At 50.0% G+C, this 60,983-nt stretch overlaps 2 protein-coding genes and 3 long non-coding RNA genes across 13 annotated transcripts in view; 2 read left to right on the plus strand and 3 right to left on the minus strand.

Moving 5' to 3' along the window:
* LOC120749893 (uncharacterized) overlaps positions 1-483 on the plus strand; it is a 4,116-nt gene extending 3,633 nt beyond the window's left edge. Inside the window, exons 3-4 of one of the 6 annotated variants that reach the window (XM_058419681.1) lie at positions 1-105; positions 186-483. The exon at positions 1-105 is cut by the window's left edge and continues 72 nt beyond it. In XM_058419681.1, the coding sequence (XP_058275664.1) occupies positions 1-105; positions 186-456 (376 nt within the window). In that variant the 3' untranslated portion in view covers positions 457-483. The other 5 variants (XR_009207611.1, XR_005699858.2, XR_009207612.1 and 2 more) reach the window with 5 other exon arrangements.
* A 4,376-nt stretch (positions 484-4,859) lies between these two features.
* Positions 4,860-9,069, plus strand: LOC120749894 (uncharacterized). 2 transcript variants are annotated; one of them, XR_005699861.1, is made up of 6 exons: positions 4,860-4,967; positions 5,100-5,598; positions 5,802-6,122; positions 6,210-6,341; positions 7,035-7,130; positions 8,823-9,069. It is a non-coding gene; the product is annotated as an uncharacterized LOC120749894 (long non-coding RNA). The 2 variants fall into 2 exon arrangements; XR_009207613.1 differs by having other exon boundaries at positions 5,100-6,122.
* LOC120749883 (uncharacterized) lies at positions 6,269-41,187 on the minus strand. 2 transcript variants are annotated; one of them, XR_009207616.1, is made up of 5 exons: positions 41,090-41,187; positions 34,534-34,660; positions 29,829-29,962; positions 6,996-7,109; positions 6,269-6,389 (listed from the first exon to the last, which is right to left on the minus strand). It is a non-coding gene; the product is annotated as an uncharacterized LOC120749883 (long non-coding RNA). The 2 variants fall into 2 exon arrangements; XR_009207615.1 differs by lacking the exon at positions 6,269-6,389 and having other exon boundaries at positions 7,032-7,106.
* A 634-nt stretch (positions 41,188-41,821) lies between these two features.
* Positions 41,822-45,861, minus strand: LOC120749896 (uncharacterized). Of its 2 annotated transcripts, none has more exons than XR_009207617.1 (5): positions 45,816-45,861; positions 44,855-45,040; positions 42,750-42,879; positions 42,392-42,506; positions 41,822-41,927 (listed from the first exon to the last, which is right to left on the minus strand). It is a non-coding gene; the product is annotated as an uncharacterized LOC120749896 (long non-coding RNA). The 2 variants fall into 2 exon arrangements; XR_005699863.2 differs by having other exon boundaries at positions 42,736-42,879.
* Positions 45,862-46,027: 166 nt separating this feature from the next.
* Positions 46,028-55,947, minus strand: LOC131378467 (myotubularin-like). The gene is made up of 6 exons (XM_058420089.1): positions 55,514-55,947; positions 52,306-52,491; positions 51,079-51,285; positions 47,033-47,107; positions 46,811-46,974; positions 46,028-46,100 (listed from the first exon to the last, which is right to left on the minus strand). The coding sequence occupies exons 1-6, from the start codon at positions 55,730-55,732 to the stop codon at positions 46,028-46,030; spliced, it is 924 nt and encodes a 307-aa protein (XP_058276072.1). The 5' UTR covers positions 55,733-55,947.
* Positions 55,948-60,983: the final 5,036 nt, after the last annotated feature.

Genomic DNA, 60,983 nt, shown 5'->3' on the forward strand with positions numbered 1-60,983 from the left:
TTGGATTGTCATGGCTCCGATTTTCACGGGCTGGTCACCTTGGCCGGGAGTGTCCAATCCTGCTGAAAATGCATTGGACCGGGATGTCATTTCCATCTTATCCTGGTAAAGACTGGGTGACCCCCAGTCACTGGAAGGACTGGGCTGGGCTCCCAGGGCACTAATTCCAGGTGTTCTGTTTTTAGGAGTAGCACGGGAGCCTTGCCCTTGCCCAGAGGAGCAGCCAGTGCCTCCCTTAGTCCACAAATCCCCAGGATGGAAGACAAAGGAGATAACAGGAATGTGGAAGTCCCCTACACTGGGGGTTTGTGGTGCTTTGGATTACATTTTGGATTTATGTTAAAAGGGGGAGTGTGGAGGGGTGTTTCTCTGTCTCCTGTTCATTATTGTACTCGCTGCTCTTGTTGCTCTCACCGTTCCTCTGTGTTGTCATTAACATTAAATGATTGTATTTGAATTGGTTTCCATTATTAAACTGTTCTGATCTCAGCCCTTGTGTTGGATTTTTGTCTCTGCTCTCTTCCTCGTGCCGCTGGGGGGGTGAGGGAGCGGCTGCTGGTGCCCAGCTGGGGTCCAGTCACGGCCCAGGGCACTTCTGGGGACTCCGAACCCGACCGACCGGGGCAGTGTTGGGGCTCACCAAGAGAGAGCCAGGGCTGCGTTTTGGGGGCTCAGAACCGGGCTCCTTTGGCCAAGTACATGAACAGCCACTAAGTCCTGGTTGGGGGGGCTTGAAACCAGGGTCCCCCAGACAGCATTTGGGATCTCAGAGAGGTCAAGTTCTGCATTTTAGAGGCTTGAAGCAGAGACCACGTCCTGTGTTTGGGAGGTCTTGAAGCGGGGGTCAGTCAGCCGGTGTCTGGGCTTCGCCAGCAGAGATTTCCACCAGCGCTGCCTTTTGCCGGAGTTGCAGTCAAGCCCGAAGAAGCGCCGTGTCAAACGTGATGCTCCAAGCGGGCTCTTTTGGGCAGAGCGCATCCGTGTCTCTGAGCTCCGAGCGGTGCCTCAGGCACGGCCCAAAGCCGGGCTCCGCCGGCCGCGCTGGGAGCTCAGAAGCAGCGGGCGAGGGCCGGGGGAAGGGCTGGGGCCGAGCCCCGGGGCCGTGGCCGGGGGCTCCCGCGCGGGGTTTCGGGCTCAGAGCGGAGCCCAGCCCGGCGCGTCGGGCTGAGCTCGGCATCCCGGGGGCTGCCCGGGCCCGGCACGGCCCCGGCCCCGCGCCGGCCGCGGGCGGAACACGAGCGGCAGCGCCGGGCTCGGCCCCAGCGCCCGTCCCGGAGCGGCTCCCCCCCGGTCCCGGTGCCGGCCCCGACCCCGCCTCGGTCCCGCGAGAGCCGCACCCCGCCCGGCGGGGGAGAGGCGGCACCGCCCGGAACCCCCAAAGACATCCGGAAGACCCGGAGCCGAGACCCCGCTCCCGGCGGCAGCCCCGGTCCGATCCAGGTGAGAAGAGCGGCGCCGGGAGCGACGGGGCCGCCGCCATCCCGGGGCGGGGCCAGGGCCGGGGCCGGGCCATGGGCGGCCCCAGGGGTGGGGCCAGGGCCGGGGCCGGGGCTGGGCTCGGGGCGGTCCCAGGGGCGGGGCCAGGGCCGGAGCCGGGGCTGGGCCATGGGCGGTCCCAGGGGCGGGGCCAGGGCCGGAGCCGGGGCTGGGCTCGGGGCGGTCCCGGGGCGGAGCCGGGGCGCTTCCAGGTGTGCTGTGTTCCAGCGCGGCTGCGCGGAGCGGGGTTCTAGCGCGGCTGCGCGGGGCGGGGCGCCGGCGTGCCAGCGCGGGGCGGGACTGAGGTGATTTAATCCCCGGATAGGCCGTGGCCGCCATTTTCTCACTCAGTGGTCGGGGGAGGCTGCTGCCGGGCCGGGCTCTCCCGGCACGGCTCTATCCTTTCTTTCTCCTCTTTCTTTCCCCTCTTTCTCCTGCCCTTCTTCTCCTCCTTCTTCCCTCCCTTATCTCCTCTTTTCTATCCCTCCAGCTTCTTTCTCTCTCCCCCCGGCCTCCCTGTTTGTCCCCGCTCCCCTCCTGCTCTCTCCCCAGCCTCCCCTACTATCTCTTCCATCCTCCCCTGCTCATCCCCGACCCCCCCCTACCTCCTCCTTTCGGCCCTCTCGCTGTCCTCTCCCCAACTCGACTCCCCTGTGTTCCCCTCTCTCGCCCTCCTCTGTCCATATTCCCTCCCCTCATCCGGCCTTCCCCTTCCCGGCTCCTTCTCCCCAACCCTCCCCAACCCTTCTCCCTACCCCACCTCATCCTTCCCTGCCTCTTCCTCCTTCCCCCTTCCCCTCTTTCTCCCGCAGCCGCGGGGCTCGGGGCGCCGGATAATAAAGCCCAGAGGGCCGGAGCCCGGCGCCCCCACCGTCCCTGGAAGCCCCCACACGGGGACAGGCCCGCTCGGGCGCTGTCCCCATTCCGGTTAACACACCGCCCGACACTGCCGGCTCTCCGGCTTTCCCTACATCACACTGGGGTATCCCGGGGTGGGGGTCGGGGTTGGGGGGGGGGGGGGGTGTTGGGGGTTAGGAAGGGCCCCCTCATTAGGAGGGGGTCCCGGGGTGGGTGGGTTAGGAAGGGCCCCCTCCGGAGGAGGGGGTCCTGGGGGGGGGGGTCGGGGTGGGCCCCCTCCGGAGGGGGGGGTCCCTGGGGGGGGGTCGGGGTGGGCCCCCTCCGGAGGAGGGGGTCCGGGGGAGGGGGGCGGGGTGGAGGGGGGCATTTCCCCCTCCAGTCCCCGCCCCCTTCCCCCGGACCCCCTCCTCCGGAGGGAGCCTGCCCTGGCCCCCTCCCCGGGACCCCCTCCTCCGGACAGGGGCCCGGGGGGGAGGGAGGGGTGGGTGGGGTGGGGGGGAAGCAGAGGGGGTCACGTCACTCTGCAGCATGAACAGACACGTGTCACAGAACAAACAGCCTCACCCCCCTGTGCCCCCCCCCCCCCACCCCCTCCCTCCCCCCGGGCCCCTGTCCGGAGGAGGGGGTCCCGGGGAGGGGGCCGGGGCAGGCTCCCTCCGGAGGAGGGGGTCCGGGGGAAGGGGGCGGGGACTGGAGGGGGGAATGCCCCCCTCCACCCCGCCCCCCTCCCCCGGACCCCCCTCCTCCGGAGGGGGCCCACCCCGACCCCCCCCCCAGGGACCCCCCCCCTCCGGAGGGGGCCCACCCCCCCCCCAGGACCCCCTCCTCCGGAGGGGGCCCTTCCTAACCCACCCACCCGGGGACCCCCTCCTAATGAGGGGGCCCTTCCTAACCCCCAACCCCCCCCCCAACCCGACCCCCCCCCGGGATACCCCAGTGTGATGTAGGGAAAGCCGGAGAGCCGGCAGTGTCGGGCGGTGTGTTAACCGGAATGGGGACAGCGCCCGAGCGGGCCTGTCCCCGTGTGGGGGCTTCCAGGGACGGTGGGGGCGCCGGGCTCCGGCCCTCTGGGCTTTATTATCCGGCGCCCCGAGCCCCGCGGCTGCGGGAGAAAGAGGGAGAGGGGAGGATGGAGAAAGGCATTACGGGGGCAGACGGGGTGGTCGGGGTGGGTGAGTCAAGGACAGAGGGCAGGTGGGGGTGTCGGGGTGTGCAGGGCGGCAGGGGCAGGGAGACACGGGCTGGGGGGGAATCCGGTGGAGGAAGGAGGAATGAAGGAAGGTGGGGGCAGTTGGGAGGGGAAGGGGAGCAGGGAGAGGGTGCAGGGGAAGCCAGGGTTGGGGGGAAGGAAGGATGAAAGGCAGAGGAGGACAGAAGAGTAGGGTAGGGCAGGGTAGAGATGTATAGGTATATGCGGGTGGGTGGGGGGTGAGGGGCCCGGGGGGGAAGGAGGGGGGGGCTAGGGGGGAGAGGGAGGGGGGGGGTTGGGGGGGGGAGGGTGTGGGGGGTGGGGGAGGGGAGAAAGGGAGGGGAGAAAGGAGAGGAGTAGAAGAAGAGAAGCATAGAAAAAAAGAAATATAGAGAAAAAGAAATATGGAGCCCGGCTCGGCAGCATCCTCCCTCGCCGAGCGCCGAGGGGCAAATGGCTCCGCGGGGCTCTCCGCGTGCATTAAATCCCCACAGGCCCCGCCCCGCGCAGCCGCTCTGGGGCCCCGCGCACCTGTGCAGCTCCAACTCGTCACACCTGAGCCGGCCCCGCCCCGCCCCACCCGCGCCCCTTAAATCCCGGCCGATCGACGCCTGCTCCCCTCTCTGCGATGGATGCTCATTCCGGGATGCGGCGGGACGGTCGCGAGGAGCGCTGCGCGGAGCCCGAGGCGCGGAGGTGAGGCCGGCAACGGGACCCGGGCCCGGGGATTCGGGTCCGGGTCCTGCCGGCGTCCGCTGGGGGTCCCGGGCCGAACCGCTTCTCTCTCGGCGGGCGGGGTGCGGGTCCCGGGGCGGCGTGACCGGGGCGGGATTGGGGCCGGGATAGGAATGGGGATTACTACCGCGGTCGGGAAGAGCCGCTCCGGGACGGGCGCTGGGCCCGAGCTCGGCGCTGCCGCCGCTGCTCCGGCTGCGACCGGCGCGGGGCCGGGGTCCCGCTCGGGCTCCGGGCAGCTCCCTCTGCGGCCGCGGGGAGCCGGGGCCGTGCCGGTGCCGCTGCCGGGCCCGCCGGGAGAGCCGCTCTTCCCCGGAACGGACGCCGGATCGCGGCTGGAAGCCGGCGGGGCACGGGGACCGCCCCGCCGCCGCCGCTCCCTCAGCGCCGCCTCCCGCCCCGCTGGGCGCGCCCCCTGGCGGACACGGAGCGGCGGCTCCGCCCGCGGGCCCCGGCGCGCGCTCCGGGCCCGGCCCCGCAGCGGCTCCTCCCGGCCGCGGCCCCCGCGGGGATGTGGAGCCGCCCCCGCCCCGGCACCCCCGAGGCCACCGCGCTGCCCTGCGCGCAGCAGCGCCCGCCTCCCCCTGCCCCGTGTCCGCAGCCCCGGGGAGCCCCCGCCCGACGAGCGGGGCTGCGGCACCGCGACCGGGAGGAGCCGCTCCGGGACAGCCGCCGGGACCTCGGGCCGCTCAGCTGATACACCTGCCAGGTGAGACCCGATGCTCTCCCTCCCTCCATCCTTTCCCTCCCCTTTCTCTGTGGCTTGCACTCTCCGATGCAAAAATGCCCAAAACTCTGGGTTTAAAAGGCCCGTGAAAATTGTTTTCTCTTTATTTCCAAGGCATATCTTGAGTGGGAAGGGATGCAGAAGGAGCACCGAGCTGAACCCTTATGTGAACACCTCGTCTGGGGATTGAACACACAACCTGGGTTCAGCACCCTGCTCCAACCAGCCGATCTCGGGTCCGTGGCAGTGTCGTGCCTGGGATGGGAATGCCAAGCGCCAGCAAGGGAATTCCTATGCCAATGCAGCTCCTTCTTTGATGCTGATGCTGCTTTACGCAGCAGCCCCTGGAATGTCCCAGGGCAGAGCTCTGTAGCCAGCACCTGACCGTAGAACAACACAGGTTAAGGCTTGGGTGACAGCATAAAGCTCTTCCCATAACCCTGATTTCCTGCCCTTTTCAGCATTTCCCTGAGGGCTGTAAAGGTGCTTGTGCTGTGTCTCTTTGCAGGGAGGAATGAGCAAGACAAGCCCTGAGGGCTCCCTTGGTCCGTGGCTGAAGTTCTTCTGGAGAGCGTCAGGGCTGGTCCCGCCTGCAGAGGGGCGTCTCCTGCAGGTGAGTGTTCCCAGCCCAAAATCAAGGCTGGGGTCTAAGGCCGGGGCTGCTTCTCTGGCCCAGAGCTGCACAGAGCCCTCGGTGACTCCTGCTCGCTGCTGGCGATGTTGCTTGGTGTTTCTGTGGGTCCCAGCCAGCCAGGAACACGGGGCGGGAGGAGGCCGGCAGCCCCCAAAAGGCAATCGGCACTTCTTGTCCTTGAGGTGTGCAGGGAAGGAGCCGTGCCTGCATCATCCCGCCCACAGCACGCAGCGTGCCAAACACGCGTCCCAGGGATGGGCGCCGGGCTGCTCGGACAGCGCTGGCACAGGCACGGCTGAAGGGCTGCCCGGAGCTCCTCAGCCAGGGGCTGTTCTGCACGGGCACGGGGAGATGCCTCACCGCGCACGGAGGCCACCGAGAGCCCAGAGATGCCCCGAGGAGCAGCTGGCACTGCCTGGGCACGGGCGGCTCGGGCCATCCGCAGAGGGGCGCAGATGGCGATTCCCAGTTCCGACCTCCCGGAGCTCCTGCGCGGCTGCCAGGTATGTCCTGGCCACCCCAAACGCCCCCTTCCAGCCTGAGGACATCATCCATCGGCAGCACTAAAGCCAAGGGGATTTCTCTCACAGAAATGAAATCCCCAGCAATTCTCTCAGAGATGCCTTAAAATGAAAGCTTAGACAAATGTGTTTGGATGAAGTTTGGAGTTTTTCAGGGAGCCAGCTGGAAGCTGATGAAGAAGTGATGGAAAGCTTTTTCAGGTGGGTCCCACTGGAGGTGCGCTGAAGGCAGGGATGTGCGTCCCTTTCCTGAGGGAAAAGAATTTGTAGAGGCCACCACTGAGGCTCTGGAAGGAGCTGAGCTTCTTCAGGCAGAGATGTTCTCCCGTGGGTACAGGGGCTGCCTCAGCATGGGCCGGGAGCGCGTCCAGCCAGCGCCTTCTCCTGCTTTAAAATATCAATGGGAGCCCGAGCTCGGGGGAGGGGGTGAAATCAGCTGAATTCCAGGCAACTCTGTCAAGTGCCCCCCAGGGACATGGGTGGGGCTGGGGGATGAGGGTTTTAAATAGTAAATTCTATGGAATATCGGCCTGTCCTTATCCCATCCTACTGAGCTCTCTTGGAACCTCTGCTGGCTCCTGGCACAGCTGATGTTAAATAGGCAGCTCTGTATGGGAGTATCAATGCTCCAGGAGGCACTCTGAGGTTATTCCAAGTTCACAATTCAGCAGGAAATTCAGGGCTATAGCTCTAATCCATCTGAACTAGCAAAGCTGAACCCCAAAGCTGGGCCCCACACTGGGAACAATCTTTGTGCTGCCCTGTCAGCCAAAGCCCTTGGGCTGGGAAATTTCAGCAGCCAAACGGATGGAATTGCCTCAATGCCAGCGTCCCCCAAAGGGACAATCCAATCACCTCTTTTTACTCCCAAAGTGTCCGTTCTGTTCCCCACAGGTGGCCTGGTGATGCCAGGGGGGTTTCTCCTGCTCCTCTCCAGCCTGCGGCCTCTTCTCTCTTCCCCACCAGCTGCTGCCAAGGAAGGAGGACACAGTGAGTCCTGAGATTATACTTCAAAACAGTCATTCCCTCACCTGGAGATCCCTTGAGATCTTACCCCCACATTTCCCCTGTCCGTCCCCTTCTGCTTTCCTCATTTTTTTACGAGAAAGCATTCTTTCTCTACTCTGGAGATTACCACAAGCTTTACTCCCAACATTTTCCCTACCTGTTCACTACCTATTTCCTCATTTCTACCTCAGTATTTACACTCTTTACCCTATGGATGCTTTCCATTTTTATTCCCCTCCCCCGCCCAATCATTTCCCTACCTGTCCATGACCAATTACCTCAGTCTGCCCCATGAAGTGCCTGCCCTCTGTTACAGATCACCTCAGATTTTACAGGTGAAATTTTCCCTACCTCTCCACCTCTGTGTACCTTATTTTTGCCTCAAAATACTCTTTTCTACTGTGGGGATTCCCTCAAGTTTTATCCCCAGATTTACCCACCTGTCCACAGCAATTCCCTCAGTTTACCTCAGGATGTTCCTGCTCTCTCCTAGAGATAATCTCGCATTTTACCCCCTCAGTTTTCCCTACATGCCCAACCCCAATCACCTACTTTTTACCTCAAAATAGCTATTGTTTCGTCTACAGATTAATTCAGATTTTATTCCCAAAATGTCTATTTTGTCCCCTGCATACTAACTAGATTTTAAAACCAAAGCTACATGTGTGTTGTCTCTTATCCCTAAAATGTTCATTCTGTCCCCTATAAATTAAGTCAGATTTTTTTCCCAAAACCACTTACTGTTCCTACATAATTACCTCAGTGTTTGGCCTCTAAATTCTACCTCATGTTACCTACTGATCACTTCATTTCTACCCTAATATGTTAATTCTCTGCCCTACAGATCCTCCCAAGTTCTACCCCAAATTCCCTTGCCTACCCCCAGTGACTGCCTCAAGTTTATCAGTGTTCTCTCTCTCCCTAGAGATTACCTCAAGTTTAACCCCCAAATTTTTCCTTAACTGTCCACAACTTATCACCTCATTTTTATCTAAAATATTCATTCTCAACCTTAAGATTATTTCAAGGTTTGGCCCCCAAAAATCCCCTACATGTCCACTATTGGTTCCCTCATTTTTTTCCTTCAATATTATTTACTTGCTACCATGTAGCTTTTGTCAAGATTTACCCCCCCAAACTGTCCATCTGTATCTATTTTTACTCCAAAATAATCACTCTACAGATTATTTCATATAATCTTTACCCCAAAATTTCCCCATCCGCCCACAACTGCTCCCCTCATGCTACCTCAGTAGGTTCATGCTCTCCTCCAGAGATTAGCTCACATTTAGCCCCCAAATTTTCCCTACATGCCTACTGCTCCTCACCCCAGTTTTTCTTCAGTGTTCATTCTCTGCTCTTGAGATTTTGTCAAGTCTCACCTCCAAAAATTTCCTTACTTATCTACTACTGAGTACTTCATTTTTACTCCAAAATATTCATTTTGTCCCCTACAGATTACATCGAGTTTTACCCCCGGTACAATATTGATTAACTCTTTTCTGCTCCAAAAATTTTCACTCTCTCCCCTAAACATCACCTCAGCTTTTTCCTCAAAAATGCCACCTCGCTTCCCTCAACATCCCCTCGCATTTTCCTACGCAAACCGTTCTTGTGTCCCCTCTCAATTGCCTCAGGTTTTCAGCTAAAAATGTCACCTCTGTCCCCTCTAAGTTATTCCAGGTTTTCCCAGTTAGGAGCTGCAAGGAATTCAGGCAAAAGACAGCGGGGAACAGCTGTACATTCAAAGGAAGAAAGAGAAGGTCTACCAGCAAAGGGGAAAGGCTTCAGAAAACATTTCTGCAATTAATAATTATTTCCAATTCCCCAGTGAGAAGGGATCTTTGGGGAATCCCTGGTGGTTGTCCAGAATCTATATAAATCGAAGTCAAGAAATAAACTTCTCTCTTTTTTCTCTGAACTTGACTGCGTGATTGTAGTTCTTTTCGTGTCCATCTAGCAACACCAGACCAAAGCGAGAATCCAACCCAGAATCCAGTATGAGGGGAAACCCAAACAGGGCTGTGCCAGAAGTTTGGAATGGGGAGAAAAAGTGGGTGAGGTTGTATCTGAGGTCCTGCATGGGGGAAAGCCTAGACCGCGTATCAGCCATAATCCAGAACAGGCAAAAACCTAAAACAGATGTCAGCTGTGACCCAGAACAAAGAGAAACCCAGATCACACTGTGCCTGGAACCTGCAATGAGAGAAAAATCCAGCCTGAATCCGGGCCAGGTGGCAGCATGGGCGCAAAATGGGGCAAGTTCACTCACGGAGCTTGGCACAGGGAAAAAAATGGTGGGAACACACACAGAGAAGGAGATATGGGAAAAAGCAGGCGGGATCACGCATAAAGCCTGGCACGAGAGGAAAAAGCAGCGGGGCTGGACTTTGGAACCCGGCAAGGATGGAAAACTTGGACTGGATCGTGCGCAGAACCTAGCACAGAGAAAATCCCAGACCAAATCACACACAGATCATGGCATGGGGAACAAGCCAGAGAGCAGTGCAGGCGGAGTCCAGAATGGGGAAGATGATGGACCGGATCACACGTGGAATTTAGAATGGAAGAAAACGTGGACAAGCCCACGTGCAGACTCTGGAATCAGGAAACCATGGACTGGAGAGCACAAAGAGTCTGGAATGTGGGAAAACGCAGACTGGACAATGCAGGCAATCTAGAATGGGGGATAATGTGGGCGGGATCACACGCGGAGACAGGAATGGAGGAAAACGCGGACAGGATCTCATGTGGAGTCCAGAATCAGGAAACCAGAGAGCTGATTTCCCGCAGAACCCAGAACGTGGGGAAAGGCAGACTGGATCATGTATGGGCACCACAATGGCGGAAAACACCGAGCAGATCACACGTGGGGTCCAGAATGGAGGAAAACACAGAGGGGATTGTGCACGGAGTCCAGAAACAGTAATTAACTCAGACTGCAGACAGAGCCTGGAATGGGGGAAAACAGGATCACACAGAGACTGGAATTGAGGAAAATGCAGATGGGATCACACGCGGAGTACGGAATCAGGAAACTGTGGACCAGGTCATGCATGGAGTCCAGTATATGGCAAAACATGGACCGGACTACCCACAGACTCCAGAATGGGGGAAAACCTGGACTGGATGGCACTTGGAGCCCAGGGTGTAGGAAAATTGGAGCAGATTGCACATAGGGTCTGGAATGGAGGAAAACACAGACAGGGTCAGAGCCGGCATCCAGAACTGGGAATACACAGACTGGATGACACGCGGAGCATGGAATGAGTAAAACACAGACTAGATTGAGCAGAGTCCAGAATCGGGAAACTGTGGACTGAATCGTGTGCAGAATGTGGGAAAACATGGGCCAGATTGCATGCACACAGAGGGCAGAATCAGGAAACTGTGGAGTGAATCGCGTGCAGAGTGCAGAATGTGGGAAAACATGGCCCAGCATTGCACACAGCGCCGAGAATCAGGAAACCATGGACTGAATTGTGTGAAGAGTGCAGAATGTGGGGAAACATGGCCCAGCTTGCACACATTGTCCAGAATCAGGAAACTGTGGACTGAATTGCGTGCAGAGTGCGGAACGTGGGAACACATGGCCCAGATTGCACACAGAGTCCAGAATCAAGAGACCATGGAGTGGATCGTGTGAAGAGTGCAGAATGTGGGAAAACGTGGCCGAGCATTGCACACAAAGTGCAGAATTGCGAAACCATGAACTGAATCACTTGCAGAGTGCAGAAAGTGGGAAAATGTGGCCCAGCATTGCACACATAGTCCAGAATCAGGAAACCATGGACTGAATTGTGTGAAGAGTGCAGAATGTGGGAAAACATGGGCCAGCATTGCACACATAGTCCAGAATTGGGAAAGCATGGAGTGAATCACTTGCAGAGTGCAGAACGTGGGAAAACATGGCCCAGATCACACACGGAGTCCAGAATAAGGAAACCGTGGACTGAATCGAGTGCAGAATGTGGGAAAACATGGCCCAGCATTGCACATAGACTCCAGAACTGGGAATCCATGAACTGAATCACTTGCAGAGTGCAGAATGTGGGAAAACATAGCCCAGCATTGCACAGAGAGTTCAATATCAGGAAACTGTGGACTGAATCGCGTGCAGAGTGCAGAACATGGAAAAACATGGCCCAGATCGCACACAGAGTCCAGAAGCAAGAAAATGTGGACTGAACCATGTGCAGAGTGCTGAATGTGGGAAAATGTGGCGCAGATTGCACACAGAGTCCTGAAAGAGGAAACCGTGGACTGAATCGTGTGCAGAGTGCAGAATGTGGGGAAAACTTGGCCCAGCTTGCACAAAGAGTCCAGAATCTGGAAACCGGGGAGTAAATTGCGGGCAGAGTGCAGAATGTGGGAAAACATGGCCCAGATGGCACACAGAGTCCAGAATCAGAAAACTGTGGACTCAATTGCGTGCAGAATGTGGGAAATGATGGCCCAGCTTGCACACAGAGTCCAGAACTGGGAAACCGTGGACTGAATCACTTGCAGGGTGCAGATTGTGGGAAAAGCATGGCCCAGATCGCACACATAGTCCAGAATCAGGAAACCGTGGACTGAATCACTTGCAAAGTGCTGAATGTGGGAAAATGTGGCCCAGATTGCACACAGAGTCCAGAATCAGGAAACCATGGACTGAATTGTGTGAAGAGTGCAGAATGTGGGAAAACATGGCCCAGATCGCACACAGAGTCCAGAACTGGGAAACCATGAACTGAATCACTTGAAGAGTGCAGAATGTGGGAAAACCTGACCCAGCTTGCACACAGAGTCCAGAATCAGGAAACCGTGGACTGAGTCGCGAGCAGAGTGCAGAATGTGGGCAAACGTGGCCGAGATAGCTCACAGAGTCTAAAATTAGGAAACCATGAACTGAATCGTGTGCATAGTGCAGAATGTGGGAAAACATGGCCCAGATCGCACACAGAGTCCAGAAAGAGGAAACCGTGGACTGAATCGTGTGCAGAGTGCAGAATGTGGGAAAACATGGCTCAGATTGCACACAGAGTCCAGAATCAGAAACCATCGAGTGGATCATGTGCAGAGGGCAGAATGTGGGAAAACATGGCCGAGATCGCACACAGACTCCAGAACTGGGAAACCATGTACTGAATCACTTGCAGAGTGCCGAATGTGGGAAAATGTGGTCCAGAATCCAGAATCAGGAAACCATGGACTGAATTGTGTGAAGAGTGCAGAATGTGGGAAAACATGGCCCAGATCGCAAACAGAGTCCAGAATCAGGAAACTGGGGACTGAATCATTTGCAGAGTGCAGCACGTGGAAAAACATGGCCCAGATCGTACACAGAGTACAGAATCAGGAAACCATGGACTGAATCATGTGCAGAGTGCTGAATGTGGGAAAACGAGGCCCAGCATTGCACATAGACTCCAGAACTGGGAAACCATGTACTGAATCACTTGCAGAGTGCAGAATGTGGGAAAACATGGCCCAGATCGCACACAGAGTCTAGAAGCAGGAAACTGGGGACTGAATTGTGTGCAGAGTGCAGAATGTGGGAAAACATGGCCCAGCTAGCACACAGAGCTCAGAACTGGGAAACTGTGGACTGAATAGCGTGCAGAGCGAAGAATATGGAATAACATGGCCCAGATCGCACACATAATCCAGAATCAAGAAACCGTGGACTGAATCGTGTGCAGAGTACTGAATGTGGGAAAACGTGGCCCAGATGGCACACAGAGTCCAGAATCAAGAAACCGTGGAGTGAATCGAGTGCAGAGTGAAGAATGAGGGAAAACATGGCCCAGTTGGCACACAGAGTCCAGAATCAAGAAACCATGGACTGAATCACTCGCAGAGTGCAGAACGTGGGAAAACATGGCCCAGCATTGCACACAGACTCCAGAATCAGGAAACCATGGACTGAATCGTGTTCAGAGTGCAGAATGTGGGAAAACGTGGCCCAAATCGCACACAGACTCCAGAACTAGGAAACCATGAACTGAATCACTTGCAAAGTGCCGAATGCGGGAAAATGCGGCCCAGATTGCACACATAATCCAGAATCAGGAAACCATGGACTGAATTGCGTGCAGAGTGCAGAATGTGGGAAAACATGGCCCAGATCGCACAGAGTCCAGAATCAGGAAACTGTGGACTGAATCATGTGCAGAGTGCTGAATGTGGGAACACGAGGCCCAGATCGCACACGAAGTCCAGAATCGAGAAACCGTGGACTGAATCGTGTGCAGAGTGCAGAATGTGGGAAAACATGGCCCAGATCACACACAGAGTCCTGAAAGAGGAAACCATGGACTGAATCGCATAAAGACTGCAGAATGTGGGAAAACATGGCTCAGATTGCACACAGAGTCCAGAATCAGAAACCATCGAGTGGATCGTGTGCAGAGTGCCAAATGTGGGAAAATGTGGCCCAGAGTCCAGAATCAGGAAACCATGGACTGAATCGTGTGAAGAGTGCAGAATGTGGGAAAACATGGCCCAGATTGCACACAGAGTCCAGAATCAGGAAACTGGGGACTGAATCATTTGCAGAGTGCAGCACGTGGAAAAACATGGTCCAGATTGCACACAGAGTCCAGAATCAGGAAACTGGGGACTGAATCGTGTGCAGAGTGCAGAATGTGGGAAAATATGGCCCAGCTTGCACAAAGAGTCCAGAATCATGAAACTGTGGACTGCATCATGTGCAGAGTGCAGAACGTGGGAAAATGTGGCCAACAGCGCAAACAGAGTGTAGAATTGGGAAACCGTGAACTGAATCACTTGCAGAGTGCAGAATGTGGGAAAATATGGCCCAGCTTGCACAAAGAGTCCAGAATCAGGAAACTGTGGACTGCATCATGTGCAGAGTGCAGAACGTGGGAAAATGTGGCCGACAGCGTAAACAGAGTGTAGAATTGGGAAACCATGAACTGAATCACTTGCAGAGTGCAGAATGTGGGAAAATATGGCCCAGCATTGCACACAGAGTCCAGAATCAGGAAACTGTGGACTGAATCGCATGCAGAGTGCTGAATGTGGGAAAACGTGGCCCAGCTAGCACACAGAGTCTAGAATCAGGAAACTGGGGACTGAATCATTGTGCAGAGTGCAGCACGTGGAAAAACATGTCCCAGATCGCACACAGAGTCCAGAATCAGGAAACCGTGGACTGAATCGCATGCAGACTGCAGAATGTGGGAAAACATGGCCCAGCTTGCACACAGAGTCCAGAATCAGGAAACTGGGGACTGAATCATTTGCAGAGTGCAGCACGTGGAAAAACATGGCCCAGATTGCACACAGAGTCCAGAATCAAGAAACCGTGGAGTGAATCGAGTGCAGAGTGCAGAATGTGGGAAAACATGGCCCAGCTTGCACACAGAGTCCAGAACTGGGAAACCGTGGACTGAATCACTTGCAGGGCGCAGAATGTGGAAAAGCATGGCCCAGATCGCACACATAGTCCAGAATCAAGAAACCGTGGACTGAATTGCACGCAGAGTGCAGAATGTGGGAAAACATGGCCCAAATCGCACACAGACTCCAGAACTGGGAAACCATGGAGTGAATCACTTGCAAAGTGCCGAATGCGGGAAAATGCGGCCCAGATTGCACACAGAGTCCAGAATCAGGAAACCGTGGACTGAATTGTGTGAAGAGTGCAGAATGTGGGAAAACATGGCACAGATCGCAAACAGATTCCAGAATCAGGAAACCATGGACTGAATCATGTGCAGAGTGCTGAATGTGGGAAAACGAGGCCCAGCATTGCACATAGACTCCAGAACTGGGAAACCATGTACTGAATCACTTGCAGAGTTCAGAATGTGGGAAAACATGGCCCAGATCGCACACAGTGTCTAGAATCAGGAAACTGTGGACTGAATTGTGTGCAGAGTGCAGAATGTGGGAAAACATGGCCCAGATTGCACAAAGAGTCTAGAATTAGGAAACCGTGAACTGAATCACTTGCAGAGTGCAGAATGTGGGAAAACATGGTCCAGATCGCACACAGAGTCCAGAATAAGGAAACCGTGGACTGAATCACGTGCAGAATGCAGAATGTGGGAAAACATGGCCCAGCTAGCACACAGAGTTCAGAACTGGGAAACTGTGGACTGAAGAGCGTGCAGAGCGAAGAATATGGAATAACATGGCCCTGATCGCACACATAATCCAGAATCAAGAAACCGTGGACTGAATCGTGTGCAGAGCACTGAATGTGGGAAAACGTGGCCCAGCATTGCACATAGACTCCAGAATCAGGAAACCATGGACTGAATCGTGTTCAGAGTGCAGAATGTGGGAAAACGTGGCCCAGATTGCACACAGACTCCAGAACTAGGAAACCGTGGACTGAATCACTTGCAGAGTGCAGAATGTGGGAAAACATGGCCCAGATCGCAAACAGAGTCCAGAATCAGAAAACTGTGGACTGCATCATGTACAGAGTGCAGAACGTGGGAAAACATGGCTGACATCGCACACAGAGTCTAGAATTGGGAAACCATGAACTGAATCACTTGCAGAGTGCAGATTGTGGGAAAATATGGCCCAGCATTGCACACAGAGTTCAGAATCAGGAAACTGTGGACTGAATTGCGTCCAGAGTGCTGAATGTAGGAAAACGTGGCCCAGTATCGCACACAGCGTCCAGAATCAGGAAACCATGGACGGAATCGCGTGCACAGTTCAGAATGTGGGAAAACATGGCCCAGATTGCACACAGAGTTCAGAACTAGGAAACCATGAACTGAATCACTTGCAGAGTGCAGAACGTGGGAAAACATGGCCCAGATCGCACACAGAGTCCAGAATCAGGAAACTGTGGAGTGAATCGCGTGCAGAGTGCAGAATGTGGGAAAACATGGCCCAGATTGCACACAGCGTCCAGAATCAGGAAACTGTGGACTGAATCGCGTGCACAGTTCAGAATGTGGGAAAACATGGCCCAGCATTGCACATAGGCTCCAGAACTGGGAAACCATGTACTGAATCACTTGCAGAGTTCAGAATGTGGGAAAACCTGGCCCAGCTTGCACACAGAGTCCAGAATCGGGAAACCGTGGACTGAATCGCGTGCAGAGTGCAGAATGTGGGAAAACGTGGCCCAGATCGCACACAGTCTAAAATTAGGAAACCATGAACTGAATCACTTGCAGAGTGCAGAATGTGGGAAAACATGGCCCAGATCGCACACAGAGTCCAGAAGCAGGAAACTGTGGACTGAAGCGTGTGCAGAATGTGGGAAAACATGGCCCAGCTTGCACACAGAGTCCAGAATCGGGAAACCGTGGACTGAATCGCGTGCAGCATGTAGGAAAACATTGCCCAGCTAGCACACAGAGTCCAGAATCAGGAAACTGGGGACTAAATTGCATGCAGAATGTGGGAAAACATGGCCCAGATCACACACAAAGTCCAGAATCAAGAAACCGTGGAGTGAATCGAGTGCAGAGTGCAGAATGTGGGAAAACATGGCCCAGATCGCACATAGCCTCTAGAATTAGGAAGCCAAGAACTGAATCATGTGCAGAGTGCAGAATGTGGGAAAACATGGCCCAGCTTGCACACAGAGTCCAGAACTGGGAAACCGTGGACTGAATCACTTGCAGGGTGCAGAATGTGGAAAAGCATGGCCCAGATCGCACACATAGTCCAGAATCAAGAAACCGTGGACTGAATTGCACGCAGAGTGCAGAATGTGGGAAAACATGGCCCAAATCGCACACAGACTCCAGAACTGGGAAACCATGGAGTGAATCACTTGCAAAGTGCCGAATGCGGGAAAATGCGGCCCAGATTGCACACAGAGTCCAGAATCAGGAAACCATGGACTGAATTGTGTGAAGAGTGCAGAATGTGGGAAAACATGGCCCAGACCGCACAGAGTCCAGAATCAGGAAACTGTGGACTGAATCATGTGCACAGTGCTGAATGTGGGAATATGAGGCCCAGATCGCACACAAAGTCCAGAATCGAGAAACCGTGGACTGAATCGTGTGCAGAGTGCAAAATGCGGGAAAACATGGCCCAGATCACACACAGAGTCCTGAAAGAGGACATGGACTGAATCGCATAAAGACTGCAGAATGTGGGAAAACATGGCTCAGATTGCACACAGAGTCCAGAATCAGAAACCATCGAGTGGATCATGTGCAGAGTGCAGAATGTGGGAAGACGTGGCTGAGATCGCACACAGACTCCAGAACTGGGAAACCATGGACTGAATCACTTGCAGAGTGCTGAATGTGGGAAAATGTGGCCCAGAATCCAGAATCAGGAAACCATGGACTGAATTGTGTGAAGAGTGCAGAATGTGGGAAAACATGGGAAAAGATCGCAAACAGAGTCCAGAATCAGGAAACTGGGAACTGAATCATTTGCAGAGTGCAGCACGTGGAAAAACATGGCCCAGATCGCACACAGAGACCAGAATCAGGAAACCATGGACTGAATCATGTGCAGAGTGCTGAATGTGGGAAAACGAGGCCCAGCATTGCGCATAGACTCCAGAACTGGGAAACCATGTACTGAATCACTTGCAGAGTGCCGAATGTGGGAAAATGTGGCCCAGAATCCAGAATCAGGAAACCATGGACTGAATTGTGTGAAGAGTGCAGAATGTGGGAAAACATGGCCCAGATCGCAAACAGAGTCCAGAATCAGGAAACTGGGGACTGAATCACGTGCAGAGTGCAGCACGTGGAAAAACATGGCCCAGATCACACACAGAGTCCAGAATCAGGAAACCATGGACTGAATCATGTGCAGAGTGCTGAATGTGGGAAAACGAGGCCCAGCATTGCACATAGACTCCAGAACTGGGAAACCATGTACTGAATCACTTGCAGAGTGCAGAATGTGGGAAAACATGGCCCAGATCGCACACAGAGTCCAGAATCAGAAAACTGTGGACTGCATCATGTGCAGAGTGCAGAACGTGGGAAAACATGGCTGATATCGCACACAGAGTCTAGAATCAGGAAACCATGAACTGAATCACTTGCAGAGTGCAGATTGTGGGAAAATATGGCCCAGCATTGCACACAGAGTTCAGAATCAGGAAACTGTGGACTGAATTGCGTCCAGAGTGCTGAATGTGGGAAAACGTGGCCCAGTATCGCACACAGCATCCAGAATCAGGAAACCGTGGAGTGAATTGAGTGCAGAGTGCAGAATGAGGGAAAACATGGCCCAGATTGCACACAGCGTCCAGAATCAGGAAACTGTTGACTGAATCGCGTGCACAGTTCAGAATGTGGGAAAACCTGGCCCAGCTTGATCACAGAGTCCAGAATCAGGAAACCGTGGACTGAATCGCGTGCAGAGTGCAGAATGTGGGAAAACGTGGCCCAGATCGCACACAGAGTCTAAAATTAGGAAACCATGAACTGAATCACTTGCAGAGTGCAGAATGTGGGAAAACATGGCCCAGATCGCACACAGAGTCCAGAAGCAGGAAACTGTGGACTGAAGCGCGTGCAGAATGTGGGAAAACATTGCCCAGCTAGCACACAGAGTCCAGAATCCGGAAACTGGGGACTAAATTGCATGCAGAATGTGGGAAAACATGGCCCAGATCACACACAAAGTCCAGAATCAAGAAACCGTGGAGTGAATCGAGTGCAGAGTGCAGAATGTGGGAAAACATGGCCCAGCTTGCACACAGAGTCCAGAACTGGGAAACCGTGGACTGAATCACTTGCAGGGTGCAGAATGTGGAAAAGCATGGCCCAGATCGCACACATAGTCCAGAATCAAGAAACCGTGGACTGAATTGCACGCAGAGTGCAGAATGTGGGAAAACATGGCCCAAATCGCACACAGACTCCAGAACTGGGAAACCATGGAGTGAATCACTTGCAAAGTGCCGAATGCGGGAAAATGTGGCCCAGATTGCACACAGAGTCCAGAATCAGGAAACCATGGACTGAATTGTGTGAAGAGTGCAGAATGTGGGAAAACATGGCCCAGACCGCACAGAGTCCAGAATCAGGAAACTGTGGACTGAATCATGTGCACAGTGCTGAATGTGGGAATATGAGGCCCAGATCGCACACGAAGTCCAGAATCGAGAAACCGTGGACTGAATCGTGTGCAGAGTGCAAAATGCGGGAAAACATGGCCCAGATCACACACAGAGTCCTGAAAGACGACATGGACTGAATCGCATAAAGACTGCAGAATGTGGGAAAACATGGCTCAGATTGCACACAGAGTCCAGAATCAGAAACCATCGAGTGGATCATGTGCAGAGTGCAGAATGTGGGAAGACGTGGCTGAGATCGCACACAGACTCCAGAACTGGGAAACCATGGACTGAATCACTTGCAGAGTGCTGAATGTGGGAAAATGTGGCCCAGAATCCAGAATCAGGAAACCATGGACTGAATTGTGTGAAGAGTGCAGAATGTGGGAAAACATGGCCCAGATCGCAAACAGAGTCCAGAATCAGGAAACTGGGAACTGAATCATTTGCAGAGTGCAGCACGTGGAAAAACATGGCCCAGATCGCACACAGAGACCAGAATCAGGAAACCATGGACTGAATCATGTGCAGAGTGCTGAATGTGGGAAAACGAGGCCCAGCATTGCGCATAGACTCCAGAACTGGGAAACCATGTACTGAATCACTTGCAGAGTGCCGAATGTGGGAAAATGTGGCCCAGAATCCAGAATCAGGAAACCATGGACTGAATTGTGTGAAGAGTGCAGAATGTGGGAAAACATGGCCCAGATCGCACACAGTGTCTAGAATCAGGAAACTGGGGACTGAATTGTGTGCAGAGTGCAGAATGTGGGAAAACATGGCCCAGATTGCACACAGAGTCCAGAATCAGGAAACTGGGGACTGAATCATTTGCAGAGTGCAGCATGTGGAAAAATATGGCCCAGCTTGCACAAAGAGTCCAGAATCAGGAAACTGTGGACTGCATCATGGGCAGAGTGCAGAACGTGGGAAAATGTGGCCGACAGCGCAAACAGAGTGTAGAATTGGGAAACCATGAACGGAATCACTTGCAGAGTGCAGAATGTGGGAAAATATGGCCCAGCTTGCACACAGAGTCCAGAATCAGGAAACTGGGGACTGAATCATTTGCAGAGTGCAGCATGTGGAAAAACATGTCCCAGATCGCACACAGAGTCCAGAATCAGGAAACCGTGGACTGAATCGCATGCAGACTGCAGAATGTGGGAAAACATGGCCCAGCTTGCACACAGAGTCCAGAATCAGGAAACTGGGGACTGAATCATTTGCAGAGTGCAGCACGTGGAAAAACATGGCTCAGATTGCACACAGAGTCCAGAATCAGGAAACTGGGGACTGAATTGCGTGCAGAATGTGGGAAAACATGGCCCAGCTTGCACACAGAGTCCAGAACTGGGAAATTGTGGACTGAATCACTTGCAGGGTGCAGAATGTGGAAAAGCATGGCCCAGATCGCACACATAGTCCAGAATCAAGAAACCGTGGACTGAATTGCACGCAGAGTGCAGAATGTGGGAAAACATGGCCCAAATCGCACACAGACTCCAGAACTGGGAAACCATGGAGTGAATCACTTGCAAAGTGCCGAATGCGGGAAAATGTGGCCCAGATTGCACACAGAGTCCAGAATCAGGAAACCATGGACTGAATTGTGTGAAGAGTGCAGAATGTGGGAAAACATGGCCCAGACCGCACAGAGTCCAGAATCAGGAAACTGTGGACTGAATCATGTGCACAGTGCTGAATGTGGGAACATGAGGCCCAGATTGCACACGAAGTCCAGAATCGAGAAACCGTGGACTGAATCGTGTGCAGAATGCAAAATGCGGGAAAACATGGCCCAGATCACACACAGAGTCCTGAAAGAGGAAACCATGGACTGAATCGCATAAAGACTGCAGAATGTGGGAAAACATGGCTCAGATTGCACACAGAGTCCAGAATCAGAAACCATCGAGTGGATCATGTGCAGAGTGCAGAATGTGGGAAGACGTGGCTGAGATCGCACACAGACTCCAGAACTGGGAAACCATGGACTGAATCACTTGCAGAGTGCTGAATGTGGGAAAATGTGGCCCAGAATCCAGAATCAGGAAACCATGGACTGAATTGTGTGAAGAGTGCAGAATGTGGGAAAACATGGCCCAGATCGCAAACAGAGTCCAGAATCAGGAAACCATGGACTGAATCATGTGCATAGTGCTGAATGTGGGAAAACGAGGCCCAGCATTGCACATAGACTCCAGAACTGGGAAACCATGTACTGAATCACTTGCAGAGTTCAGAATGTGGGAAAACATGGCCCAGATCGCACACAGTGTCTAGAATCAGGAAACTGGGGACTGAATTGTGTGCAGAGTGCAGAATGTGGGAAAACATGGCCCAGATTGCACAAAGAGTCTAGAATTAGGAAACCGTGAACTGAATCACTTGCAGAGTGCAGAATGTGGGAAAACATGGTCCAGATCGCACACAGAGTCCAGAATAAGGAAACCGTGGACTGAATCACGTGCAGAATGCAGAATGTGGGAAAACATGGCCCAGCTAGCACACAGAGTTCAGAACTGGGAAACCATGAACTGAATCACTTGCAGAGTGCAGAACGTGGGAAAACATGGCCCAGATCACACACAGAGTCCAGAATCAGGAAACTGTGGGGTGAATCGCGTGCAGAGTGCAGAATGTTGGAAAACATGGCCCAGATTGCACACAGCGTCCAGAATCAGGAAACTGTGGACTGAATCGCGTGCACAGTTCAGAATGTGGGAAAACATGGCCCAGCATTGCACATAGGCTCCAGAACTGGGAAACCATGAACTGAATCACTTGCAGAGTGCAGAACGTGGGAAAACCTGGCCCAGCTTGCACACAGAGTCCAGAATCAGGAAACCGTGGACTGAATCGTGTGCAGAGTGCAGAATGTGGGAAAACGTGGCCCAGATCGCACACAGAGTCTAAAATTAGGAAACCATGAACTGAATCACTTGCAGAGTGCAGAATGTGGGAAAACATGGCCCAGATCGCACACAGAGTCCAGAAGCAGGAAACTGTGGACTGAAGCGCATGCAGAATGTGGGAAAACATGGCCCAGCTTGCACACAGTGTCCAGAATCGGGAAACCGTGGACTGAATCGCGTGCAGCATGTGGGAAAACATTGCCCAGCTAGCACACAGAGTCCAGAATCAGGAAACTGGGGACTAAATTGCATACAGAATGTGGAAAAACATGGCCCAGATCGCACACAGCCTCTAGAATTAGGAAGCCAAGAACTGAATCATGTGCAGAGTGCAGAATGTGGGAAAACATGGCCCAGATTGCACACAGAGTCCAGAATCAGGAAACCGTGGACTGAATTGTGTGCAGAGTGCAGAATGTGTGAAAACATGGCCCAGATTGCACACAGAGTCCAGAATCAGGAAACTGGGGACTGAATTGCGTGCAGAATGTGGGAAAACATGGCCCAGTTTGCACACAGAGTCCAGAACTGGGAAATTGTGGACTGAATCACTTGCATAGTGCAGAATGTGGAAAAGCATGGCCCAGATCGCACACATAGTCCAGAATCAAGAAACCGTGGACTGAATTGCACGCAGAGTGCAGAATGTGGGAAAACATGGCCCAAATCGCACACAGACTCCAGAACTGGGAAACCATGGAGTGAATCACTTGCAAAGTGCCGAATGCGGGAAAATGCGGCCCAGATTGCACACAGAGTCCAGAATCAGGAAACCATGGACTGAATTGTGTGAAGAGTGCAGAATGTGGGAAAACATGGCCCAGACCGCACAGAGTCCAGAATCAGGAAACTGTGGACTGAATCATGTGCACAGTGCTGAATGTGGGAACATGAGGCCCAGATTGCACACAAAGTCCAGAATCGAGAAACCGTGGACTGAATCGTGTGCAGAATGCAAAATGCGGGAAAACATGGCCCAGATCACACACAGAGTCCTGAAAGAGGAAACCATGGACTGAATCGCATAAAGACTGCAGAATGTGGGAAAACATGGCTCAGATTGCACACAGAGTCCAGAATCAGAAACCATCGAGGGGATCATGTGCAGAGTGCAGAATGTGGGAAGACGTGGCTGAGATCGCACACAGACTCCAGAACTGGGAAACCATGGACTGAATCACTTGCAGAGTGCTGAATGTGGGAAAATGTGGCCCAGAATCCAGAATCAGGAAACCATGGACTGAATTGTGTGAAGAGTGCAGAATGTGGGAAAACATGGCCCAGATCGCAAACAGAGTCCAGAATCAGGAAACCATGGACTGAATCATGTGCATAGTGCTGAATGTGGGAAAACGAGGCCCAGCATTGCACATAGACTCCAGAACTGGGAAACCATGTACTGAATCACTTGCAGAGTTCAGAATGTGGGAAAACATGGCCCAGATCGCACACAGTGTCTAGAATCAGGAAACTGGGGACTGAATTGTGTTCAGAGTGCAGAATGTGGGAAAACATGGCCCAGATTGCACAAAGAGTCTAGAATTAGGAAACCGTGAACTGAATCACTTGCAGAGTGCAGAATGTGGGAAAACATGGCCCAGCTAGCACACAGAGTTCAGAACTGGGAAACCGTGAACTGAATCACTTGCAGAGTGCAGAACGTGGGAAAACATGGCCCAGATCACACACAGAGTCCAGAATCAGGAAACTGTGGGGTGAATCGCGTGCAGAGTGCAGAATGTTGGAAAACATGGCCCAGATTGCACACAGAGTCTAAAATTAGGAAACCATGAACTGAATCACTTGCAGAGTGCAGAATGTGGGAAAACATGGCCCAGATCGCACACAGAGTCCAGAAGCAGGAAACTGTGGACTGAAGCGCATGCAGAATGTGGGAAAACATGGCCCAGCTTGCACACAGTGTCCAGAATCGGGAAACCGTGGACTGAATCGCGTGCAGCATGTGGGAAAACATTGCCCAGCTAGCACACAGAGTCCAGAATCAGGAAACTGGGGACTAAATTGCATACAGAATGTGGGAAAACATGGCCCAGATCGCACACAGCCTCTAGAATTAGGAAGCCAAGAACTGAATCATGTGCAGAGTGCAGAATGTGGGAAAACATGGCCCAGCTTGCACACAGAGTCCAGAACTGGGAAGCCATGTACTGAATCACTTGCAGAGTGCAGAATGTGGGAAAACATGGCCCAGATCGCACACAGAGTCCAGAATCAGAAAACTGTGGACTGCATCATGTGCAGAGTGCAGAACGTGGGAAAACATGGCTGACATCGCACACAGAGTCTAGAATTGGGAAACCATGAACTGAATCACTTGCAGAGTGCAGATTGTGGGAAAATATGGCCCAGCATTGCACACAGAGTTCAGAATCAGGAAACTGTGGACTGAATTGCGTCCAGAGTGCTGAATGTGGGAAAACGTGGCCCAGTATCGCACACAGCGTCCAGAATTAGGAAACCATGGACGGAATCGCGTGCACAGTTCAGAATGTGGGAAAACATGGACCAGCATTGCACACATAGTCCAGAACTAGGAAACCATGGAGTGAATTGTGTGCAGAGTGCAGAATGTGGGAAAACGTGGCCCAGATTGCACACAGAGTCCAGAACTGGGAAGCCATGTACTGAATCACTTGCAGAGTGCAGAATGTGGGAAAACATGGCCCAGATCGCACACAGAGTCCAGAACTGGGAAGCCATGTACTGAATCACTTGCAGAGTGCAGAATGTGGGAAAACATGGCCCAGATCGCACACAGAGTCCAGAATCAGAAAACTGTGGACTGCATCATGTGCAGAGTGCAGAACGTGGGAAAACATGGCTGACATCGCACACAGAGTCTAGAATTGGGAAACCGTGGACTGAATAATTTGCAGAGTGCAGAATGTGGGAAAACATGGCCCAGATTGCACACAGCGTCCAGAACTGGGAAACCATGGAGTGAATCACTTGCAGAGTGCAGAACGTGGGAAAACATGGCCCAGATCGCACACAGAGTCCAGAATCAGGAAACTGTGGAGTTGTCCTGGTTTGGGACAAATTTGGGAGAAAACCCCTGTATAGGATCTCTCTAAGGAAGCAAACCCACGTGGCTCCTCCCTCCAACTGGTCTGGAAAAAAACCAAAACCCTCTTTGGAGAAAAGTGGAAAAAACTATTTTACTAAACAAATGAAGTGCATACAAGTATAAAGAATGAATAGTATGAAACAATAAAACCTCTCCTTCTGAAGTGAGATGGCAAACTGAGAAAGTCCTTGCCGTGGGTGTAGCTCGGCTCTTTCTCTCAGCGTCTCCTCAGTCTCAGTCCCTCCGGCGCTGCTGGAAAATGCCGAGGTCCAGGCCCTGGTGGGCCGCAGGTGCAGCCCCCAGTGCTCCCCTGGGTTTTCAGTCTAGAGCAGGTTTAAACAGTTCCAAGAAAAAGGAAAAAAACAGTCCAGGGAAATTCTCTGCCTTAGCTAGCTGAAACTAACTAAAAGCAAAGAAAAAAAAAATCTCTGTCCTGCAGTCTCTCCAAGCCTCCGCCGAACACACCGTCCGCAGAAGAATGGGGAGGAGTCAGGTAGTTTTCTCAAAACAAACTCCGCGCTTCTCCTTGCTCTTAGAACCAGTCTTAAAGGCACAGGACTCAATATACAGCACAAACAGAACAGACAATTGGGGATACAGGCATCATAAAGTTACCCTAGGACAGGAGTGAATCGCGTGCAGAGTGCAGAATGTGGGAAAACATGGCCCAGATTGCACACAGCGTCCAGAATCAGGAAACTGTGGACTGAATCGCGTGCACAGTTCAGAATGTGGGAAAACATGGCCCAGCATTGCACATAGGCTCCAGAACTGGAAAACCATGTACTGAATCACTTGCAGAGTTCAGAATGTGGGAAAACATGGCCCAGCTTGCACACAGAGTCCAGAATCGGGAAACCGTGGACTGAATCGCGTGCAGAGTGCAGAATGTGGGAAAACATGGCCCAGACCGCACACAAAGTCCAGAATCAAGAAACCGTGGAGTGAATCGAGTGCAGAGTGCAGAATATGGGAAAACGTGGCCCAGATCGCACACAGACTCTAGAATTAGGAAGCCAAGAACTGAATCACTTGCAGAGTGCAGAATGTGGGAAAACATGGCCCAGATCGCACACAGAGTCCAGAAGCAGGAAACTGTGGACTGAATCGCGTGCAGAATGTGGGAAAACATGGCCCAGCTTGCACACAGAGTCCAGAATCGGGAAACCGTGGACTGAATCGCGTGCAGCATGTGGGAAAACATTGCCCAGCTAGCACACAGAGTCCAGAATCAGGAAACTGGGGACCAAATCGCATGCAGAATGTGGGAAAACATGGCCCAGATCGCACACAAAGTCCAGAATCAAGAAACAGTGGAGTGAATCGAGTGCAGAGTGCAGAATATGGGAAAACGTGGCCCAGATCGCACACAGACTCTAGAATTAGGAAGCCAAGAACTGAATCATGTGCAGAGTGCAGAATGTGGGAAAACATGGCCCAGCTTGCACACAGAGTCCAGAATCAGGAAACCGTGGACTGAATTGCTTGCAGAGTACAGAATGTGGGAAAACGTGGCCCAGCATTGCACACATAGTCCAGAATCAGGAAACTGTGGACTGAATTGTGTGAAGAGTGCAGAATGTGGGAAAACATGGCCCAGAATGCTCAAAGAGTTCAGAATCAGGAAACTGCGGATTGAATCGCATGCAGAATGTGGGAAAACATGGCCCAGACTGCACACAGACTCCAGAACTGGGAAACCATGTAGTGAATAACTTGCAGAGTGCAGAATGTGGGAAAACCTGGCCCAGCTTGCACACAGAGTCCAGAATCAGGAAACTGTGGACTGAAGCGCGTGCAGAGTGCAGAATGTGGGAAAACATTGCCCAGTTAGCACACAGAGTCTAGAATCAGGAAACTGGGGACTGAATCGCATGCAGCATGTGGGAAAACATTGCCCAGCTAGCACACAGAGTCTAGAATCAGGAAACTGGGGACTGAATCGCATGCAGAATGTGGGAAAATGAGGCCCAGATCGCACACAAAGTCCAGAATCAAGAAACCGTGGAGTGAATCGAGTGCAGAGTGCGGGAAAACATGGCCCAGCATTGCACATAGGCTCCAGAACTGGGAAACCATGTACTGAATCACTTGCAGAGTTCAGAATGTGTGAAAACCTGGCCCAGATCGCACACACAGTACAGAATCAGGAAACCATGGACTGAATCACATGCAGAATGTGGGAAAACGTGGCCTAGATCGCACACAGAGTCTAAAATTAGGAAACCATGAACTGAATCACTTGCAGAGTGCAGAATGTGGGAAAACATGGCCCAAATCGCACATATAGTCTAGAATCAGGAAACTGTGGACTGAATCACATGCAGCATGTGGGAAAACATTGCCCATCTAGCACACAGAGTCCAGAATCAGGAAACTGGGGACTGAATCGCATGCAGAATGTGGGAAAACGAGGCCCAGATCGCACACAAAGTCCAGTATCAAGAAACCGTGGAGTGAATCGCTTGCAGAGTGCAGAATGTGGGAAAACATGGCCCAGATCGCACACACAGTCCAGAATCAGGAAACTGTGGACTGAATCGCGTGCAGAGTGCAGAATGTGGAAAAACATGGCCCAGATCGCACACAGAGTCCAGAATCAGGAAACTGGGAACTGAATCATGTGCACAGTGCTGAACGTGGGAAAACGAGGCCCAGATTGCACACAAAGTCCAGAATCAAGAAACCGTGGAGTGAATCGAGTGCAGAGTTCAGAATGTGGGAAAACTTGGCCCAGCTTGCACACAGAGTCCAGAATCGGGAAACTGTGGACTGAATCGCGTGCAGAGTGCAGAATGTGGGAAAACATGGCCCAAATCGCACACACAGTCTAGAATCAGGAAACTGTGGACTGAATCGCATGCAGCATGTGGGAAAACATGGCCCAGATTGCACACAGAGTCTAGAATCGGGAAACCGTGGACTGAATCGCGTGCAGAATGCGGGAAAACGTGGCCCAGATCGCACACAGAGTCCAGAATCAGGGAAATGGACAGGAGCACTCAGGCAGTCTAGATCGTGGGAAAACACAGACTGGATGATGCATCATACAGAATTAGGAAAATGTGGATGTGATCATGTGGACTCAGGAACTGGGAAAACACAGATGATTGCACACACAGTCTGTCACGTGGGAAAACGTAGCGTGGAGGGAATGTAGCCTACCATCAGGAAAACACAGACGGGATCACGCAATCTGGTCGACATTGTGGGAAAACCCACTGGTCACAAGAAATCGAAAATCACAGGAAAAGGGCAAGGGGCAGCTCAAGGGACAGGTTTAAAGGCAGGGTGCAGCATGCGTTCAGGGTGTGCTCTCAGCATGTGCAACCTGTCTAAGTGCTTGGCCTACACAGGGCCTGTGGTTCACGCTTGGTGTGTACTCGTGGCAGGTGCGTGGGATTGCCAAGTTCAGGAAATGTGGTTCTGCAGAGTAGAGCTCTGGCCACAAAACTAAGCCCATCTTCATATTTTTAATTCTCTTTGCATTCCAGTCTCTTTACCACATCCTCCAATCACTGCCCTGTCAGCACAAGAGAAAGATCCTGTTTCTCTACTACACCTAAACACAGAACTGAACTGGCTGCCTGTTACTGCCAATACCAGCTTCGAAAGTCAGTGTTCAGGGTGAGACATTAAGGGCAAAGCAAAAGGTCAGAGAGCAGTAGTCAGGGTGAAAGGCGCGCAGGGCTTTACTGGCTGCCTTGTGTGTGGCAGGGGTGGGAAAAGTGCAGGGCTGTGGCCTGGGTAGGCACGTGGTGGGTTCACAGATCCGATGAGCCCCCACCCAGCCCAGGCTCAGGCCCCCTGGCAGAGCCCTCCCACGGCAGTACCTGCACGCTCAGGCGGCCACAGCCAGGGTGGGGACACCGTCAGAAGCACCCTGACTTTGTGACAGAGACAGTTCCTCAAGACCACAGCCAGGACCGGGCATGGCCATGGCCACACCAAACTCTTTCTGTGCTCTGCACGGCAGCATGGTCTAAAGGCTCCAAGGGGGCAAGGGAAGGACACTGCAGAAAGTAGAGGACGTGTTCTTGCACCCACAGAGGGAGACTGCTCCCGTGCCACAGGGCTGAGGCCAGAGGGAGCCAAACAGCCCCCATGTGCTGGGAACTTTGACCTGGGGGAGAGGAGGGGAGCAGATAAAATCCATGCAAAGCAGAGGAGGGAAGCGCCTCCAGCCCCAGTGCAGACTCTGAAAAGCTTGTGAAAGGCTGGGCTGTTTTCCTCCTTCTTCCATACCCGTCCCTCCTCAGCCATAGTGCACATCCCTAGAGGAGCAGTGCTGCTGTGCAACTAAGGCCTCAAGCCAGTCGTACCCCATGCTAAGTGACACTTTTTCTCAGGGACACAGGGCATTTCAGCTCAGCCTGGAAGAGACTCCCACTGGAGTTTCAGTGACAGCTGCTGTTGGGTTTCCCAGAGGTGGCTTGCTTCAGAGTTTGGTTTTGTGAAAAACAAAACAAAACTCACACAAAACCAAAACTAAAACCAACAACAACAACAAAACCCTAAAAAAAACCAAAAAAACCCCTAAAAAACACCACCGAACAAAACAAAAGAAAAATAAACCAAACAAAAAACCCAAACGCAGGTCGAAATTATTTTCTTGCAGAATTTTCCAAGCAAATCCATAACAAAAACATTACCTTGCTTGTCTCACTGGGAATCCTTTTTCTCAAAGTTCCTCTGGACCTGAGGATGCCAGGGGGTTCTGATGTGACAAGAGAGGGGAAAAAACCTAGGATGTGCCAAGCACCCAGGTGGGTTGCACGGCAGCATTCTGGAAGGAAAAAAAAAAGTTCAACTGTTTAGTACACAACACAAAAATTAACTCAACCGCCTCTGGGAAGTCCAACAGTGCCTCTCTTTAAAACTCCTTTGGGCAGAGCCTAAATCACCTACTCCAATTAACCAGTGTGCACGTGGAACTCTTGGTGTGGAAGAGTCAGTGCAGTTCCTGTGCCCTTATGTACAGAGGATGAAACCAAAACCCTACTTTGCCCCACAAAATCAAAGAGAAAATAATTAGAAGAAGGATATTGTGCACTAGAAAAGATCTGCTTGCCTTTGAATGCAGTGCCCCAGAACTCAAATATTCATTCAAAAAAGAAAACACACGCAATATGAACAAAACCACCAAGTATTAGACAAACCTTTCCACACAAGTGTCATTCTGCAAAACGCTTTCCCCAGGTCTCTTGGCCTCATCCCAAGGCCTTCTCCATCCTCAGGGTTACTGCACTCACTCCAGGGTACTTGGCAAAAAAAGGAGCAAGTGGAGGCTTTGTGGCTTCCCTGGCATCTTCTCTCTCCACCAATCCAGGGCAAATCAGAGCCTCCAGGGGAGGCACAGATCCACCTGCAAGGGGAAGGACTGTTCCGTGTCCACAGAAGCTCCGTGGCAATAGTCAAATCCCAGCAGCAGCAGCATTGACCAGTCCAGGTAGCTAAGAACACAGCATCAACCAGTGGTGCCCATTACCCATCACATCCCTGACATGCAGCTGTCCTGGCCCCCAGAGCAGATATCCACATCTGTCATGAAACCAGGTCCTTTTTTCCCCCCAAAGAAGAATCAAGTGAAAATAGAAACATCAGCTTCAGGGGTTTTTGTTGTTGGTTTTTTTAATAGGTGGTCATAACTCCCCCACAAAGGACAGAGTTCTTCAGTGTCTGGGTTCTGAAAGACACTTGTCTGCTAAGGAGAGCTAGAGCCTCCCTTGGAATGGAAGAGAATGTAAGCCCCCTTCACTCTAAATTATTATGATTTTGCAATTAGAGGCTTTCAGGCAAAGATTTGGGAATAGGAGTAACAGTTCTTTACTAGGAAAGGTTTTTTTTTTAAATTAAAAAAAAATAATAAGAAAAGGAGAAATATAGTAGTATTAAAAAGCCAAGCAAGGTAGCAACCAAAAATCCTAGAAAACCCTGACAGAGTCAGGGATATGACCTGGCACCCTGATGGTCAGGGTGTTGCAAGCAGTCCAAATAACTCCTCCCGGAGTAAGAGAGGTGGTTCTGGGGAGTAGAGATAGTCCTGTAGAAAGTCCAGTGGTGACAAGATGGGTCCGGTCTTCCTCTCTGAATCCAGTGGAAAACCTGGATACCTTATGTTCTTCAGTCCCAGTTTTGATCTAGCTAGGAACACCTGGCTCCTCCCCCACTGGCTGGAGCATCTCACAATGGGATAATGGAATGTGTCATGTCACTGGTGGGCCCCATTGGCCCATAATCAGAAAACGCCCCCCTGGAGGATGGAGGGGTGTGCAGTACACCTAAAACCGATTGCCCCAGAGGTGGAAACACAGCCCCACCATCTGCCCTAGACTCATCCAAGCTGCCCTGGGAAAGGGTGAGGCTCCGGAACATCTACAGTACATCAATGACATCATTGGAACACAGGGGAACACAGCAACGGAAGGGTTTGAGAAAGGAGAGAAGATCATCCACATTCTCCTGGAAGCCGGTTTCGCCATCAAGAAGAGCAAAGTCAAGGGACCTGCCCAAGAGATCCAGTTCCTGAAAGGAAAGTGGCAAGATGGACGGCGTCAGATACCCACCAAGGTCATCAATAAGACCACGGCAACATCTCCACAGACCAGCAAGAAGGAAACATAAGCTTTCCTAGGTGCCATAGGTTTTTGGAGAATGCACATCCCTGAGTACAGCCAGATTGTGAGCCCTCTCTACCTGGTCACCCGCAAGAAGAACGATTTCCACTGGGGCCCTGAACAGCAACAAGCCTTTGCCCAGATCAAGAAGAGATCGCTCGTGTGGTAGCCTTTGACCCAGTCAGGATAAGACCAGAGGCAAAGAATATGCTCTACTCTACAGCTGGGAACAATGGCCTGTCCTAGAGCCTTTGGCAGAAGGTGCCTGGGGATTCTAGAGCCCAAGTTACAGAGGGTCCAAAGCCAACTACACTCCAACAGAGAAGGAAACCTTGGCCGCCTAGGAAAGAGTTCAAGCCGCCTCAGAGGTGATTGGCACACAAGCACAACTCCTCCTGGCAGCCCGACTACCAGTGCTGGGGTGGATGTTTAAAGGAAAGGTTCCCTCTACCCATCACGCCACCGACGCCACACGGAGCAAATGGATTGCCCTCATCACTCAGCGCACCCGTATTGGAAACCCGAATCACCCTGAGATTTTAGAAGTAATTACCAACTGGCCAGAAAGTCAAAACTTTCATCTCACAGATGGAGAGGAGCAGGAACAAGTGACACGTGCTAAAGCAGCTCCACCATATAACCAACTGCCAGCCGAAGAAACATGCTATGCTCTTTTCACTAATAGTTCCTGCCACATCCTAAGGAGAAACCAGAAGTAAAAAGCAGCCCTATAAAGCCCCACACTGCAAGTTGCACAAGCCACTGAAAGAGAGGGTGGATCGAGTCAACTAACTGAACCCAAAGCTGTTCAACTAGCCCGGGACATTGCTGAAAGACAGAAGGGACCAAAGCTCTACCTCTACACCGAGTCACGGATACACTGATTGGCATCTTCCAGTCCTCTGTGGGCATTGCTGGAAAGGTGGAAAAAGGCCAACTGGCAGTGTAGGGGGAAACCAATCTGGGCTGCTGATGAATGGTAGGGCACTGCCAGTCAGGTAGAGAAGCTACCTGTGAAAGTCCACCATGTAGATGCCCATGTCCCCAAGAGTCGGGCTAACGAGGAGCACCAGAACAACAAACAGGTAGGTCAGGCTGCAAAGATAGAGGTGTCCAAGATAGACTTAGATTGGCAACACAAGGGAGAGTTGTTCCTAGCTCCATGGGCCCATGATGCCTCAGGTCATCAGGGCAGGGATGCCATCTATAAGTGGGCATGAGAGGGCTGGATCTAACCATGGACAGTATTTCTCAGGTTATCCATGACTGTGAGACGTGTGCTGCCATCAAGCAGGCCAAGCCGCTATGGTATGGCGGGCAAAGGTCCAAGTATAAGTACGGGGAAGCCTGGCAGATTGACTACATCACCCTTCCCCAAACCCGCCAAGGCCAGCACTATGTGCTGACCATGGTGGAAGCCACCACAGGATGGTTAGAGACCTACCCTGTGCCTCACGCTACTGCCCGGAACACCATGGTGGGCCTTGAAAAGCAAATCCTGTGGAGACATGGCACCCTGGAGAGAATCAAGTCAGACAATGGGACCCACTTCAAGAACAGCCTTATCAACACCTGGCCTAGAGAACATGGCATTGAATGCACTCCACTCATGCACCTTGAGGCTCATCAAGCCCCTCCCTTTTGTGGTCGCAGCACCTGCCACTAGACCAGGTTGCTCAAAGCCTCATCTAACCTGACATTGAACACTGCCAGGGACAGGGCATCCACAACTTCTCTGGAAAACCCCTCTCACTGCCTTGCCACCCTCACAGTACAGCATTTGTACCTGTTCTGTAATAGAAACCTGCCCTCTTTCCATTTAAGGCCATTCCCTTGTGTCCTATCATTCCAAGGTCTTGTATATATATTTTTTCCAGCCTTCTTATAATCCCCTTTCAGCACAGGAAGGATGCTCTAAGTGTTGCCAAAGCCTTTTCTCCAGGCTGAAAAACCCAGCTTGCCCTTATAGGAGAGGTTCTTTAGCCCTTATTTCTCCTCTGGAGTCATTTCAGCAGGTTCATGTCCTTCTCATGTCAGAGGCCCCAGAGCTGGACACAGCACACTGAGTCCCAGGAAAACTATTCAGTTCCCGGTGGATATTTAAGACGTGTCATTTTCTGGTCTTCCACGTCTCAAGGTAGATGATACTGGAATTTACTTTTTTTAGGAATGTAGGAGCATTTGGGATGCTGGCAAAAGGAACAGCCCTAAGTAAAGGTCTCTAGTTTTTCCAGAGAGGAAATGTTCTCCTAATGCAGCCTCTCTTTTTTTCCTCTTCTTGTGTGTTTTTCTTTGTTTGTTTTTTAATTCTGATTGCTGAACTTAGTTTGAGCACTAAATCACTCATACAAATAGGCAATCAGGAGTTATAGCTGCAGCCCTAGATTTTAATGCCAGATAAACAAGATGCAGCATCACATCATTCTTTCATTTTAATATTTCATTAGCATACTTCCTTATGGAACTGGTGCAGAGCAACTAAAATGCTGTTTTAGGACAGGAAAAATAGCAGAACGTGAATTGGATCTGTTCTTCAGCAATAGCACACCTTTGAAAGTAAACTCACAGCTCAGGAGTGCAAACTTAAGTTCAGTAAAGCTTTGTGGATATAAAAACCTTCACACTGCCCGCTGAACTCATCGATGTGATGCTGCATTTCAGTGTGGTCATAACTTTCTTTTCTAGTTCTATTCACATTTGCAGAAGCGTCAAGACAAATTTCAATTTAAGAGCAACTTACCCATAGACTCCACCACTGATGCCACAATATAGAAATAGGACCCATTTAGTGCTCACAGACTGTCATACCCTAGAGAACTTGCTGCTTTCTTACTGTTAAAACTTATCTCAGCAACTCCATTTTCAATCTGGAAACAAAACAGAAAGCACCACTTGAGAATCAATGATTTAGAAATAATACACAGACCACATGCCGATTCAGTATGTTTCTGTTCATGGTCTGTTTTCGGAGGAAATCAAAGGTGGAGATGTGCTTCAGAAGAATTCTTTATTCCCTAAAATTATCTTCAATTAATCCACCCGTGGCACATATTGCAAAGTTTGGATGCAGGTTCACAGGAGGTAGGGATATAACACAGAGATAGCTTCAACAAATGAGGAAAAGGGATCATTGGTGTAGAACATCCTCCCCAGAAGAAATCAATACCATGTTGATCTGCTTGTCTCCATTTGATTTCAGTTATTCTGTAACAGATAGCTCTGAAGTTATTTCATAGAAATTTGAACCCCAGATTGAAAGGCCATTGTCTCAGATGCTGCCTTTGAATTTCATTTCCAAGAGCATTTCTCTGCCCCTGCTGCCAGCGTTACACAGGAAAAGTCCACACTGGGGAGCTGTGGATGCAATTCACAACTTGAGGCCCATTCTCACCAAATTGGATGGAAAATCTTCAGTGGGATTGGATCAGTCCTGAATTATGCACTTGCATTCTACACAGACTGGACTCACTGCCCAGAGTAGAGTCCAGATTTTCCCTCCATGCAGGTGACACCAATCCAGACTCCGTGAGCAATGCAGCCTTGGTTTTCTTTTCCCCTTTGCCGACTCCAGTTTCCAGGAGAAAGCCAGTCTGGGTTTTCGCTCCAACTGGGGGCGGGTCCAGCCCAAGGGACCGGTTCTAGGTACTATCTAGAACCGCTGTTCTAGGTTGCCTTAGGTAGGTGGAACCTAACCTAACCCCTTGAACCTCCATTGACCAAATCTCCACCCCTTCCCCCCCCACTAGTCCTATAGTGCTGACTCCTTCCTCTAATACTCATAGCAAGCCAAAATCACCTGGAACAAGAACCCCCAATCGCAAACAAATTTTTATCACAACAGTAATCATAGTTTGTTGTAATGCATTCATTGGGTTTCTATTGCATCGGATTTGTAATGTTTTTTTCCATTTGTCCTTGCCCAGCAGTGCCCATCTCCCCCCCACTGAAATGGAACCTAACTCTCTTCCCCTGCTGCTTCTCCCTTATTGGGTGGTGCCTCTGGGCCCTGCCCCCTGGGGAAAAAGCCCCGAAGGGGGAGGGGCCAGCTCTCTCTCTGGCATTGGCCAGTCATTGGGAAAGAGCTCCAGCAAAGCAGGCAGGACTTGAGATTCAAAGCTGTAAAATCCCTCCTGGTGCCAGAGAGCAGACTCTTTCACTTTTGCCATCAGCGGTCGTCTAGTCTCGTGGGGAAATTCTACAATAGTTCAACCCTTCATCTTCCTGGCCTTCTCAGCCTCACAACTAATACTCTTCTACATCGCATTTGAGGCCACCCACATCCCGACCTTGATCCTCATCACCCAAGGAGGGAACCAGACCGAACGACTAAATGCCGGCATTTACCTCCTATTCTACACACTTGCCAGCTCACTGCCCCTGCTCATCACCATCCTCCACCTACATAACCAAACAGGCACCCTACAATTCCCAATCCTCAAACTTTCACACCCAACAATCACCTCCTCCTGAACAGGCATCGCATCAAGCCTCGCCCTCCTAATAGCTTTCATAGTTAAAGCTCCCCTAGAGGGACTACATCTAGGACTCCCCAAAGCTCATGTAGAAGCCCCTATCGCAGGATCCATGCTCCTCGCTGCCCTGCTACTAAAGCTAGGAGGATACGGCATTATATGAATAACCATCCTCGTAAAATGAGCATCAAACAACCTCCACTAAACCTTTATTACCCTTGCACTATGAGGGGCACTGATAACCAGCACCATTTGCCGACGCCAAATTGACCTAGAATCCCTAATTGCCTACTCATCAGTCAGCCACATAGGCCTAGCTGTCACCGCAACCATCATTCAAACCCAATGAGCCTTCTCAGGGGCAACAATCCTAATCATCTCACATGGACTGACCTCCTCAATCATCTTTGGCCTAGCCAGCACCAACTACAAACGCACCCACAGCCAAATCCTCCTACTAACATGAGGCATGCAACCCCTCCTACCTCTCATGGCCACCTAATGACTACTAGCAAACCTAACAAACATAGCACTACCCCCAACAACTAACCTCAGAGCAGAGCTAACCATCATCATCGCCTCATTCAACTGATCTTCGCTCACAATCCTCCTCACAGGGGCGACAATCCTCCTCACCGCCTCATACACTTTAGACATACTAACAATGACACAACAAGGCACTCTTCCATCCCACATCACATCAGTCCAAACCTCCTCCACACGAGAACATCTCAGAGCCCTAAACATATTCCCCATGATTCTCCTCATCTTCAAGCCTGAACTCAACTCCGGCGCCCCCATATGCAAGTATAGTTGAACCAAAACATTAGGCTGTGATTCTAAAAAGAGAAGTTAAAACCTTCTTACCTGCCAAGGGGAGGTTTAACCAACAAGAACTGCTAATTCTTGCATTTGAGTCTAAAACCTCAGCCCCCTTCCTCTCAAAGGAAAACAGTACTCCAATGGCCTTAGGAGCCACTCATCCCCATGCAAATCCAGGTGAAAGTAATGGACCTGCCATTAGTCCTAAACACCCTCCTACTACTAATCCTAATAACCCTATCCACCCCCATGATCCTCCCACTCCTATCCCCCAGCCTTAAAAACAGCCCAGCCACCATCACAAATGCAGGAAAAACCTCCTTCCTCATCAGCCTAATCCTGGTAGCAATCCACATCTACACAGGGACGGAAAGTCTCATTTCCCTCTGAGAATGAAAATTCATCATCACCTTCAAAAGCCCAATCAGCCTAAAGATAGACTTCTACTCCCTCACAGTCTTCCCCATCGCCCTATTCGTATCCTGGTCTAGCCTACAGTTTGCAACATGATACATAGCCTCAGATCCATACATCACAAAATTCTTCTCCTACCTCCTCTTATTCCTTATCGCTATACTAATCCTAATTGTCGCCAACAACCTCTTCGTGCTACTCATCGGCTGAGAAGGAGGGGGCATTATATCCTTCCTTCTGATCAGCTGATGACATGGCCGAGCAGAAGCTAATACCGCCGCCCTCCAAGCCATCCTCTACCACCCAGTTTGCGACGTTGGACTCATTCTCTGCATAGCATGACTAGCCTACACCTCAAAGCTCTGAGAAATCCAGCAACTCTCCTCCCCTTCCCAAACGCCCATGCTCCCCCTCCTGGGACTCATTCTGGCAGCAACAGGCAAATCCGCCCAATTCGGCCTCCACCCGTGACTCCCAGCCACCATAGAAGGCCCAACCCCCGTCTCTGCTCTACTCCACTCCAGCATGATAGTAGTGGCCGGAATCTTCCTCCTTATCCAAACCCACCCTATATTTAACACTAACCAAACCGCCCTCACTCTGTGCCTGTGCCTTGGAGCTCTTTCCACACTATTTGCCGCTACATGCGCCCTCACCCAAAACGACATCAACAAAATCATTGCTTTTTCCACCTCAACCCAACTAGGCCTCATAATAGTCACCATCGGACTCAACCTCCACAACTAGCCTTCCTCCATATTTCAACTCATGCATTCTTCAAAGCCATACTATTCCTGTGCTCAGGCTCCATCATCCACAACCTTCATGGACAACAAGACATCCCAAAAATAGGAGGATTACAAAAAAACCTTACCAACAACTACCTCCTGCCTCACCATTGGCAACTTAGCCTTAATAGGAACTCCGTTCCTTGCAGGCTTCTAGGTAGGTGGAACCGCGGTTTCCCGGGGGGAGGTGGTCCAGAGCCCAGCAGAAGCCAAGAGTCCATGCTTGCCTGCTGTCCAGGGCAGATCCAACAGTTCCAGGCCAACCTGAAAATGCCCCCCTAGAAGACTGAGGAGTGGTGAAAGAGGTAAGAAACACTGCCTCACCTGGTTTTAATGGTTGGGCCATTATCAGAAGGCATCAGTCTCCCTCTCCCCTGAATGCTAAGAGAAGGATAAAACATGTCCCAAAAAACTGCTGAAGATGGGCGTGCTGCCAACCCAATTAGAAAGGTGGGTAAGGCCTCATGGTCCCGTTGACAAAGAACATCAAAGCAGCCCATGGGCAGTTTGTTCCAGGGGTTGGGAGGCACTGTGCCAGGGCCCATCCCAGCATGGCACAGGGCAAGGCGCCGCTGCAGCCACCGCCAGCTCGGTGTGGCCGCGGCAAAGCCGGCCTGCCCGGCCCCGCGGCCAGCCATGCCCCAGGCAGGAGGGCAGGGCTGGCAGCGGCAGCTTCTCCTCTGGCAACACGCACCAGGAGAGGCCTTAAACAGCACCAGAGCCCTGGTGGCCGCTGCCACCCGCCCGATGGCTGCGGCAAAAACACGGCCAGTGACTCCCCGACACGGAGCCTAAACAAGATCAACCTCCTTGCTGCTGGGGGAGCCTGCAGGGATCTTTGAACTGCTGAAACCTTCTAGCAGAAGCACCTACGGGCAGCAGCTTTTCTTCTGGTCACGGGAGAGGAGGAAGTGAGAATGTGCTGGAAAACAACGTGGCGGCACCAAGGTCAAAGGAAAAAAGGGGGAAGAAGTGCTCCAAAGTGCTCATCACAGCTGAGATTCCTCTGCAAGCTGTAGTGAGGACTGTGATGAAACAAGTTGTGGCCCTGTCAGTTTACATCAAGTCCACAGAGGATGCAGAGATCCACTCACAGCCCGTAGGGAAAGCACTCATGCTACAGGGGGTGGAAGCCAGAGAGTGCTTTGATCCAATGGGAGACCTGACTAGGAAGAGAGAGAGAGAGGGCCCCTGCTTCTAGAGATAAAGAGAAGCCTTGCTTCCCAACTAGAGCAACCAAGCCCTAAAAAACTGCACCCTGGGCATGAGGAACCCATGACACTGGGTTCCTCTGGAAAGGCTCTTGGCCTGCGGGAGGGACCCTAAAGCATACCAAAGAAAAAACTCCTCTCCCTGAGCAAACAGAAAAAAAACTCAGATAATGAACTGACCAAAAACCCCATGCCCTGTCAGTAGGAAAGAGGAAGGGGCTGGCAGGGAAAAAAAAATCCAAGGTGTTTTAAAGGCTTAATTTACTTCACACTATCATTCTCTGACTCTGTTAATGACTAAATTTACACCTCTAAATTTGAACCTGTCTTGCCCTTAGAGTGTTTTTCTCCCAGTTCTAACTTATGAACCCCTCATTAAATTTCCGCCCCCGCCCCCCTCCTTAGGTCAACTAGAGCAGCAGAGAACGAGGGAACAGCTTGCATGGGTGCCTGGCTTTGGCCAATTGCCTACAGTGATTAAGATACAGCACCTGTCACAGCCTAAGGCTGCACCACCCTCCAGAGCCACAGCCTGCGAGCTGGGAACCCCCTGTCCCAGCCAAGCACTGGAGAACCTCTCCCACAACCGGGAATTCCCACGGGTGCGTCCACCCGCAGGCAGAGGCTTCCAACTGTGCTGGGACAGGGCCCAGCTTGGACAATTGGGTGCCAGCAACAGGCTGACACGACATCCAGTGCAGCAACAGCCGGGCTCGGCTTCCTCGTGGATTGGGCCCAAAGCCTGGCCAGGGCTCAGGGAACAAACCAGGAGCTGCCAGCAAGGCAAGAGGTCTGATTTTGTGGCTTTGTCCAGCCTCTCAGTTACAGAAAGGTCAATCCCTTTTTTGTTAGTGAGCAGATACCTAGGCCCTAACACTAACCATCCTGTGGGCTTTGTTCATGAATGCATACAAACCCAGCATTAGGCTGGAAGGTTTCATCAAGAGCTCAGCTTTGGCTCAAAGGCCTGTTGTGCAGCCCTCAGCACTTCAGCAGCCCTGAGCCATCTCTTAAGCAGAACCAGGACAGAAGAGCCCAACCACTCCTGACTTCCAGAGCAGCCCCTGCTGCCTTGGAACACCCCTTTAGTCCTTGTCTTGAAGGTCAATACTATCTAAGAAACACAAATCCAGGCTCCTCCTACTCCTTGAAGAAGGTCCCAAAGGGCACTAAGCTGTCTCAACACCAGAGCAAGACCAGGATGCTCTTCCTTGGGCAAAACTCAAGCTACTAAAACGCCAGGAACACCAGACACTGATGGTCTGCTGAAGGATATTGATCCAGCTCGACTGACAAATGGTGGTTGGAGAGAGGAATCTACCAGGCCTTGAGAAATCCAAACACAGCCCCAGATGTTTTCCTCCTTGTATCATTCAGCTCTGCACTTACCTTGCAGAGTCTTCTGACATATGCTTCCAGATACTCTGCTGCTATCAAAAATACTCACATCAACTTACTTCTAGGTTCCAAGAAGTCTCATCCCATCCTCTTTGTTCAGATGTTCCACATGAGGGTTTCATGGAAAACAAGTTTTCTTATCCAGATCCTTTCTTAAGCCGTAAGAAGCCCATGATCTCACAAGTACTCACAGAAACGCTCCCAACACCGTTTGCTGCTTCTCTCTTTCTCTCTGCCAGGGTCCCAAGAAATTCTGTGTCAGTTCTTGTCTGGCATTTGCCAGGGACCTGGAGAGAGAAAGGCACAATCCTTACTATTAATTATGGCCATAGGCTTTGGGCTCAGTGGTGGGTTTCAGCCTTCTAAAAGGAGAAGCAGACACTCCTCACCCCGCTGGAGCCGATTCCTCCAGTCCCTGGTCGGCTCTCGCAAACCCTTCAAGCCACTTTGCAACACTCAGCACCGCCGCAGAGCTACAACAGAGCAGCAGTTTATCCACAGGTGATTTCTCCTAGCACACATTTCTATTGTGTTTTCAAAGCAACCATAGTGCTTATTTTTACACCTCCAGAAGCACGTGCTCGCATCCACAACCATACTGCATTTTCACAGTGTGCCAACAGGAACACTAACAGATTTAATACATTATTCTTCAGACAACAGCCCACCCACTTAACCACTGTGCACTTAGACTGCTTCCTGTGGGAGGGTCAACAGAGGTGCACCAGCTTTAAACACAGGGCATGAAAACAGAAACCAACTCGTCTCCACCAAATGAAATAAAACATGAGCATAAGTCACATGAAATGATACCGTGTCATAGAAAACACTGATTTGCTTAGAACATAGTGCCTGAGAACTCAGGCATCCAGTCAAACTAGAAAACACCTTCCAAATGGGCCAAAGTAGCAAACATTAGACCAACCTTTCAACACAAGTGGGAGTCTGGAAAATGGTTTCTCCAAAGCCTCCTTGTGTCATCCCAAGCACCTCTCCAACTTTAGGGGTCACTGCACTCACTCCAGGGCACTTGGAGTAAAGAGATAAAAGAAACACAACCTTGTTGTTTTACAGGTGGTGCTTCCATCCCCGACAAAGTCAGAGCTACTTCAGTTCTTGTTTACAAATCTCTTTGGGGTGGCTTAGAGTGAAAGACTGCAAGAACCCTGTTTGCAAACAAATACACAGATAGACCTACAGGCTTCATTTCAAACCATTTGGCTACAATGAAAAGCAGCTATGCAGCCACTGGGTTCTTACTATCTGCTGTCATACAGCAATATGAAAGGATGAAACTATTCCTTAAGGAAACACTTAAGGGAAAAGAAACTTTCACAGCTGGGCCAGGTGTGTCAGGGAGGCCCATTAGCAGGAGAAGAGGCTCCAGCTCCTTGCAGGATTTGCCTCTCATCCCCTCAAAGGCCCAGCTGCAGCCTCCAGGCAGTGAGAGTTCACCCCCTGTCTCATGCAGATCAGCCATTCCACTCACAAACCTCCTCCTCCCAGGAATGCCCACGTGGCCAGGCCCTCCACAAGCACAGTCAATGCTCATCAAGGGTCCAGTGTCTCCCAGCCATTTGACCAAAGCCTTGTAGCACCTGGAACACCCTGGAAGAGAAACATGGCAGTTTGTGGAACCAAGGAACGGAGGAGCTGCCCTGTCCCAGCTCTGCCTCCGCGGCCAGCAGCAGGGCAGAGGCAGCCCTCAAGCCCCCCCAGGGCTTCTCCTGGAAAGGACAAACACCTGCATCCAGCCGGGGACAGACGTGGCACAGCCTGAACACGCTCAAGGAGCGCCTCCAGAGGGGACAAAGGGACAACCCCAAACAAGACTCACAAACAGGGGCTCACAGAAACTCTCCAACACCATTTGCTGTTGCTCTCGCTGTCAAGGCCCTGAGAACTTCTGGGTCCCCTTCTTTGTCACGAGCTTGTCGGTGACTCGGAGAAGACAAGGTTACGTTCACTTTCTGAGCAGGAGCTGAAACCAACAGAGAAGCACAAAATGAGACAAAAATCCTCTTCCCCCACCCTCTAGAGGCCCAAGTCAGGAGAACCAACAGAACTCAACAGTTCTGGAGGAGGGCAAAAATCCAGGTAGACTTTTAGCTCAAGTAGAGGAACAGCTTCTCCTTCCCACTCCTGGGGAAAAACTATGGAAACAGGAGAGCCAAGGCACCAAATCAGCTCAGTCTGCACAGCAGGTTTTCTTCCAATGCCCCTGGCAGACAGAAGAGATGGGCCCTGCCCATCCCCACAGCACACTGCTCTCACTACAGTACATCCCATGATCCACACCCAGCCAGTCCCTCCAAATCCAAAACCCAGCACCATTCCCAACAGGCTGCCTCACACACAACAGGTTTTTCCAACCGCTGTCACACCTGAACACCTTGGACTCCTCAGGTACTGAGGGACTTGGAGCAGAAATGAGCTCAGCAGTATAAGAAGGGTAACGCTGCTTAATTCTCTTGCCAATTCCTCTAAGAAGCTAATTTTCAACTGTTTATTGCATGAAAGCAAAGTTAAATATACCAGCTCCAGGGGAAAAAAACCCAACAGCAGCTATCACAAACTCCATTGGGAAACTCCTTCAGGCTGAGCCTAAATCACCTATGTCCCCAGGCATGGAAAAGAAAAACACAAATAAATGAGTCCCACCTCCAACAGGGCAGGAAGAACAAAGACAGGACAGCACAGATGCAAACAGCTGTGGGAAAACTCCCCCAAGTTCCCACATTCCAGTCCTGCTCTCCTACAAGATTCAAAAAGAAGCACGGTTTTCATCTAAAACTCACAGGATCAAATGTCTGTAAATATTCCATGCAGCATCCATGCAGGTCCCAGGATGTGTACTGGACAGTAGAAGTGTTTGACCAGGGGGCAGGGGCAGCAGCAAAGACACAGACACCAGCTTCAGGAATCCAGCCTCATCCACCAGAGCTCAAAGCAGCAAAGAACTCAAACAACAAAGCCCTGCAATGCCCCTCACCATTGCTACCAAAGACAGCGGCCTTGCAGGGACTGAGACACAGCACCAGGGACCCTGAGACTTCACCATCCTCCACAGCCACAGCCTGCAAGCTGGGAAACCCCTGTCCCAGCCAAGCACTGGACAGCCTCTTCCCACAACCGGGAATTCCCACGGGTGCATCCACCCGCAGGCAAAGAGGCTTCCGACTGTGCTGGGACAGGGCCCAGCTTGGACAATTGGGTGCCAGCAACAGGCTGACACAACGTCCAGTGCGGCAACAGCCGGGCTCGGCTTCCTCGTGGATTGGGCCCAAAGCCTGGCCAGGGCTTCAGGAGCAATCCAGGAGTTCCCTTGGACCGTGGACTCCCCAGCAAGACCATAGGTCTGATTTCATGGTCTTGTCCAGCTTCTCAGGTACAGAAAGGACAATACTTTTCCGACTCCATTTGCTGCTTCTCCCTCTCTGTCAGGGTCCCAACAAGCTCTGCCTCTGCTCTTGTCCTACCCTTACAAGTCACCTCAAGAGAAGGGGGGAAAAAAAAAAAAAAGGACAATTATTACTACTCACTCTGGCCACAGACTTTACATTCACTAATGGGTTCAGCCTTCTGGAAAGAGAAGCAAAGCTCAGCCTCCTGGGGCTGATCTGTCCATTCCCTGGTCTGCTCTCACAAACCCTTCAACCACTCTGCCAAAGCCGCAGAGCTACAGGAGAGCAGTCCTTAGCCACAGTCGCTTCTCCTAACACGCATTTCCCATTACATATCCTGAGCAATCCAAGCGCTGATTTCACACTTCCATAAGTGAGACCCAAGATCCCACGCACACAAGCACACCAAATTCCCACTGTGTGCCAAGAACCTACAGGGCACTTTGGATGTATCCTTAAGTACAAAGCACAAGAAGAAAAACCCAATCTTGCTCTGTGAAAACAAACAGTGAAAACGGCAGGAAATTCTTCCATGGAACAGAAGACACATACCTTTAACCCAGGCAGGTAATGAACTGCAGGAGGGGACCACCTGGCAGAAGAACGCTGACCAGCCAAACACAGAGCACAGAACCAGGGGCTGCCTGAGGGCCTTCAGGCAAGCATGCTGGATTGAAGGTAAAGCAGCAGGAGGAATGAACTCTGCACAAATACTTGGTGAGAAATTCCAAGGCAGAGCTACAATTGAACAGGAAAATTACAAGAAAGACAATAGCACAGAAACACTGGCTTAAACCAGACTATGACCTGACATGCTGTTGCTCAGGGTGCTGCTTTTCTCTCTCATTCACCCCACTGTGTGACCACATCACAGTGCTGAGTCACTCTTCACTGCAAGCTTTTCAGTCAATAACTTCCATCCCTCAGGAGGAGCCTGAATTAACAGAAACACTCCAATGCTCCCTGCCCTAAGCAGGGATACAGCAACACCACCTGGAAAGGGAACAAAACTTCACAGCTCCCGCCCCAAACACAAACCCTGGCCAGAACCACAGACACAGCAAAAATGTACAGGTTAGAGGAATGAGGGCAGGAAAGGCTCTGTCTCCCCTTCCTTGCCCAACAGGCTCCAATTCCACACTGCAAGTAGGAGTCAGGGCTTTCACTGGAGAAGCCTGAAGAGCCGACATAATTCTGGTCTAGAAAGGAGCTTCCCAAAGCAATTACCTGCCCCAGCAGAAAGCAAAACCCTCTGCACTCTACCAGAGCCACAGGAAACCCAAACCAAGGGTAGAAGCTGATGCAGAAGATACAAAAAGCACCACTTCAGCCCTATAATGACCAGGAAAAAGCCAAGCTGCAGCAACTCTTGCCTCCTGGGGGAGGCAACAGCCCCCCAGCATGAAACACAGCTTCAGCTGGGGCCACCCAACATCGGCCCTGCACCACACCACACGCCCAAACATATTGACTCCAACACAGTTCAAACAACTGAGTTAAACCACGCGCTTACCTCGTTAAACAGCACAAGGGAGGGGAAGGCCATCACACACCAAAGGCACAGCCACAAACACCAACCCCCACCAGCCCTTAGAAACGCCCCCCCCAGCTCATGATTGGCCGATGCACAGAGGCACTCGCAGCGCTGATTGGGCCGTGCGCCCAGGGCCCCCCGCCCCGCCCCCCACAGGTGCACGGCGTCCCCGCCCCAGAGCTCCTGGAGCCTCAGGTGGAGCTGCAGGACTGCCCGACCGCCAGCAGGGGGCGGTGCCGGAACCCTGGGACAGCCCCAACACACCTGCAGGCGAAAACCTGTTTCTGCCACTCTTAACAAATCAACTGGAGCCACTGCTTCAACTCCATGATAACTATTTAAACATTGTTTCAAGAATCCCAGGGGACTCCGAGCTTGGAACTCCCAGCAACTGCTCAGCTTGGCTACTTCAAAGATTTCCCCACCCAGGAAACAGAGCGCTCCCAGCCCCTCACAACGCATCTGCTACAAAGCCGATCAAACCTTGCACACACAGATGACACGAGGCTGCTGCGAGTCCTTTATGGGTGGCAGCAGCAGCTCCTGGGGACGTGAACAGCACCCCCCACTCCCAGCTGGCTCAGGGTGTGAGCAGGGGGGTGAGTGGGGACGGCGGGCAGTGGCAGGGAGGGGAAGGGACGGGTGCCCGGCACAGCACAGGGACCACTCCTGGGACGCTGGGCGCTGTGGGACCTTGTCCGATCCAGGCATCCCCGCCGCTGCCTGTCAGTGCAGGCCCGGCTCCCGCCTGCCTGCGGCGCCACTGAGCCCCCATCCCATCCCCCCCACCTCAAAATGCTGTGGAAATTCGAGCCTAGGCTGCATCATGGTCAGGATAGCACGCAGGCAGTCAGCTAGATGAAACTCGGGGTCCTTGACTTTTTCCTGCCCTTTCTGCCGCTATCTTTGGAAGGTCAGGCATGTCGTGCACAACCGCCCTCTTGGGAGTGGCATCATGTGACTTCCCCCCTTACCCATCTCCATCTTTATTAAGGGTGAAGTCATTTCCACTGAGGGGGCCATTTTTTTTTCTGGCACCCCTAAGGCCCCCATAGGCTCCTATCAGATCCGCCTCACTAAAATCGACTCCCTGAACGTGCCCAAGGCAAGTCTGAGCCCACAGCCCGTGTTCGCACACCTGGAAGTGCAACAGAAAATTGCGTCAGGATAGCCCGCAGGCAGTTGACTAGACGAACTTTGGCGTCCTCGATTTTTCCCGCCCTTTTTGCCGCCATCTTCAGAAGGTCAGGTACTCTGTAGCTGCTGCCATCCTGAGAGTGGCACAAAACCACTAAGGCCCCCCTGGCTCGTCGTTTAGATGCCTGACTAAATCGACTGCCGAAACTTTCCCTCAACACCGCTGAGCCCCCAGCCCGTGCCCACGTGCCTTGAAACATCCCGGAAAATCACGCCCCGGGTGGCATTGTGGTCGCGGTTGTGAGTAGGCAGCTGGCTAGACGCACCCGGGGTCCATGCCTTTTTCCCGCCTTTTTTGCCGCCATCTTTGGAAGGTCAAGTGGCATCACTGCACCGCGCTCACAGTCCGGGCCTCCAACATGCGGTGGTTACAGGCACAGGGGGAGCTGCCATACCTCTCTGTGCCCACAGGGCGGCAGCAGTGCCCCCGAGCTCACAGTCCGGGCCTCCAACGTGCAGTGGGGACGGGAACGGGGGGGGCTGCAGTACCTCTCTGTGTCCACAGGGTGGCAGCATTGCCCCAAGCGCACAGCCCGGGCTCGGGGACAGGCCGAGAATGGAGGCAAAAAAGAACGTGCCCAAAAATCCTGCCAAAGAAATGCCCAAAAGACCCCCAAGCGCAACTACCAGAACCCTGCCACTCACCAAATTCAAACCAAAAAGGCTTTGATTGTAGGCAATATAGCAAATTTTTAGTATTCATTATATTTATCATTAGCATTTCTGTTTTATATCCGTATCTATGTAGATTAGATATATTATACTACACATAGCATGTCATAATATAGATTGTATTTACTTATATTGCGGATATTATTTTATGTATTTTACATTTCACTTTTTAATAGTTAGACTTTCCTTTTTTTGTATTGATTTTTAAAAATTTGTGTTGGTTTATATTTAAAATGATATTTTAAACTATACTAATTTATTACCTTACACATCAGAACAACAATTAATTAGAATTATATTAGCCTGGTTTTCTAAAGGGTAAACATTTCATTCTCATTAAAATAACATTGGCATCTTTTCTCTTCCTGTGTTTTTTTTCAAGGGGGGTTGTTGGTGGGGGGTTTTGTTTTGGTTTTTTTGCTTACTTTGGTTTGGATTTCTTTGTTACTAAACAATGAGGTTTGGAGAGTTACAGAATAAAAAAAATCTACTTTCTTTTATTCCTACCTCTGAAATACACCCTGACATCAAGTTACTGCTGCTAATACTCTGCATGGGTAGAATGAGAGCTGTTAGGGGGTAAAAAGGAAAAAAACGGCACCGTGGCGTTCACAGCTTTCTCCGTTCGGGTTCTACAATGGAGCAGAAAATACAGAGGTTTTGCTCTCGCTCCCGATTCTATCCAGACCTTCAGTGGCCACGGATGTCATTTTCCAACTTCTTTGTTGCCAACAGCCAGTCTGCCACATACTCGGAGTAAGAAAGGGTAAGGGAAAAGAAAAAAAAAAAAGAAAAAAAGAAAACATGAAAAAAAGCCCCACACCATTTTAAAATAAAAGTAATAAAAAAGTAAAAAATAAAAGAAAAATAAATAAAATTATATAATTTAAAAAATAACATGAAAATAAAAATTAATATTTTAAAAATTAAAAGTAATTAAAAAGGAAAGAAAATATAACAAAAACAAAACTAAAGTTAATAAATAAATAAAATTAAAATATAAAGATAGAAGAAATTAAATAGAAAACCATTTTAAAAATTCAAAACAAAAATTCCAAGAAAAAATAAAACTCAAGAAAATAAAATAGACTGGGAAAAACAACAAAAATGCAGCTCTCCTCTCCTGCCATTGCCTAACACAGCTCCAGCAGTATCCTGCAATTCACAGGGATGGGGAAAACAAACCCAGTGCCTCCCAGACAAGAAGGTTTTTAGACAATTCCCAGTTTTGCTTGGAAACCAATTCTATTTGAGCGGGAACCTCACTTTGGATGAACATCCAACTGTACCAAGGCAGGAAAGAACCTGCCCCTTGTGTCCAAGCAACAGCAATTAGGCCAGGATTTAAGTATTCGTGGGATTGGTGTCATTCAAAATGCAGTAAATTGAACTTTACAGAGAGATAAGAGGTAAGAAACACTGCCTCACCTGGTTTGAATGGCTGGGTCATTATCAGAAGGCATCAGTCTCCCTCTCCCCTGGAACAGTAAGAGAAGGATAAAACATGTCCCAAAAACTGCTTTCCACAGATGAAATAGAACACACATATTTACCAAGCTAAAAGAGAGTTTGAATGATCAAAAGATTTTCTGCTTGCATTCTAATTTTTTTATCATAGAATAGTTAAGGTTGGAAAAGACCTTTGAGATCATGAAGTCCAACTGTTAACCCAGCACTGACCAGTCCACCACTAAGCCATGTCCCCAAGAAACACATCCCATGTCCTAAATCCCTCCAGGGATGGGGACTCCTCCACTTCTACAGAACACTCCAGAAAAGACTGACCTTCACTATAAGCTACATACCCCATCAAATACAGTACTCTCAGATTACAGCAGGTGGCTAAAGAGTGGCTTCAGCCATTTCCAAAGATTACTCCTTGACTGAGCAAGTGGGGGAAACAGCAGTTTAAGAAAAAGCAACTACTTAAATCATTCCTCTTGCTGCTACATTGTCAGGCCTGAACCAACGGACTGAGCAAATCATCTGGAAGGCATGCCAAGTCCTGCCTCAATATTTGGAAAAAAACACCTGTTAAGGGAGAACAAAATCCTTTGATTACCCAACTAAAATGAATGGTTTAACAAAAAGAAACATAGATGATCTGAATTTATCAATAATGATGAAGAACACACAGATCTCTTTTTAAGCTCTGTGTTAAACCATAACACACGTGTTTGACTACAAATCTAGTTATACCATCTAATTTCATCTGCATCCTGACTCTTAACCTTTTTTAAGTACAACATAAATATGACAATAAAAAGCCTCAAAGCATCTTTCAAATGTCAGAACAAAAACTGCCACAGCCTACAAGAACATGCAGATGGTGAAGTGATTTATGCTGAGCACTTGTACACGGATTTCCAAATGAATGCAACGCTCTTACACATTTGCAAATGTAAAATGGCCATGAAACACACACACACAAGTATATTTTTCCATTTCTTGGTTTCTCCCAGATTGCCTATTTTCCAAATTTTAGCAATATTCATATCTTTAGAATATTCCATTAGGGACAAAATATCCAGGCAAGTAACTGACACTGAAGTTGTAGAAACTTCTTAAGGAGAGTAAATTCCAGCACCAACAAGCAACATTGTTGTAATGTTTATAGTAAGTTACAGCACAAGCTCCTAGGAAACCTGATCTGCTCCTCCAGGTTCCTCCTACAGATTTCCTGGTTAAAAGGTTATCTGCCACACTTAGAAAAACTTCCACTAAGGCTCTGAAAAGTTTTCCAACACAAACAGGATGAACAGAGCCCCTGCCTCAGAATATTCTGGGAATTTTTTTCCATGAAAGTGGTTCACACACCTGTGAAACATTATGCACTTGCTATGGAAGTAGCTACTTAACCGTCTGAGCTTCTAACCTCCTGCCCAGAAGACAACTGAACAGAAGTAGAGCCAGCATTACAAGTGTAAAATATTTGGGATTCAGCAAGCAAAATCTCACTTGGAAGACACCGGCCAGACTCGTTCATCTGCTTCTTGTGACAGTCAAAACAGTCCAAAGAAAGAGCGAGGAGAACCTCATGTCCCAGCTTTATCTGAAGAATTTGAGACGACACCATTTTTCTGCTTCCTTAGATTCATTGCTCAATAACCACAGTGACCCTAGCAATTCTCTCCTTTTAAAAAGATGCAAAGGACAAAATACGAGTTCGCAGAGAAAGAACAGCAAGAAAAATACTGATCAAACAGGTCCAAACCCAAATGTTCTGCTCAGTTGACCCGGAAACATTTCAAATCTAAATTCAAAAACAATGAAAGCAGTTATCAAACCCTTATGCAAAGCAAGCAGTTTAACGCCACAAGCTTTTCAGAAAGGTAATACCGCACAGTCTTCGCGTTTATCTTCTGATTCTTACCGATGAAAACGTGTGTCCAAAGCTTATCCACTCTTTTTGCACCAGAACTTCAAAGCCTTCAACGGTTCTGTAGTAGCCGTCCAGCACGAGCACGGCCAGGGAGGTGAGCTGCGCCGTGCGGTCCCAGCCGGCGCCGCAGTGAACCGGCGCCGAGCTCTGGCCCGAGGACACCTCGTCTGGCACCTGAATGGCTCCCGTCAGCACCAGCTGCCCAGGAGCAAGACACACCAAACAAACGACACAGCTTATTTCTGCTCAAATCAGAACCATAGCTTCCTTTCTTTGTATCTGAATTAATGCTGTTTCCATTAAAATACCTGAAAAGAGCAGTGTAAGTAGCTGGAGAATAATTTTCTAGGAGACCAAGGGAATTGCTTGCATAAAAATAGAGAAACAGATTGGTTCCCTAATCCCTTAGTAAGATCACATTCACCTCATGGTAAATTCTTAAAAAATGGGGCAGAAAACAGTAACCTTGATCAACCAAAGGACATAAGCTTCTTTTTCAAAGAAAGAGGGGATTTACCATAGGATATACTCTCTCCAAAAATTCAGTGTTATTTCATTTGACTCCTTTCTTTGAACTAAATGACTGAATTATCTCAGATATTGGAAAAAAGAGCTTGCACCCTTCTAATCTACTTATTTTTCCAAATATTAAATTAAGATCAAAATTCTATTAAGTAGGAGTCATTACATAATACTCTAATTACTTTTGCACAGCTGTACTTGAGGCAAAAGATTCAAAGGCCAACTAGCAGGAACACTGGTGAACTACCAGCCTAAGTATTTTATTTGTGCTACCAGATGAAAACTACAAAACTTAAGAATTGATTTAAAAAACAATAATTCACAAGATAAGTCACAGACACACAACTCAAGTATTTACTAGTATTTCACAATGACAGTCATCTGTAGGCCTGTACTGCAAGAAACCAAAATAAATCAGTTCTCGCTCACGTAAAGCAGATCAAAGAAAGCATTCCTCTACTAAAGATTCTTGAAGCAGACAACAAACATTCAATGTCACCTGCTGTTGCTTAGTTATGAGTCTTAGAGTAACATACTCTAAGATTAGTTGGCTAAAAAAGCCAACACTCAGCAATGTTGTTTTTGCAGTTCAAGTAGTTTGATGTGTTCTAGGACTGCGTCAAAGCTCAGCAAAGAAAGCAAGGATGATATGACAGATTTGGACAAACACTTTTCAAACAAGCAAGGAAAAGTTACCTTGATATGTTCTAACCCATGCGTTGATTCCAGACTTGACAACCAATGTGATTCTTCCACATTAGGATAAACAATGTCCTTCAGCTTCTTCAAAGATTCCCACATGACATGATTATTGTGAAGGTCCCAGAAGAAAAGTTCTGCATTGGGATGCGCACCTTCACCTTCATATCCTCCCCCAGCTGCCTACAAACAAGAGAGCTGAAATTAACCTTAATCCCATAGACACCCTTTTCAACAGAACAAGAAAGGAATGAATGTCATTTGACATGGAAATAGACAAAAGTGATAAAATGTATGGCCAAATAAATTTAGGAGTTCAGTTAAGAAGATACCTTTAATTTAAAAATGATGTTCAAGATTCTTAGAGTCTGTCTTTAAGAAGTAAATTAGCAATAACATTAAGGTTTACGTTAAACTATCTTCTCTAAAATGAAATTTTAGTGCTGAAGATTAGACATATGTTTAGACTGTTAAGCTATTAAGGGGCCACATAAGTAAAGTATCCTGCTGCTGCTCTTTCAAAACATTTCACGGCCACCACTGCAGAGGATGTGCCTGGTCACAAAAGGAAGCAGAAAAACCATACGCAATTTAAGGCACAAAGCCACCAATGAGACTTTCCAAAGATAAACACGGAATTGTTTGGGTTGGAAAAGACCTTTAAGATCATTGAGTCCAACCATTAATCCAGCAGTGCCAAGCCCACCACTAAACCACCCCCTCAAATGCCACACCTTTTAAATGCTTCCAGGGACAGTGATTCAACCACTTCCCTGCACAGCCTTTCCACAAATAAAATTTTCCTGATGTCCAATTTAAACCTCCCCTGGTGTAACTTGTGGCTATTTCCTCTTGCCCCGTCATTTGTTACTTGGGAGAAGAGACCAACCCCACCTGGCTCCAACCTCCTTTCAGGCAGTTGTACAAAAGTGATAAGGTCCCCCTTGAGCCTCCTTTTCTTCAGACTAAACATCTGCTCCCTCAAGCTCAGAGAGCTGCAAAACTGCAGCACTTCCTGCAGACAGCAAAAACCCGCCATAAATTGGGAGAAATAAATTTTGCCTTTCCATGCCATCGCAGGCACCAGCTGTACATCAGACAAGAGCCTAAAGCGCTGTGCAGCTTTTCCCCATGAGTGCCACCTACACTGCTGTGCAGCAACACAGTACTCTGTGCTCTCTCTTTCCTCAGATGCGGGGTTATCAGAGCTGCCAGGCTCTGCAGTGAAAGAAGCAATGAGTGTGTTTTTCTCTTTGAGTATTATGAAGTCTTTGTGAGGAATGATTGTAATTTCAGCATCAGGGCTGCTGCAGCTCCTGGCTCTGTCTTGACTTATGTACAAGGAACTAAGCAATGCATGAGTAGCACAGCCCAAGAGTTTGCTTAGACAAATCTTAACAGCTGTTCGCAAAATATTTTCAGTGCTGATCAACACTGATTTGAACTTCTTATGTCCTCCTCCCTCAGACCCAGAAATGGACCCTACTGCATCTACTGCTCTGATTGAGCAATTCATATTTAGACATATGAGGAGCTACTTAAAACATGTACATATCAAGTTTGTCTATAAGACATCTTAAGTTTTTCTGCGGTTCTTGGACAAACTCTTTTTTTTTTTACCCCATTTGTTTCAAAGTTGTAACTGACAATCTTTCCAAAAGGCAAACAGAAAGATTCCATCTTTGGTTTGCCCCCAAAAATCCAGTGTGCAGAGGATAATGGGATTTGTGCAGTCAAACGCAAACAATTGAGGCAGACCCTCAAAATACAAACCATCAGGTTAAAACAGCCCCTAGGAGAGAAAGAATGTGTGCTATACACACAAACACAGTAACAAAGCTTAACAAACTACATTCTGTACTATAGAGAAGAAGACTGCACAGGTACAAATACACACCCCTAACTCGCACCGAGCAAACTACCAGTATTATTGCCCCCCTCGAATTATTATTGTTATTCCTGAAAGCACCTGAATACTTATGACACATAAACCTCTTAGATGCAAACAAGTTTTACCATTTCATATTCCTTTCAGCACAAGCACTGAAGAGGGCTCATTTCCCTAACTGGTGTTCCACAAAGCAGTTGAGAAGCTAGAATTCTTTCTCTCCAGATAAGCACACTTAGCATTTCATTCAGGTCTCAAACCCATGGGAGCTCAGCTCATGCTCTTTGCTGTGCAGACACATGAGTAAGTACTGAAAAGCACATCCCCTTCTGTTGTGTTTGAAGTCCCATGACTGAGGGACTAGCCCCACGAGTGGCACATTCTCTTATGGCAAAAGCATTAAATTTGTCTCCTTCACCAGCTCCCCCTAACATGGTTATTGCGTATAACAATGGACATACATCCCTCTGTACTGTGTTCCATGCCAAAAACAACACTGACACAGTGTACTGGCATGATCTAAGCTTGCCTAAATAAGCTAATCCTCCACAGGGAGCTGACAGGGAAGCAGAGGAGAAATCAATCCACAGGCACAACTTTTCTTCCTGGAAGGTTAGAGGAGATGACTTTTCAAGATCTGTTCCAGCCTGAGCTGGTATAAGATTCTGACCCCATGAAGGTCTTGATGACAGATAACAAAGAAACAGTCACCCAGTAATAAAAACAGTGTTTCTGTCCTTACCAACTACAAGTAGCTGGGGAAGAACAACAGGTATCAAGGTATCCAAGAATATACCCACACTGCTGTTTAGAGTGCAAGCACCCAAATTAACTTCTCACTTTCTCTTTATCTGCTGGATGCCAGGATAAGTCTGAAGTAGTCCACGTCACGGTTATGAAGACCCAAGCAAACGATGCCTGTAAGTGGGCTTGGCTTTATACACACATCTTTCCTAGGATGGAATTTTCCCAGAGGATCTGAAGGTTGCACAGAGGTGGCTGTCATTACAACAGGGGACATGCTCCACAGCCCAGCCTGCAGCAGCCTCCCAGTGCAGAGTGGAGTCATGCCTGACTTCAGTCCCATGCTAACATCCGTGCGTGGCTGAGAACAGACATGTCTGGAAATCCACATACGGTACTGAAACTCTGCTTGGGGACCTACTGTAGACACTCATGTCCCATTACCCTCCATTGTTGATTATGTAAATTTATCGATATCAAGATCACTACTATTCCCCAAAACCTTCTTACAGAAAACTTCAAAGTCTCCTCCTCATTTCTTTCAAAAAGAAGACATTAGAAGCATCTGTTTACCTTGTTTGCAACTGCATTGACATTGGGCCTAGCATCATAGATGGTCAGTTTGGAGATCTGCCCATTGGCCTCCCTGATGATATCAAGGTATCTTTCCTCATCTTTATTCCTCTTGCCACTCATTGCAACCAGGGGCTGACCGCAGCGCAGGATTACAGCAGCACCACTCTGTGTGCCATCCAGTTTCAAAAAGCTCTTTTTAAATTCATCCATAAGCATGTACTTTTCCCTTCCTATAATCAGTGAGGAAAAAAAAAAAACCCTCTAGGTTCCATTTCCTACTGAATTATTGGAAAGTCTTACTTTACAGGTTATAGCTAATCCATAAGAGTTCTCTCCTCTGCTTGAAGCTCCACCCATTTTTTCAATCCAAACCCAATGGAACATTTAATATCACAACTGGATCTGGCAAGAAAAGTTGGAGTGAGGAAAAGATTAAGGTGAAAAGAAGACTCAAGCAAAATGTTCTTATGCGTGGCAGATTAGAAAGCAGACATACAGGAAACAAAAAAGCATGTTTCTGCCTTTGAGTCTCCTCTCCCAGCATGTCAGTAAGTCTGTACAGTCACTCTACAGCTTTGAGCATCATCCAGTTTAACATGCTGCAAAAATATTTCATGCCTTGTTCAGTATGCAGGGAAAATGGGCACCCTAAGAGATGCATTCGGCTACATGCTGACTGCCCCTGCTTGCTAATACTGCTTTGTTGATATACAGCAGCAAGCAGAACTAAAGGACAAAAAGACATTACTAGAACAGTTAGCTACAGCCAGAAAGATTTCGGTTCAGTAGTCCCAAATCCTTATTTAAAAAAAAAAAAAAAATCACAAGCACATTTTACTCTCTTCCATGTCTGCTTATCAAACAAGTTACCACTTCTCCCCCTCCTGTTTGAACCAAAACCACCTCTTTGGCAACCCGGTCCATGGCCTGCCGTATGCATTGAAGCAAACACGGCAAGATCATGAGAAGAATTACAAGCCCTACGAAAGTATATATAAATGTTTTTAAAATTTCCTTCCACAATGGTGAAAGGTCAAACAAATCGAACACACCATCCATCCATGACCCAGTTACCTCTCCAAGCTTGATTCACACTCTCCTGCAATTGCTTGATGTTCTCATGAATGGATTTGGAATGATCTGACAAATTCATGCAGCACATTCCCTCAAATTCCTCACACCCATGCCCGTGGGTCAGCAATAGATAGTCTATCACTGCCCTGTTTTGGAGACTTGCTCATCTTGCACTGTCAACATCTAATAACATGTCACTCAGCGCAAGAGAGGTGGCTCGGGCATGTTTGCTCAGCCAACAACCCACCCGATCCAATTGTGTCAAGGCTACTCCTGATGCTGCCCGTGGTAAAAAAAGTGCAACCGCAATCCTCTGAGCCCTGTTCCATGTGTGAACATTGTCATCACAATTTGGATCATACACTTTGATAGATCTTTTCCCTCTACACTTTTGTTCCCTAATCAATGTCATGTTGGGTGTTAGCAATGAAAGCATTCCAATGCTGCGTGGACCACCTGTGGCATTTGCGGTGATTGCGGGCCAAATTTTGTCCCCACAAATGAAAAAGCTCCCTCTCGGCAATTGTGCTGGAACATGGTTGGATGGCTTGTCAAACATCTTAGTGTAATTACACCAAGATGACGAATTTCTGTAAAAATTGAGGTTTGGAGTGACGTCTATAGTTTTATTTTGTGCCACTCCAGAAAGGCCAAATTTCACACAAAATTGCATTTGGACCGATCCAAGAATTTCCAGTTCCTGAGGTTCAAAAAAAGCCACAGGAAGGAACTTCGCCCAAACATCCCATTGGTCCACTGGATTTACAAGGGACTTCGAAATCGCTGGAAGGATGTTGTCTGGAATCGGCCATTTGCTCACTGGCAACCCCACTAAACACGTTGAGAAGGGTTTCCCTGGCTTTGAGTGTGTCAGGCAGGTGGTATCCAAACATTCTCATTTGGTTGAGCCATGGGCAAAACTGCCGCATTGCTCAAGGCAACCAAAGAGAGAATGAGGCACAAGGATAGTTCTTTCATTTTCAATGGCCTTTTTCTCACGGGAATCCCTAAAAATGCAACACCACCCAAGCCCCAAAGAAAACTCAAGTCCCAGAGTCTCTTTTGCATGTAGAACAAAGGGATGTCTGCTGTCTTGACACCAGCTCACGTCTGCATGCCCAGTTCTCTTCCTCCGGTCTTGGGGTCCGCCTCTGCTTGCGTCTGGATGCGGTACGGTTTCAGTGCCCCGCCGCCAGCCACTTCGGTCCGACCGCTGTGGAGACACAAGCATATCCCTTGCCCCAAGTTATTAATTTGAATGGCCCTTCAATCTGCCCTGTTTCTGGGTTTCTGACCAAAACCAAAGGATTTTCCTTCAGTTTCACTCTTGTGCTGTTTGAAAAATGCCTGATCATTGGTGGAGTTGGTTCTGCAAAAGAGCCATTTGGAAAATTCAACACATACAAGGCTTTATTCAAGCGCATGTATGGTGTTGCGTCTGCTTGTCCTCTTTTCTGTCTGTCCAAAAGGGATTTCAATGTGTGATGTGTCCTTTCAATGATTGCCTGACCTGCTGGAGAGTGTGGGATACCAAAGGTATGATGGACACCCCACCTCTTCAGAAATTTGTCAAGCACTTTCCCTATACGTGTTGGTCCATTATCCATTTTGATTTCTTGCGGCACGCCCAATGATGCAAATGCCTGCAAGAAATGTCGACAAGCATGTTGTGCTGTCTCACCTGTGTGCAATGATGCAAAGACTGCACCTGAAAATACGTCAACTGAAACATGAACATTTTTGAGTTTCCCAAAGGATGGATATTTTGTGACATCAGTTTGCCATAATTGCAAACTGTGCAATCCTCTTGGATTGACTGCTCCCATGGAAGCAGGAGGCTGTACAAGCTGACAATCTAGGCAAGCACTAACAATTTCCTTCGCCTGACTTTTGGAAATGTGAGAAGTTTCCATTAGTGCTTGAGCATTCTGATGGAAGAATGCATGACTCAATTTTGCCTGTTCAAAAATGTTCGGTAAAGTCCTAGAAATTGGCATCGTCAATTTGTCTGCGTGTGCATTACCTTTTACTAAAAATCCTAAAAGAGATGAGTGTGCCTTGATGTGAAAAACAGCTTACTTACATTTTCTGTGTTACAACAGTGTTCTCATGCACTACAAGCATGAATACCGCACCTTGGACAAACATCCAGTGAGCTTGCGATCTCTGCAAGTTCTGGACAGTCCTTCTCGAAGTGCCCTCGTTTGCCACATTTGTAGCATTATCTTTGTTGAAAATTTGCGAACGCTTCTTTGACAGCCTTTTCCACCTGATCCCCAAAATCGTGGCAATGTGCTGTGGTGTTCCCCACCTTGCTGCACGCCTCTAGAATTTCTGCCATAGAAGGTTGGCCTGGCATTGCACTGATGACACGTTTGCATTCTGGATTGGCATTTGCAAATGCAAGACACTGAATCAAATGTGACTTCACCCCCTCATCAGTGACTTGCCTGTCCACTGCTTGTGTGAGACGATTGACAAATGAGGTGAAAGATTCTGAAGGACCTTGCTTTATATCTGTGAAACTACTTTCTGTAACTCCTGCTGGTGGAATTTGCACCATTGCCTTCCTGGCTGCATTCTTGATGTCTGTCAACACTCCTCGAGGAAAAACTCCGGCTTGATGTGCTGGACTGTCAAGTGGTGGATCGCCGGCCAACTGAGCAATGGTGAAGCCTGCATTCACTCCCCCCTGGTGTTTGACTCTGAGCTCATTAAGAGCTTTTCTCCATTTTGCTTCCCAGATAATAAATTGTGAGTCAGTGAGGATCATGGAAACAAGGGATTGGAGGTCAAGGGGTGTTAAATCATATCTATTAAATGTCCCTTTTAAAAGTTGTTTGAACTATGGAGACCCCAATCCGTGATCACAAACGGCTTTCATCAGATCCCTGACGACTTCACGATCTAATCGCTCCTACCTTGGGTTTGCATCCTGTGCATCATAAGTCATTGGCATAGCCATGCCTCTTGAACCCATCAGAAGCGTCTCCCCTTTCAATGCATATTTCCTTATGTCCGTCCAGTCTGTTGCAAGAAATTCCTGTGCACCAGAAGCCTGTGTCTTGTCCGACTCTGGAATTGACTGCTGTGTTTGCAGCTTTGCTGCTGCTTCATCCTTTCCAGGATCCACCTGTTTTTGAGGCTGCACCTCATCCTGTTTTGTTTCCTTTTCCCAAAGAACAGGAACCAGGGATTGCTGGGCATCATCAAATTTCTCTGCAGCACCCTTCCTTGGAAGAAAAATTTGAGAGAAAGAAGACATGGGGTCATGTTGAAATTCTGAAGCTGCTTCAGTGAATTGCCAGAAAAACTGCTTCATAGAGTCCTTAGATAACAAGAAGCATAAAGCTTGCTGCGAAAACTCAAGCGCTTTTACTTTCCGGACAGGAATGCCCTCTGAAGCAGTGATCCGGATGATGTCGTCATCTATAATTGACACGTCCTGATCTTCTTCTGCAGCTTCATCATCCCTCACCATTGGCAAAGGTTCTCTCTGCTTTTGTTTGAACTGCTCTTCTGAAGAAGTTGATTTCCCATATGAAACTGGAAAGAAGCAGTGTAACATAGGTGTCTCATTGCCAAAAGTTGCCTCGCTTGGTGTGATCGACGCCCTCCGTGCCCAGGGCCCCGCTGCTCCGCTCCTGGGTGACAATGACACATTGACAGCTAGCTTCTGCAGGCTCGGAGTTTTCAAAAGGCTTTCAAGTTCTGGATACATCTGTAAAATCTGAGATAGTTTTGGATGCGCGCCCATCCGCAGAAATGCGGCAGTGTTTGAATTGCCACGGGCAGGCGAGTCAAAAGCCAGCGAGCTGCTGGTGGGCGGAGTCAAGCTCTGAGACGTCCGCCACATGGGGGTGGCACCCTGGAGACACTCTCCGCCTCGGCCACGCCCCATCCCTGCCTGTTTCGCCTCCACCTGTCCCGCCCTGGCGGTGCTTGACGGAGTGTCCCCTCCCCGCTCACGCCCAGGGTTCGCCCCTTCACCCTCGTCATCAGAATCTGCCCCGCCCAGCAGGATCGCGTTTCGAGCCTCGTCCCGCTCCTGCCGTGCCTGCGCCTGGACTCACCACTGAGGCTTCTGGGATTTGTCGTGCTTTGCTCAGTGTTTCCGGGTTCGGGTTTTCCCCTGCGCCCCGCAATGCGGATGAACTTTGAACTGTGTTGCTTCCTGTAGCTTGTATCATCGGCACGCGCCGAATCGACGACCCGGTTCCGGCTCTTCCCACGCCCCCGTCCCTCCGCCTGCGATCTCGGCTCGCTCGTCCGCAAACTGGTTTCCCTCGCAATCCACCCCCACCCGACATGTTCTCCGACCGCACTTCGCTGCGTTCCGCACCCTGGCAAGATAGGTTAGGATCGCCCCCGCGCGCTTGTGTCGCAGTTCCGC

Source organism: Hirundo rustica, chromosome 3 (assembly GCF_015227805.2).
Source record: "Hirundo rustica isolate bHirRus1 chromosome 3, bHirRus1.pri.v3, whole genome shotgun sequence".
In the NCBI taxonomy this organism is placed as follows: Eukaryota; Metazoa; Chordata; class Aves; order Passeriformes; family Hirundinidae; genus Hirundo; species Hirundo rustica.

Coding starts and splice junctions, on each gene's coding strand:
- LOC131378467 (XM_058420089.1), bottom strand. CDS start 55,732: ATGCTTATGGATGAATTTAAAAAGAGCTTTTTGAAACTGGATGGCACA. Junction 47,108..51,078: donor TTGGACACACGTTTTCATCG/GTAAGAATCAGA, acceptor TGCCACTCTCAG/GATGGCAGCAGCTACAGAGT. Junction 46,101..46,810: donor CTTAATAAAGATGGAGATGG/GTAAGGGGGGAA, acceptor TTTCGCCTGCAG/GTGTGTTGGGGCTGTCCCAG.